This window comes from Prionailurus bengalensis, chromosome E2, assembly GCF_016509475.1.
Source record: "Prionailurus bengalensis isolate Pbe53 chromosome E2, Fcat_Pben_1.1_paternal_pri, whole genome shotgun sequence".
Taxonomy (NCBI): domain Eukaryota; kingdom Metazoa; phylum Chordata; class Mammalia; order Carnivora; family Felidae; genus Prionailurus; species Prionailurus bengalensis.
In genome coordinates this window covers 34,670,228-34,739,892 of record NC_057352.1, presented here as the reverse complement: position 1 = coordinate 34,739,892, position 69,665 = coordinate 34,670,228, and the positions used below count along the sequence as shown (strand labels likewise).

General features: G+C 49.5%; 2 protein-coding genes and 2 non-coding genes across 5 annotated transcripts; 2 read left to right on the top strand and 2 right to left on the bottom strand.

The window, feature by feature from the left end:
* Nucleotides 1-23,458: 23,458 nt before the first annotated feature.
* Nucleotides 23,459-23,541, top strand: TRNAL-CAG. Its single transcript has one exon. It is a non-coding gene; the product is annotated as a tRNA-Leu (tRNA).
* Nucleotides 23,542-23,870: 329 nt separating this feature from the next.
* TRNAL-CAG lies at nt 23,871-23,953 on the bottom strand. Its single transcript has one exon. It is a non-coding gene; the product is annotated as a tRNA-Leu (tRNA).
* A 12,952-nt stretch (nt 23,954-36,905) lies between these two features.
* LOC122494245 (plasmolipin) lies at nt 36,906-57,301 on the top strand. Its single transcript, XM_043599272.1, has 4 exons — nt 36,906-37,148; nt 52,731-52,904; nt 55,033-55,155; nt 56,293-57,301. The coding sequence occupies exons 1-4, from the start codon at nt 37,014-37,016 to the stop codon at nt 56,407-56,409; spliced, it is 549 nt and encodes a 182-aa protein (XP_043455207.1). The 5' UTR covers nt 36,906-37,013; the 3' UTR covers nt 56,410-57,301.
* A 2,001-nt stretch (nt 57,302-59,302) lies between these two features.
* On the bottom strand, nt 59,303-67,732 carry LOC122494246 (ADP ribosylation factor like GTPase 2 binding protein). 2 transcript variants are annotated; one of them, XM_043599273.1, is made up of 6 exons: nt 67,381-67,732; nt 66,622-66,683; nt 63,854-63,960; nt 61,388-61,473; nt 61,079-61,175; nt 59,303-60,632 (listed from the first exon to the last, which is right to left on the bottom strand). In XM_043599273.1, the coding sequence occupies exons 1-6, from the start codon at nt 67,416-67,418 to the stop codon at nt 60,531-60,533; spliced, it is 492 nt and encodes a 163-aa protein (XP_043455208.1). In that variant the 5' UTR covers nt 67,419-67,732; the 3' UTR covers nt 59,303-60,530. The 2 variants fall into 2 exon arrangements, with proteins under 2 accessions (XP_043455208.1, XP_043455209.1); XM_043599274.1 differs by having other exon boundaries at nt 59,303-60,556; nt 67,381-67,731.
* Nucleotides 67,733-69,665: the final 1,933 nt, after the last annotated feature.

The window sequence follows — 69,665 nt, the reverse complement described above, 5'->3', positions numbered from 1 at the left end:
TCTGGGAAGCCACGACTTCATCGTACTATTTTTGTGGGATTGCCGTGAATTTGAAATCACTTCAAAACAAAAGGTAACAGATAAATTAGAAGACTATTAGCACCTAGAAGCCCCCTCATGACCTCTTCCAACCCCTAGTCTCTCAAGGGAAGAGACTCCGTTCATTTTTCTGATTCCTATATGGTATTTCATTATAAGAATTTATATACGGCTGGGACTTCTGCAATGACCGAGGAACTCTGAAAACACTCCCTACCAAACAACAATGATAAAACTGTGCAAAATGGTTGGGGCACCCGGGTGACTCAGTTGGTTAAATGCCCGACTTCAACTCAGGTCATGAGCTTGCAGTTTGTGGGTTTAAGCCCCGCGTCCGGGCTCTGTGCTGATAGCTCAGAGCCTGGAGCCTGCTTCGGATTCCGTGTCTCCCTCTCTCTCTGCCCCTCCCCCATTTGTCCTCTTTCTCTCTCAAAAATAAACATTAAAAAAAATGTTTTGTTTTGTTTTTTTAAAGAACCATTTGCAAACTGGAAGCTGATCCAAACCATCTGCAGTAGGCAGATTAATGACCTCCCAGAGATGCCACATCCTAATCCCTGGACCCGGTGAGGATGCTGTTCCACGCAAGGGGGAATTAAGGTCACAGATGAGAATAAGGGTGTTAATCAGACAGCCAGACAATAAAGAGATTATCCTGCGTTAACTGGATGGACCCAGGGTAATCACAAGGGTTCCTTAACTGTGCAAGAGGGAGACAGTGTGAGACAGATTTGACTGGTCATGGCTAGCTTTGAAGATGGAAGGGGGACTCTAGCCAAGGAATTCGGGAAGCCTCTAGGAGCTGGAAAAGGCAAGCAAACATCCTCCTCTAGAGCCTCCAGAAGGAATCCGGCCCTCCAGCACCTTGATTTTAGCCCAGTGAGACCCATTTTGGATTTCTGACCCATAGCACCGGAAGACAATCAATTTGTATTATTTGCAGCCCTAAGTTGGTGATTATTTCTTATATCAGCAATAGAAAACTAATGCAACACTCAAGAAATTGAGAGAGGTGCTTGGGTGGCTCCGTCGGTTAAGCGTCTAATTCCTGATCTCGGCTCAGGTCGGGATCTCACGGTTCCTGGGATTGAGCCCTGTGTCGGGCTCTGTGCTGACAGCACAGAGCCTGCTGGGGAGTCTCTCTCTCTCTCCCTTTCTCTCTGCCCTCCCCCTCTCAAAATAAATAAACTAAAAAAAAAAAATTGAGAAATGTTTACTCAAGAAAATCTCTTGAACCATGAGTCTATAGTGTTCAGTCTGAGTCTGCAGCCCTGTCTCTCCTCCCCTCAGCCCGATGGTGTAGAAGGTCTATCAAAGCGGTGGGAAAGGGGTGCCATTATTTGGAGCAAATGCAGAAAATTCCATGCCCTGAGACATTGTCAAAAACAATAGTGATCTCAGTCAAACCATGGGGGAGGCAGATATCACAGCTAGTCTGAGGTCTCGTTACCGGTTGGGTAAAGCTGTAGACCCGCAGACTAGCCACAAATGTAATAGGAAAGCCTGGGCAATGGCGCAGCCAAAGTGGCCGACCTTATTTTAAAAGGTACAAAAGAGGGGCGCCCGGGTGGCTTGGTCGGTTAAGCATCCGACTCTTGATCTCGGCTCAGGTCATGATCTCACAGCTTGAGGGATCGAGCCGCACTGTTGGCATGGAGCCTGCTTGGGATTCTGTCTCTCTGCCCCTCCCCTGATCCCGGGGGCTCTCTAGAGAAGAAAGAAAGAAAGAAGAAAGAAAGAAAGGAGGGAGGGAGGAAGGAGGAAAGAAAAAGAAAGAAAGAAAGAAAGAAAGAAAGAAAGAAAGAAAGAAAGAAAAAGAAAGAAGGGAGGGAGGAAGGAGGAAAGAAAGAAAGAAAGAAAGAAGAAAGAAAGAAGAAAGAAAGAAAGGAAGGAAGAAAGAAAGAAAGAAGGAAATAAAAAGAAAGAAGGGAGGGAGGAAGGAGGAAAGAAAAAGAAAGAAAGAAAGAAAGAAGAAAGAAAGAAAGAAAGAAAGAAAGAAACTTTAGGGAAAAAAGGTACAAAAGAATAAACAGTGAAGGGTGCCTGGGTGGCTCTGTCAGTTGAGCGTCCAACTTCGCTCAGGTCATGATCTCGCAGTTCATGAATTTGAGCCTTGCATCAGGCTCTTTTCTGTCTCTGCCTCTCCCCCGCTGGTTCTCTCTCTCTCTCTCTCTCAAAACAAACTTAAAAAACAATAAACAGTGAACAATTCTCCTCCATCCCTGACCCGTTTCCTTCCCCAGAAGCAACTGCTGTGACTAATTCCTCATGCAGCCCCGAGGGAATTTTCTGCGTATGTAAGCAGATATATAGAGGTAATTTCTCCTGCCCTTCCTAATGCTGCAGTCTTCTCTGCACACTGCTCTGTTCCTTTTAGCCCCCCATTTTACAATAGATTTCAGTGGCCTGGAAGAGTGCGTGGTTTTGGGTTTTGGGTTTTGGGTTTTTTTTCAAAGAATTTACTTTTAAGTAATCTCTACACCCAACGTGGGGCTTGAACTCACAACCCCGAGATCAAGCATCACGTGCTCCACCGATTAAGCCAGCCAGACTCCCCAAGAGTACATGGTTTACAAGTACTATAGGAATACCTGTAGATCAGGTCATTTGACACCAGGGGAAACTGAGGCCCAGAGAGGTCTAGAACCCAGTCTTATCTCACATTCTGAAGCTCATTCCTCAAGTTAGAGGGTGAAATCGGCAGGAAAAAACTGTCCCTGCTCAGACATATTATTTAAAACAAATCATTCATCAAATGAGATAAAACAGACCAAGATTTATTTGTTTGTTTTAGGAGACCGTGGCGTCTCAGAAGGGGGAGAGGAAGTCAGAGCTTCTCAAGTACAAAATGGAAAGAGAAACCCCCTGCTTTCCCTAGGGGGTCATCTGAGAGCCAGTGCCTACACCCCTCATGGATTGCTAATCTTCCGGCCCAAACTGGGGCCAAATCTGCTGAGCCTGTTTCAGCTATGTCGCAATAGCTGTGTGGCGTTGAGCAAGTCGCCTTCCCTCTCTGGGCCTCCAGGCCAATCTTCTCCAAGGAGCTCCTCTCTATGCCTCAACAGCCAGAGTGTGTTTCTCCCTCTTCTGGGCTCCCACACACATGCTTTACAACCACCCTCCCTCTGCCCCCACTTTCCCCCTTGCTCTCAAACCATCTTTAATTAATTTGAGTACTCACAGTGTTCTGGGTCTATGCCAAGCATTCTTCATGTGACAAAGTCTCAGAACAATACTGAGGAGAAGGGAGAATCTGGACACATTTTACAGATAAAGAAACTGAGGTTTCAAGAGATCGAAAAACTTCCCTTGTGTCACACAGCTAGTTAGTGTTGGGGACAGAAATCATACCTGGCCAGCTCTGCCGACTTCGGGTCCCTAAGGTGACCTATCGCTCCCTTGGGCCTTGATATTAAAGTGTAAGCTTAGGCTACTTCACATCAACCCCCGAAGAGGCTGAGCCCAGAGAGGGAAAGCAGATTGTCCAAAAACACACAGCCACTGGGGCAGAGCCGAAAGTGAACCATTTCCTTAGGCCTTTTGGGTATTTGTCCTGTGCTGGATGTTGGGGACACGGAGGTAAATAGAACGCCTGCTGGTTGCCTCCAAGTTGCTCACAGATCTCATCTATGCCACCGTCGAAGCCAGGTACCAAGCAATAAGTACAGTTCAGGCACCGTGTGCCTTACATGTGTATTCTTCACAGCGACTCATGAGGAAAGGCACTCCTGTCCCACTTGACAGATGGGGAGACTGAGGCTCGGAGGGGTGAAGGAAGGGCAGCCCTGGAGCTGGAGCTCTGGCCTGATCCCAACCTACTGTCCTAACCACCCCGCCGCCCTGCTGCCCTGGCTTGGGAACGCGCAGCACTGTGAATGAATGGGGGCGGGGGCCGCATATAACACTTCATAACAATTACGATTTTCAGTGGGGTGTTGTCACTGGCCGACCCTCCTCCCCGGGCCTGGGCAAGAAGAGTAGAGTTTGGACGGAGGGCTCGGGATCATTCCCGGCCCTTCGCCATCCCAGGGAGAGCAGCCAAACTCCTTCCTCAGACAGGAAGGTGACTCAGATGTTCCTTCAGGACATTCCCAGTCCAGCTTGAAATCCCAGCACATCAGGCCGGCCCAACCAGCAGCAACCAGTCTTTCCCCAGAGAGTGGTCTGTGGAGGGTAAGTCCCTAGGTGATTTCCCTGGCAGGGAGAGATGGGGCTTTCAGCAGCTGAGGAACAATTAGGGAAAACTTTCACTCCTGGGAATGGCCGAGTTGGGGAAACTGAGGTGAGGGAAGAGCAGTGATTTATCCAGAGTCCCACAGAAAGTCAGAGGCTGAGGCAACCCTCATCTGGAGCACCGAACAGCTCTGGGATAAGTCTGCTGTGTGCTTGAGGCTGGCGACACCATGCTGGACGAGGCCCAGGGCCTGCTTGGAAACGTTCATGGCTCGATGTAGAGTGACGTCCTCCGTGGGCAAAGACAGCATGGCGTGTCCATGCCAAGGTGGAAAGAAGGGCCAGCCTGGTGGCCCAGAGAAGGATGCCATGGAACTCTGCCTGGTGCGGGGAGGGGAGCATAGAGGGGAAGCGCTCGTATCCACCTGGAAGGATGCATTTTGTAAGGTGGAGAAGGGAGGAAGGGCATTCCAGTAGGAGGGAACAGCATGACATAAAGCTCAGAGGTAGGATCTCGCCCAAGGGCTGCGGGAGGCAGCGGAGCGGAACGTGTGCAACAAGAGCCCGCGTTTTGGAATCAAGCTACTTAGGCTTGAATCCTGGCTCTATCGCTTACAGCTGTGGACCTCGGCAAGCAACCTAACCCTTTGGCGCCTGTTTCCTTCTCTGCAAAATGGGGAAAACAAGAGTACCCAGCTCAGAGGACTTTTGTGAAGATGAAATAAATGCATCCACAGGAGAAGGGAGTGGGGCAGAGTTAACAATGGCTACTATTCACATGGAAATTGGGCTCGGGGAGAGTTTCAGTGCCGGCCAGTGCTCCGTGGTCTGAGCTCAGCTCTATCTTGCTCTTTTGGGGCTCCACGAAACCTTTCCCCACGTCACCCGATGTTCAAGACCCCCTGAAGCATGGGGTGGGGAGAGGGAGCTCCTGGGGAAAGGACCAGTGGAGTTTCGGGAAAATGCCAGCTGCAGGATCGGGCTCCCACCCTGGAGGTTAGGACCAGAGAGAGGAGATTCTCTAAGGAAGATGGGAATATAGGAACGGACGGAACAGAGGGGTCTACCTCACGCAGTGGCCCTCTGGCCTAAGAGCTCTGGAAGACTCTTGCAGAACAGGTCAGCTGGAGAGGGAGGTCACAGACAGATTCATGGCCATCTGTAACACAGAAAGAATTTCCTGGGCCTCCCAGGCAGGGACATGGAATACTCACAGGCAACCGGGGTGGGGAACCGTGGGCAAGGGCAGGGAGGCCCTGGGGCTCCCTTGAGCAGCGAAGTCCCCTCGCTTGGTCTGGGGAAGGCAGGAGGTCTCCAGTCACCAGCCTACCTGGCCCAGCCTGGGGGTATGGAACCAGAGGAGGGAGCCGCCTTCCTAAGCCGACTGGAGGGTCAGTAGAAGAGCCCCATCGGAGCCAGTGTCATTGAGGAACAGGACATGCTCACGACTTCTGGGATGGGGACATGTCATAGGGACACACAGGAAACAGGACTTAAGGAGATGGGATGGTCTCTAAGGACCCTATTGCGGGGTCCCCCGCCCTCAGGAATGGGACCTCCTGCTTCCTGTGCCGGGCACTCTGCCATCTTGGTATCTTGGTGCCGTGGCTTCTCCTCGGGTCTGAATCTTTTTCTGTGGCTGCTGCTGCAGTCTGCCTAGGCCAGCCGTGGCTCCCACCTCCTCACATCCCTCACTGTGCACGGCCCCTACTCACTGCTTTCCCTCCGGTGGTCTCGGCTTCTGTGCCACTCTCTTCGTGTCCGAAGCACAGTGGGTTTGGGGCTGACACTCTTCAAGAGGGGTGCTTTCCCAAGAATTGTCCTTTCAACTGACTGATGATATAATATCTAATTGATTTATTTATTCTAAAATACATAAATACTGAATGTATTGGTTAGCGTGGTTGCTGCATCCAAGGTCACTAATCAAACGTTAATTCTATTTCTTTTTTTAATTTATTTTTATTTTTTTAATGTCTGCTTATTTTTGAGAGAGAGAGACAGAGCAAGTTGGGGAGAGGCAGAGAGAGAGAGAGGGAGACACAGAATCCGTATCAGGCTCCAGGCTCTGAGTTGTCAGCACAGAGCCCAACACGGGGCTCAGACTCACAGACTGTGAGATCATGACCTGAGCCGAAGTCGGACGCTTAACTGACTGAGCCACCCAAGCACTCCAAAAGTTAATTTCTATAAACAAGTAACATACAAATATATACTTGAATTTAAAAATGGAAACTAAAAATTGTAACTGATATTTTCAAATGTTATACAATACCAGAGATAATTGAAAACCTAGAGATAAATCTAATAAAAATTATACAAGAGCTCAACACTGAAAACTGCAGAATGTTTTGGAAAATAAAATTAAAGAAAAGCTAAACGAATAGAGGAATAAACCATGATCATGGATGGGAAGATTTAATATTGTAAAGAAGTCCACTTCTGACTTCTTCAAATTGGTCTGTAGATTTAATGCAATTCCAGTAAAAACAATCACAAGATGGTTTGTTATTACATACAGATTCTAAAATATAAATGGAGAGGCAGAAGACCTAAAATGGCCACAGCAATTTGAGGAAGAAAAACAAAGTTGGAGGACATACCCATTAGATTCAAGAAAAAAGAGGAGGGGGAGGACGGGCAGGAAGAGGAGGAGGGGGAAGAGGTGGAGGGGGGGAGGAGGAGAAGGGAAGGGGAGGAGGAAGGGGAGGGGAAAGGGAAGGGGAAGGAGGAACAGGAGGAGGAAGAGGAGAAGGAGAGGGAGAAGGGCACCTGGATGGCTCAGTTGGTTAAGTGTCAGACTCTTGATTTCAGCTCAGGTCACCATCTCATGGTTGGTAAGTTTGAGCCCTACATCGGGCTCCCTGTTGTCAGCTCAGAGCTCACTTTGGATCGTCTGTCTCCCTCATGTCTCTTCCCTTCCCTGTTCCCTCTCTCTGTCTCAAACTAAATAAACAAGCAAACAAACATTTAAAAAATAGAATAAAAAACAGGAAATATCTTCATGATGATGAAGTAGAAGACCTCTTAATTGGCAATGTTAAAAAGTACTAACTAGGGGCACCTGGGTGGCTCGGTCAGTTGAGCGTCCGACTTCAGCTCAAGTTATGGTCTCGCAGTTTGTGAGCTCGAGCCCCAGTTGGGCTCTGTGCTAACAAACAGCTCAGAGCCTGGAGCCTGTTTTGGATCCTGTATCTCTCTCTTTCTCTCTCCCCCTCCCCCAGCCCCACGCATGCTCTGCCTCTATCTCTCAAAAATAAATAAATGTTAAAAAGAGGTTTTTTTTTTAATTTTTTTTTTAACGTTTATTTATTTTTGGGACAGAGAGAGACAGAGCATGAACGGGGGAGGGTCAGAGAGAGGGAGACACAGAATCCGAAACAGGCTCCAGGCTCTGAGCTGTCAGCCCAGAGCCCGACGCGGGGCTCGAACTCACGGACCGCGAGATCGTGACCTGAGCCGAAGTCGGTCGCCCAACCGACTGAGCCACCCAGGCGCCCCAAGAGGTTTTTTTTTAAAGTACTAACCATAAAGGGGGGAAAAAACCCTGATAAATTAGATTACGTTAAAACAAAGATGTGTGGGGCACCTGGGTGGCTCAGTTGGTTAAGCGGCTGACTTCAGCGCAGGTCACGATCTCGCGGTCCGTGGGTTCGAGCCCCGTGTGGGGCTCTGGGCTGATGGCTCAGAGCCTGCAGCCTGCTTCTGATTCTGTGTCTCCCTCTCTCTCTGCCCCTCCCCCGTTCATGCTCTGTCTCTCTCTGTCTCAAAAATAAATAAAAACGTTAAAAAAAAATTAAAAAAAAACAAAACAAAGATGTGTGTTTATCAGAAAATACTGTTAAAAAAAAGTGAAAAGTCAAAAGGTGGGATAAAAAAAAACCTCCTATCTAGAATATACAAAGAAGTCCTACAAAAATCAATAAGAAAATGACAGACCAGTTAAGGGGGGAAAGGGGCAGAAATGCTTGAACCAGCATTTCCCAAAGAGGATTTCCAAATGGCCAAAAAACAAAGCAAATTTGAAATGGTGTCCAATTTTATTAGTCATCAGGGACATGCAAATTAAAACCATAATGAGGCACCATTACGTACCCATCAAAAAAGCTGGAAATAAAATGACAGACAATCCAGGGGCGCCTGGGTGGCGCAGTCGGTTAAGCGTCCAACTTCAGCCAGGTCACGATCTCGCGGTCTGGGAGTTCGAGCCCCGCGTCAGGCTCTGGGCTGATGGCTCAGAGGCTGGAGCCTGTTTCAGATTCTGTGTCTCCCTCTCTCTCTGCCCCTCCCCCATTCATGCTCTGTCTCTCTCTGTCCCAAAAATAAATAAACATTTTAAAAAAAATTTAAAAAAAAAATGACAGACAATCCAAGTGTCAGCAAGGATGCAGAGCACTGCTGATAGAGATGTAATTGGGGAAGACCCAGGAAAATTCCTTGGCAGTATTTACCAAAGGCGAATGTATGCATAATTCCACCGTTAGATATACACCTAAGAGAAATGTGTCCAGATGCCCACCAAGTGACATATACAAGAATGTCCACATTAGCAGAATCTATAATCGCTCCAAACTGGAAACTACCCAAATGTCTATCAGCAGTAGAATAGATAAATAAGTTGTATGTTCTTTGGGTTGTGGTTGTTTTGTTTTGGACCAGATCTTTTTATTTTGTTTTTAAGTGTACAATTCAATGATTCTTATTTATTTTTAATGTTTAAAAAAAAATTTTTTTTTAATGTTTATTTATTTTTGAGACAGAGGGAGACAGAACATGAGTTGGGGAGGGGCATAGAGAGAGGGAGACACAGAATCTGAAACAGGCTCCGGGATCTGAGCTGTCAGCACAGAGCCCGACGCGGGGCTTGAACTCACAGACCGTGAGATCATGACCCGAGCCGAAGTCGGACGCTTAACTGACTGAGCCACCCAGGCGCCCCAATGTTTTATTTATTTTTGAGAGACGGAGCACAAGCAGGGGAGGGACGGGGGCGGGGGGCGGGCAGAGGACCTGAAGCGGGCTCTGCACTGACAAGCAGCAAGCCCAACTTGGGGCTCAAACTCACGAACCCAACCGGGAGATCATGACCTGAGCGGAGGTCGGAGGCTCAACCGATTGAGCCACCCAGGCACCCTCAATTCAATGACTTTTGCTAAATGTACAGAGTTGTGCAACCAGGACCACAAATCTTTAGCACATCCCATTAAACCTTGAAAGGGCCCTCACGCTTGTCTGTAGTCATTTCCCTTTCTATTTCCCCAACCCCCGTCAACGACTAAACTAATTATTTTCTCTACGGATTTGCCTTTTCTGGACAACGCACAGCCATGGAATCATCCTGTCTGGCTACCTTCACTTAGCATAGTGTGTTGGAGGTTCATCCATGTTTTAGCATGTATCAGTACATCAGGCCTATTTGTGGCTGAATTACAGTGTTCCATCACACGTGTATGCTATATTTTGTTTCTTCGTTCATCCATCGTTCGTCCATCGGTGGACACTTGGGTTGTTTCCACTTTGGGGCTATTATGAATAATGCTGCTTTGAACATTGATATTTATTTTTATATAGATTTTTTTTTTAAGTTTATTTATTTATTTGGAGAGAGACAGAGAAAGTGCGAGTGGGAGAGGGGCAGGGAACGAGGGAGAATCCCAAGCAGGCTCCAAGCGGATCAGCACAAGCCAACGCAGGGCTCGAACCCATGGAACCGTGAGGTGATACCCTGAGCCCAAATCGAGAGTCGGACGCTTAACTGAATGGGCCCCCCGGGGGCCCCTGAACATTTATATTTAAGTGTTTGTATAGACCTGCGTTTTTATTTCTCTTTGGTAAAGTTAGAAACATCACACAGAACATTTTTGTTTAACTTCTTAAGGAACTGCCAAACTTCTCCAAACTGAATGTTATCATTTTGCATTTCTACCATCAGTTTATGAGGGTTCTAGTTTCTTGCTAACACTTGTTACTATCTTTTTTTATTATGGTAATTCTTGAGGTACAAATTGGTATCTCATTGTGGTTTATATTGAACTAATGACTAAAGGTGTTGAACACCTTATCATATGCTTACTGGATGCTCATATGGCTTCTTAGGGGAATATCTATTCAGTTATTTTCCCTGATGTTTTTTTATTTTTATTTTTTAATTTTATTTTTTAAAATTTACATCCCACTTAGTTAGCATATAGTGCAACAATGATTTCAGGAGTAGATTCCTTAGTGCCCCTTCCCCATTGAGCCCATCCCCCCTCCCACAACCCCTCCAGTAACCCTCGGTTTGTTCTCCATATTTATGAATCTCTTCTGTTTTGTCCCCCTCCCTGTTTTTATATTATTTTTGTTTCCCTTCCCTTATGTTCATCTGTTTTGTCTCTTCAAGTCCTCGTATGAGTGAAGTCATATGATTTTTGTCTTTCTCTGACTGACTAATTTCACTCAGCATAATACCCTCCAGTTCCATCCACGTAGTTGTAAATGACAAGATTTCATTCTTTTTGATTGCTGAGTGATACTCCATTGTATATATATATATATATATATATATATATATATATATACCACATCTTCTTTATCCATTCATCCATCAGTTGGACATTTGGGCTCTTTCCATACTTCGGCTGTTGTTGATAGTGCTGCTAGAAACATGGGGGTGCATGTGTCCCTTCAAAACAGCCCACCTGTATCCCGTGGATAAATGCCTAGTAGTACAGTTGCTGAGTCGTAGGGTAGTTCTCTTTTTAGTTTTTTGAGGAACCTCGATACTGTTTTCCAGAGTGGCTGCACCAGCTTGCATTCCCATATTTTCCCTAATTTTTTGAAAGATTTTCATTTTAAGTAATCTCTACACCCAAGGTGGCACTCAAACCCACAACCTCAAGATCAAGACTCACATGGTCTACTGACTGAGCCAGACAGGAGCCCCTGTTTTGCCTGTTTTTAAATTGGGTTACTTGTCTTCCTGTTTCAGGGTCGTAAGTGTTCTACAAAGTATTCTATACACCTTTAAGCACATACAGAATTTGTGAATGTTTTCTTCTAGTGATTAGATGTTCTTAATGGTGACTCATGAAGTATTACATTTTGATGAAATCCAGTTAATTAATGTTTTAATTTTATGAATTGTGCCTTTGCTGTCACATCTAAGAAACCTTTGCCTAACCCAAGGTCACAGAGATTTTCTCCTAAATGCTTTACAGTTTTAACTCTACATTTTGGTCTCTGATCCATTTGGGGTTAAATTTTGTGACTGGTTTGCTACAGGGGGCCCAATATCATTCTTTTGCATGTGTGTATCCAATTGTCCCAACTCCACTTGCTGAACAGACTAATCTTTTTCCATTGAATTACCTTGGCTCCTTTGTTGAAAATCAATTGACCATAAATTTTAAGTGTTTATTTCTGGGCTCTCACTTCTATTCCATTGATCTACATGTCTCTCCTTACTCAGTCCCACACTCTTCTTTATTACTGTTGATTTACAGAAAGTTTAGAAATCAGGAAGTTATGCCCCCTGACTTTAGTATTCTTTTTCAAGATTGCTTTCACTAATCTAGGCCATTTGTCTTTTAATATACATTTTAGAAACAGCTATTCAATTTCTGCCAAAAAAAAAAAAAGGAGGAAAAGAAAGAAAAAGAATTTGAATTTAGTAAGAATTGAGTTGGATCTATAGGTCAAACAGAAAAGAAATTGCCTATTGAATATGTCTTCCAATCCATAGACATAGAATGTCTATTTATTTAGATTTTTTAAATTTCTCTTGGCAAAGACTTATAATATTCACTGTACAAATCTTCTTACGCTGTGTTGTTAAATTTATTCCAAAGTGTTTTATTCTTTTTGATACTGTTGTGAATGGAATTGTTTTCCTAATTTTATTATTGGATTATTCATGAGTAGTATATAGAAATATAGTTGATTTTTACATATTGATCTTCCAGTCTACAATCTTACAGCATTACTTTTGTTTCTAGTAGGGTTTCTAGTGGGGTTTGCTTGTTTGTTTGCTTGTTTGGGTTTTTTGTTTGCTTGTTTTTTGATAGTTCCCTGAAATTTTTCTGTGTATATAATCATGTCATCTACAAATGGGGATAATTTACTTCTTCCTTTCCAATCTGGATACCTTTTATTTCTCTCCGTTACTTAATTTTCTGGCTAGCACCTCTAACCCATTGTCAAATAAAGGAGGACAGAGCAGAAATCCTTGTCTTGTTCTTGATCAGCGGGGGGAAATATCCAGTCTTTCATCATTAAGTGTGATGTTAGCTGTGGGCTTCTCATAGATGCCCTTTATCAAGCTAAGGAAGTTCCTGTGTATTCTTGTGTTGAGTTGGGGTGTGTGTGTGTGTGTGTGTGTGTGTGCGCGCGCGCGCGCGCGCGCTTTTTTTTTTTTAATCACAAAGGGGCATTGTATTTTTTCAAATTCTCGCATTTTGTAAATGTAGTGCCTGTTAAATTTTTTAAAAATATGTATAATGAAGGGAGCTTGGGTGGCTCAGCCAGTTAAGCATCTGACTTCAGCTCAGGTCATGATCTCACGGTTCGTGGATTCGAGTACCACATGGGGCTCTGTGCCGGCAGTTCGGATGGAGTCTGCTTCAGATCCTCTGTTTCCCCTTCTCTCTGCCCCTCCTCCCACCTCTCTCTCAAAAATAAAAACATTAGGGGCGCCTGGGTGGCGCAGTCGGTTAAGCGTCCGACTTCAGCCAGGTCACGATCTCGCGGTCTGTGAGTTCGAGCCCCGCGTCGGGCTCTGGGCCTATGGCTCAGAGCCTGGAGCCTGCTTCCGATTCTGTGTCTCCCTCTCTCTCTGCCCCTCCCCCGTTCATGTTCTGTCTCTCTCTGTCCCAAAAATAAATAAACGTTGGGGAAAAAAATTTATAAAAAAAAATAAAATAAAAAATAAAAACATTAAAAATATTTTAATGTGTAAAATGTAAAAAATGTGTAAACTATTGAAATTCATCATTCTGGCATTTTTACAATGATAAAGGGGCACCTGGGTGGCTTAGTCAGTTAAGTATCCGACTTCGGCTCAGGTCATGATCTCCCAGTCCATGAGCTCGAGCCCTGCGTCGCGTTCTGTGCTGACAGCTCAGAGCCTGGAGCCTGCTTCGGATTCTGTGTCTCCCTCGATCTCTACCCCTCCCCCACTCACACTCTGTCTCTCAAAAATGAATAAATGTTAAAAAAAAGTTTTAATAATATAACAGTGACTGCAGTTTGAATTTCCTTGTAACACACTGAGGTTCAAAGAAGAAAACCCCCAAAGGGTGGGATGTCTGGCCCGAGACTTCCTGATGTCTGCAGGAAGAAGAGGAAGAGACAGAAAGAAAAACACATATGGTTGGAAAATTCAATCCTTATCAGGAAAGGTACGAAAAGGATAGTGAAAGCTTTCTTCCTGCCCAGAGGTAATCTCTGATAATAGCTTTCTGTGATTCATTGCTTTGGGGGGGAGGGGGAACACGCGGGAGATGAAAACAAAAACAATTATGAAAGGAAGAAATAGAAAACTGGCTTGTGAACCCAAGTTCCCGTTTCATTTAACCCCTTATGTCTTGTAGGACCTGTTTCGGCAAGTCCTGGTCTCCATTCTCCTTGGCCAGGAATGCAAGCCAGGAGGACTCCTGGAAGCAACATTCCTGTCTTCCAAAAGTTAGACCGTGACATCCCCAGCTGGCTCCTGGCGAAAGAGAGGCCACCTAGGGCCTGCCCAGCCTCAGGTCCTGTCCCCTGGCAAATAACTTCTCTCCCTGGCTGTGGCCACCATGGTCATCTCTCAGCAGAACCACAAGCATCTCCCTGGCCAGGCTGAAAAAGGTAGTGAGGGTCTCCAGAGCACAAATGCCTTTTCCCCACATCTTTTTTATGACAAAACGAAGTCACGCTCATGGTTAGAAAGTCCGGGGGCACAGAGAGTGGGCACCCCTTTCTCATCACCTCTCCCCAGAGCAAGCCTGAGCTACCAGGTTTCTTGGCATCCCCCAGAGTCGTCTGTCAGTCACCCCTGGGGGGCAATAAGGGTAATGATCCCATCCTATAGATGAGGAAACTGAGGCTTGAAGGGGAGAAGAAACCGTTGAGGCCGCACAGCTGAAAAGTGGCAAAGTTGGGATTTGAAGTTGACTCTCCTGCCCTCAAGTCTCCAAATTGCCATGAGTCTATCAGACGTGTAAGCCCTGAATGGCTCCATCCCAGGTTTATAGTGCTTCTTTGCACCATGCCTTGTCCCACACATACAGGCAAATCCTCACCCTGGCACACCCAGCGACTCAGCCTGCCGCACAAAAATGCCTCCCACACACATACTGTCCCAGCAGGGTGCCCTCACCCCCACAGACACACATCCGTCTCTAAACACACTTAATCACACATGTGCACATTGCATAAACACTGACACACATGTTCTCACTCCCAGAGACACACACTTCTACGCACCCATAGTCACAGACGCTGGCACAAGCCCATCGTCACCAGACTCCTAGAGCCGGTCCAGAGCCCACCCTAGAGAGGCCACATTCCCCTCCTGGCCAAGCTGCCTTCAAAGGTTCTACCTTCTATCCCATCAAATTCCAGTTGCTGTCTTCTAGACCAGCTCTCGTGCCAGCGGATGCCTCCCATCCGCAGCCAGAGCTGGGCACCCTACCCCTTCCCCTTCTGGCCAAGATTCTACGGCTCTTGTCCTCACCCCTCAGCCCTGGTAGCTCATGGAGTTTCTAGCTCGTGGAGTTTCTACCTCCTGGGGTTTATGGGCACAGATAGCTTGAAGGGGACCTTGGCTGAAAGACACAAATCCCAGGCTGGAGGTAGAAGCCCAAGCCTGGTGATCCTTGTCTTCTCCAGCTGCCCGGTGTCACAGAATGTTTCTGAATCCCTTGCCTCAGTTTCCCTCAGTAGTTCTCAAAGGGTAGAAACCTGCACAGTCTAACGCAACAGGGACATGAAATAGACTTAACGCAACAGGGACATGAAATAGATAGACTTCATGGAAACACACACTCCTGCCCCCACACCTATTTGGGACCCCCAGGGCTGGCGCAGAGTGGGTACTCAACCGGGGCACCAACTAGGTGAAGAAAGGAATGTTCCAGATATTAGGAGAGAATCGCTTCCTCCATAATATAATCTCGGGGATTAGAACCCAAGGACTGAGGTCTTCAGTGGGGGTGCTGTAAATATCTGGGGAAAAGACTCTGAATGTAGGATTTATCCATTCATTTGCTCAGTTAATAAATATTTCTGGAGGACTTACAAGGTACTGGGTGCTGGGGATCAGTGGGGGATGAAGAGCCCAGACAGGCCCTGCCCATACGCAGTGTGGGGGTCTGGTGGGGACGCATGCAGCCTGAGGTTCACACACACACACACACACACACACTCGTACATAACTATACACCCTGCTGTGGTTCTGGTGCAGACAGGGGAGCTGACCCAGGCTGGAGCTCAGCTTCCCAGGGGGAGGGGACGTCCAGTGGGGAGCTGAGGACCAGGTGAAGGCACTGAGCTCCTCAACAGCGCTGAATCCTTTTCAGAACGCCTGACCTGGAAAAATATTGCATCAGGCCCCGCCTCTTTTTTATTGGGAGCTTCATAAACCAAGACACTTGCTGTACGTACCTGCTGAAACCTTTGGAGAACACAAGAGGGGTCAGTAATACGTCTTTTCGTTTTTGTTGTTCTTGTTTTAGAATGAGAAGTAATTGTCACGACTTTTTTCTTTTGCACGGCAAAAGCAGTGAATTGGGGGGACATGGCTCCTCCAAGGAGCCTCTGGCTAGAGGACGGGGCACCCCGATTTTGCACTACGCCATAATGACTCCTGGGACCCTGAGAGTCCATCCGGCCCTTGCCCAGGCCCCTGCTGGCTGGCACATCATCTGTTGAGGTCCCCAGGACGAGAGTATTTTTTCTAGAATCTGGATGCCAGCAAAGAAAATCACTGCAGGAACCAGGAAAAAAACACAGTGTTTCTATTTCCCAGATAAAACAGAAATTGTGAGGCACAGTAATAGCTCAGGAAAACCTGCCAACTATTTGAGGATGAACGAATTTCTGGAAGAAATGTTAAAACTCTGGCTCCACGCTGATGGGAAAGGCTTGCAGCTGCTGGTTTCTGTCTCCCCTCCACCCCTGCCCAGAAGTGGGGGCCCCTCTTCCCCTCCCTGGATGGGCATGGGCATCGGATATAGCCTGCAATTCTGGGTCCCAGCATTTCGGGGCCAACCGACTCTGCACAGCTGGGGACACGGCAGCACCAGCCCTGGGTCCTCATGACGCACAGAAAAAATGTATGGTGGCTGGAGGGAAAGTGGAATGTTCGTCCCTTTGTACTGCCCTCTCCCCAAGACCCCCTGCTTCCCTGGAGGAACCCGTGGCCCGTCTTAACCCTCGGTTCTCCTCAGACCCATCTCATCTGCGTCCAACTCTCAGGCCTTCACTCATGCTGTGCCCCCTGCCTGGGACGTCCTCCCCTTCCCCTCCACCCCTGCAGGTCAGACCTGTCCTTCTTTGCCTATATTCTCTTTGACACCTTTGGAGCTTTTCCAACACTGCATCGTTTCCTTGGGTAGGCTCTGATCTCCTGCTTCCTGAGGTTTTGCTGGTGAGTCACAAGGCCAGCCCCGTGTGATAGAAATACAACACGAGATGCATAGACAATTAAATTTTCCCAGTAGCAACACTGCAAAAGTAAACGCAAACTGTTGAAATAAAGTTTAATAGTGTTTTTTACTTAGTAAAACACAGCCAAAACATTCTCTTCTACAAGCCATCAATACTATAAATTAATAATAAAATCATTTCCACTTCTTTTCCTCCTTTCTTCGAAATCCAGTTTGTAGATTACATTTATGACCCATCTGAATCCAGTGTGGCCGCATTCCCAACGCTCAGTAACGAGCTTGTGACCACCATATTGGCCAGAAGAGAGATATAGGCTGTATTCATCTTTGGGTTACACGTGGCAAAAGTTGACACTGAAGTGGCTTAAGTGAAAAGAGGCATTAGCTCCTGCAACTGAAAAGGCCAGGCACGGACGGCTTCAGGCACAGCTAGATCCAGGTTGGTAGCAGAAGACTGGTAGTGGAGAGGAAGAGGGGCGGGCAGGGGGAGGAGGAAGTAGCCAGAGTGGGGGTTGGATTGAATTCCAAGGGGCTCCCAGAGAGTACTGGAGCATCAGGTAGAATAAGAAAGCCAGAATCTAGTCCTGCGGAGATATTCGAAAGATTCAATGACTAGGATGGCACCTGCCAATGAGGACAGATAACAGCCTTTGTGCTGCAGCGGGCCGGGGTTGGTCAACTGTGGGAATCAGGAGTGAGGAGGGGCCGAGGAGGTGGTGAGGACACAGGGCAGCCCTGTTAACCGTCCAGTACCGCAGTAGCTTACTCCATCATGCGGATGTGGGCATGGGGAGTATACAGGAGACTAGCCAGTGGTCTAGACCTCACACACTGCGTGTCCCCTCACCACTAAACTAAGCACTCGGCCAGTCTTGAGAGAAAGCCCTGGGCTGGGGTTGAGGGCGGGGAGGTAAGCAGAATACGAAATCTTTTATCTGAAAGAGGCAGAGCAGATGGGGCCTGTGAGGGGGCCTGGAGGTCGCTGAGTACCAGATGGGCCAAAGGAGCTGATGTGCCCATGCAGAGGGCCGGACATACTGGTCAGAGATGAAGGCTGCAGGAGCAGGCAAGGGTCGTGGATGGCCTCACCTGGGGAGGCATCCCGGGCTCCACCTGAGAGGGACAGAAAACTGGTTTGAGGAACCCGGGGAATTTACTCCTCCATCCATCCATCCGTCCATCCATCCATCCATCCATCCATTTGTCCATTCATCCACTCATGCAGTGCTTCTTTATCAAGCTCCTGCTGGGAATAACTGGTGAACAAGATGGCCAAGGTTACTGCCTTTGCAGAGCACAGACCCTGGTAGGAGAGAAGCACGATCATCAGATAAGCCAGCAAGTGAGCCCAGTGGCTTTGCATCTGTAAGGCGGAGGCCAGATGGAAAGCGAGTGGGAGATAAGGCGTGGGGCCACTTCAGCCAGGATACAGCAGAGCTGACATGGGAAAGACAGAAGGAACCAGCCCTGCATTCGCTGGAGGGAAATGACTCCACACAGAGGAAATACCAGGGCAAAGGCCCCAGGAGGGCACAGGCTTTGTGTGTTAGAGAAAGAGAAAGATGGGGTAGGGGGTGGAGGTGGCAGGTGGGGTTGGAGAGGAGAGCAAGGCTGGCTCATATGGGGCAGTCAGGGGTTGCTGTGCTTGTGGGGAGGGCACTGCGGACCGTCTTTCCGCAAAGTCAAGTTTGGCAGCTGAAAACTTGCCCCACAATATTCACCAGGGGCAAGAAAGGGTACAGGACTTTCTTTTTCTGGGCTAACACACAAAGCGTGTATTCTATTCCAAGCACTCTCCCCGCTCAGCATGCGCGAACCCTTTCAGCCTTCCAACAGCCCTTTGAGGCAGATACTATTCCTAAATCCATTTTACGCACAGGGAAATTGAGGAACTGAGAGGAACAGAGAAGCTAAGTGACTCCCCTGTGGTCACAGAGCTGGCAAAAGGCAGAAGCAGGATCTGGATTCAGATGGTTCTAGAGTCCAAACGCATACACACACTCGGCCATGCTGCCTTGAGTTAAAATTGGCTCTGTACCCCTTGCTTATGGTCAGCTACAGGGCCTCCCTCCTCCATGGGGTTCTCTTTCTAGGGTGACCAAAGGCTTTGGGGGCATGGTATGTAGTCCGGAGAACTTGGAAGTGAGCTTGTGGCCTTCGGTCCATTCTGGCCACCACCGTCCACGCACTCCGTTCAAAATCGGGGAACTGGGCCATCCGCCTCTCTCCATGTCACGGGTGGACCTGGGTGGACCGAGCTTTTCCCATCCCATTCCATCAAAGATCCACGCCTGCTTCATTCACTGCACCGCTGGGTTTCCCACTCCGTAAGCCAAGATGCCCAACCCAGGGCCTTGGCAGGGCTTCAGTGCTGGCGCCTGGCAATTTCTGTCTCCCCACCTTGGCCAAGGAAACCAGAGCCTGGACACAAACACTTGGCCATGCTGCTGAGACTGGCTTGCTGGGAAAATCCTACCCTTTCTTTCAAGTCCCTTCCAATAATAAAAACAGGAGTAAAAATAACATCACAAAGTCCAGCTGGCCAAACTTCATGGTTTTTGTTTTGTTTTGTTGTCTTTTTTTTTTTTTTTTGGTTTTGTTTCCTGAAGGAGACAATGTAGAGAAAGCACCTATCACAGTCCCAGGCCCAGGATGGTTCTCAAGAAAGGGGTATTGAGCCAGAAGAATCAGGCTCTACTTACCAGCTGTGAGACTCTGAGTAAGTTACTTGGCCTCTCTGAGCCTCATTTTCCTTATCTGTAAAATGGGAGCAAGGACAGCCTGTGCCGTGGTGTTGTTATGAGCACCAAGTGAAATAATGGACGTAAAAAAGGCATTCACTAAAACTCAGCTTCCTGCCACCCTTTCTCCACGCAGAGGTGGTGATGGGTGCCACGGTCACAGGGATGTTAGGTTCCCCGTTTCGGGCCCCTCGGCTGGCTGAGCACCAGCTTGTCACTTGGCGGTCTGACTTCATCCGCACTTTGGGGCTGGGCACAGGGGGAGCCATGCTGGGGCGTCCCCACCACCGGTAGACTTTCCAGGCTGAGGTCAGGGGACTTTCCTCTTCCAAGCTGGACAAATGCCCAGAGGGGGCCTGGGGGAGGCCTGTCCCTCTAGGGTCCACTGTTGATGCCAAGACTGGTGATAAGAGGAAAATGAGAAAAACAGGAACTCTCCTTTCCCATTTTTGGTCTTGGGGGCCTGAGGCTGGAATGGGATCCTGAGAAGCTTCCTCCAGGCCAGCAGTCTGGTACCCGAAAGGTGTCGAGGGAGGAGGGCGGACCATCCAGCCCAACCCAGGAGACCGTGCTGAGTGGAGCTCCAGTACTGACCCCCATCGAGCCAGCACTTTCCTCCAGCCAGGCCAGGAGGGCAGCAGGCAGAGCGGGGCTGGCTTGGGCTGTAGCTCTGGCCTGCCTGGTTTCTTATCTCTAAAATGATGTATAAGGCATGAGGGGAAGGTTCCAGAGCACCTTAGCAAGTCACTCAGAAGGTCTGAGCCTTAACTCCTTGCAAAATGGAGCAGGAGTGGGGAGTCAGCAGCACTTGCCTTAAAGAGAAGTTGTGAGTGGCTGGTAACCTGGCCCCTCTATGGCCTTAGTGACTTTCTGTCCTATCCCAGCATCCCCTCTCTCCACATCTGCACCCAGTGCACACACCAGCCAGCCAGTGGGGCTTGTCCTTTCTTATTACCAAAACACATCTTGAGTCTTGAATTCAGCCACCTTTTGCAATCGCCACTTCCCCGGTCTAGCCATCCCCATCTCTCACCGCCTTGGGCTCTGATTTTTCTCTTGGCCTCTCACACCCACCCGCCACATAGCTGCCAAAGGGATCGTTTTCAAAGGCTAACTGGATCCAGTCACCTACTCCCCTGCTTAAAGTACTCCAGTGACAACGATGCTATCACACACAGAAGAAAATCCAAATTCCCCTCCCCGGCGTCCAGCCCTGTGTGATATGGACTTCAGCCTCCTCCCACCCTTATCCCTGCCCCACTGGCTTGCTGCCTCTCCAACAGACCACACTTCTCCCTGCCTCAGGGCCTTTGCACTGGCGATGCGTGCCACCTAGAAGGCCACCAGCTTTGATTTTGCTTGTCTCTCCCTTTTGAACTGTGTCACCTCCTCAGAGAGGTCCTCCCTGATCACCCTTCCTATGAGAGCCCCTGGGCATTCTTGATCATTGTTAAAGGGGACTTCTTAAAGGTAATACCATGATTCTCATAGAAATGTAAAATGGGGGACACCTGAGTGGCTCAGTCAGTTAAGCAGCCAATTCTTGGTTTGGGCTCGGGTCATGATCTCATGGTTTGTGAGTTTGAGCCCCATATCAGGCTCAAAGCTGCCAGTGTGGAGCCTTCTTGGGGTGTTCTCTCTCCCTCTCTCTCTGCCCCTCCCCCACTCGCTCTCTTTCTTTCAAAAACAAATAAATAAACGTTATATTAAAAAAAGAAATATAAAATGAACACAAGTCAGATGTCATGGAATGCATTAATTTATGAGAAAACCGGAAGGTGTTAGAACTGGTTCTAAGGAGAATTCAAAGACACGTGTATATTGGCAATCAGGAATGATGAAATGAATTTATAAAGAGATGCATAGGGGCACCTGGGTGGCCCAATTGGCTAAGCATCCAGCTCTTGATCTCAACTTGGGGCATGATTTCTCGTTTCGTGAGATTGAACCCCATGTTGAGCTCTGTGCTGACAGCGGGGAGCCCGCTTGGGATTCTCTCTCCTCCCCCCTCTCTCTCTCTCTGTCCCCCGCCTCACTCATTCTTGCATTCTGTCTCTCTCTCTGTTTCAGAATAAGTAAATAAATCAATAAATGGATCAATGGCCAATATCCAGCGGGCAATATTTAATTACATTCCACCCCAACAAAATCCACTTGCGTTTCTATGGATGAGATTCAAGTAACGAAAGGTAATGAAAGGTGCAGGCGCCTAGAGAATCAGATGGCCAGGATTGGTGCTCCAGAGAGTTATTTGGTTATCTTACAGGTTTCCTGACTTTCTGGCACTTACCGGCACCTGACCTTCTTTGCCGTTTGCAATTCAACTTGAGGGCAGAAACTGTGTTTTGTAACACCATCTGCAAGCACATGGCGAGTGCTCGGCAAATGTTTGGTGCTGCCCTTTCCAGTGTCCAGGGTAATTTGTATTTCAGGAGAAGATACAAAAGAGGTCATTGCTGAGCCTAAAGAAATAAATTCTGACAGCCAAGGAGGAGGGGGCATTTGTGGGAAGGAAAGGGCGCCGGCAGGTTCATCACTCGTTAAATAACCAAGACCTCTGCGCACCCAGAAGCCTCAGCACCTCTTGGTAGCCCAAGCCCTGAGCGTCCCCACAGGGACCTGACCCGGAGTTGGTAGGGAAAGTTCTCTGGCTGAGGCTGTTCTGTGATACCACGTCAGGTAAGTCAGAGGGCACTGAGGGGCGAATGTGACTCCACCACGCACATTAGGGTCTGTCTCCTGGACTCTAGGGTCGACCCCCAGAAGTCGCCCTCAGGCGCTCTCTTTCAGACCCACGTTACACAGCAAGTCAGTGGCCCAGCCACGCCAGAACCTCTGTCTCCTGTGCCCTCATTCTGCCCGTCTTTCTTTAGGAGATGCATCTTCTCCAGGGCCTCTGGGGAGCCTGGAAATGAGCGTATGAGAGCGTATGAGATCCTGCGAGAGTGGAGGTGCCTTTTTGCCTCCCGGAAATCCCGCGGAGAAAGGCGCCTTCGAGGCGCATAAATCTTCTGATCCCGGGACAGAGGCGGGTGCGTGCCTAAATCTGGGGTTATGGCAGGAGGGGGCGGAAGGTGCTGCGGGGGCGGGCGGGGAGGGGTCCGGATCTGCTTCCCGCAGAGGCGGCGTGAGGATGCGGGTGAGAGGCGGCTGCTGCGGAGGAAAAGTGAATCACAAAATGACAGAATGCAGGAAGGAGGAGGCGAGGTAAGGATGAACCCACGGACATTCCCTGCGCGCCCACTGTGTGCCAAACACGGTTTGGGCTCTAAGGACACGGTCAGGGAACAGAGCGTATCCGGTTGTGCCGCTGCAGGACGCGGTCTAACCCCGAGCCTGAATAAATGGCTTTAACACGCATATAAATGTGAAGTTGCGGTTCCAACAAACGTTTGGAAGGAGAACGCGAGGTGCTTGCGATTAGACCTTGAAATACCCGGGTTTCACCTGGTAGGGGCGCCAGCAGAGATCTACATAAGCCAGTTCGGGAATGTGGGCTTGACTGCCTCGTGCAGGAAATGCGCAGGAAGTGTATGCAGAAATGCAAAGGTGCTCGAAGATATGCAAGTATCAAAGCCGACACGAATCGTAAATGAATGCACGCATGCATAATGAATACGTGTCCGAGACACGAATGCCTGGGGGCCAAAGTGACAGTCCTCGATTCTCCAGCACGCTGCGCGCGCCCTCTGCTGCCACCAACGCGCCTCGCTCCGCCCTTTCTCGTCCCATTTCGTCCCTCCCCTTTGAGCCAGAGCGCTTTTCTTTCCAGGTCTTCCCGGCACCCGGCGTAAAACAAAGCCCGAGCCGGTTGTTCGCTACGCATGCGCACAGTAGAACTATTCCGAAGAGGTTTGCTTGCAAAGCAGCGTCTGAGCAGTCAGGATGGCCGAGCGGTCTAAGGCGCTGCGTTCAGGTCGCAGTCTCCCCTGGAGGCGTGGGTTCGAATCCCACTCCTGACAAGTGCTGTTTTGTTTTTCACCAACAGCTGCAAGTCAGTTTTGTTTTCCACGAACAGCCGCAAATCAACTAGGGAATACGTTACACCTTTGGGTATTCTTTTCATCTCTTTACAAAACAAGTATTTCCTTCCTAACAGGCATTTTCTTCTTAGTGACATTCATTTGGCTTTGGATTGTAAAAAGAAAGCCCCGACGCGTGCGGCAGAGATGCACCTTTTTCTGACGTTGTCTAACGTTGCAGAAAGAAAACAGCAGACGCGTGCGGCAGAGATGCACCTTTTTCTGACGTTGTCTAACGTTGCAGAAAGAAAACAGCAAAAGGGTAGGACTGTCAGAAGTGGGATTCGAACCCACGCCTCCAGGGGAGACTGCGACCTGAACGCAGCGCCTTAGACCGCTCGGCCATCCTGACTTCCTGCCAGCGTGCTACAAAGATTCACAATAGTTGCCATTTCCGTGCCACGTGGTTCGAGAACCCGCAAGCTGTCTTAGGGTAGCTGGCAGCCCCAGGTCCTGCCGCACTGCTCCAGGCGTCCACAGGTAAAAAACAAAAAACAAAAAACAAAAAAAACCAAAAAAAACCCCAAACCCACCCCTGTTGCCGAGACTCGCTGTTATCCTTCAATTTCTTCCGTCTTTTTTCTACGTATGGAAACTGTGTAGCCTGGGAAATCAGTTTCCCTTGCCATCCCTAGAAAATATCCATGAAAATAAACACAATGGAAACAAAACTATATTGTTAAATTCTAGCCATTCGCCAATGCTCGGAACCTGAAAATGTGACGTGTATTTAACGACTGATACTATCGGTCGCCAGGGTCAGGACTGTTGTTGGGCCCCTGAGGGTAGTGGGGAGGCGATTTAGACGATTCTTTTTGGAAGGGAGGTGCTCTGCGAAGAACTTTGCCTTGAGCTCCTCGGGATTGGAAGCCGTGGAATCCCATTCCACGCGTGTTTAACTGGAGCCACAGCCAGAGAAATTTGACTTTTATACCTCTTTAATAAACTGAACAAGGGAAAAGCCGGAGGCTGTTAAACTTGGAGAGGAGACAATTTATCTGTCTACAAAAGCCTGATGTGTACGAGGGATTGGGATTGTGTCCGTCTCTCCTTGCTCCAAGAGGGGACAAGCAGGGGGTAGGTAGAGAGGAAGCTTTTCATAGAAGAAAGAGCTTGCTGGAAAGGAAACAGGCTGTCTGTGTAGATAGTGATAACCCCGTCAGCAGAGGCAATCAAGACAAGGCTGGACATCCACTTGGTGGGAAAGCTCTGTATAGGGCTCCACTCTGCTGGTGCAGAGCCTGCTTGGCATTCTCTCTCTCTCCCTCTCTCTCTAGCCCTTCCATGTGCTCCCTTTCTCTCTGTCTCAAAATAAATAAACTTTAAAATAAGAAATAAATAAAAAATTTATCCTTTAACAAAATGTACTCCACATCCAGTGGGAAAATAGGGTTATTTATCTACAGATGGGTGCTACTGTGGCATCTACAGACTGCTGTAGAAGTGCCGATTTCCCATTGGGCAGAAGAAGAAAAAAAGGACATTTGGGAGATAATGGAGATGGTGAAGCCCCCTGTCCTGGAGAAGAGGTCTTGGGAATGGTCCTGGAACTGCATGCAGGCTTGGTTGACAAGGATGAAGGGATAGGGACAATTCCCAGCAGCAGCGCCCAGGGCCAGAGTCAGGAGAGGGACAGTATTGACACCACCCCCACCCCTCCCATGGCTGGAGCTGGATCTTCCACCATCCAAAGGGAGGCTGAAGGAGATTAGCAGAGCTTTTCCTCCCCTCGGTTGCTTCTCCTATGTCACCTCCTCCAGGAAGCCTTCCCTGATGCTCCTTTCTCTTACTGAGGATTTTTGGCTTCCTTTGTGTTCCCGCAAGCTCTTAGGCAAACCCCTCCCAACAATGGAATTGGAATGGCCTGTCTAGGTATGTGTGCCTTCTCCTGTTTCTAAAACTGAGCTCTTCAAAAGGGCAGGGATTGCAAGAGTCTTTGCCACTGAAACCCTGGGGCCTAGGACACAAAAACGTGGAGAGGGAGATAAATGAGTGCAGATTGAATAATGAATGAGACAACAGGATAGGGGTGTGCCCAGGCAGGAAGTCCTGGAAATGCCACCCCAGATCTCCTCGGGCAGCTGGCGCCTGGACAGAATGGGGTCACTCTGCCAGAGCCCTGGCCTGCCCCCATCACTCAGGAATAGAAGCCATGCATCCTTGAACAAATAGTTAATCCAACACCCTCTCTCTGGAGCTCTGGACCTCCCATCCCAAACAACCCCTGTTCCAATCCCAGTAGGCAGAAGGGCCCGGGCAGGGAAAATAACTAAACCTCCAGTCTGACCTTTGCCTCCGTCTGAGCCAATCAGTAACTGGCCCAGAGGTTGGCAGGGCCATGCCAGCACCCCACCCACTGCATCCGTGCCTTGACTGTGTCCTTCAACAGAGACACGCACACAAAGGGCGTCAGCCCAAACCACTCAGCGTCCTGATGTCTGCTCTTTGCTCTTGTATCATCCTCCTGGAATGCCTCCTTCTCAAATTGCTCTTTTCAAGGCTCTGTTCAAATGGCACCTCCACCCTGAAGGCCCCACATCTTCTCTCTGTACCAGGAAGTTCAAGCCTGGTGGCATTTCATGGAAATGGGTCTTTGCTTCGAATTCGTAGAGCCCAGCAACGCTGTTGGCTCTGATTTTCCGGCTCACCCCACTTCCAGCCTGCCCCTTGGCTGTACCCAAAGAGGTTAGGAGATTGGAGAGTGACAGGAGGAACCATCTGGCCCCTGGTCACATCGGCTTACTGTGCAACTTGAGGTAACTCCTGTCCCTCCCTGAAATGGACAGATGTCCCAGTGGCGATGGGAGGAGTTTGGATCACTGCACTTCCCAAACTTTAGGCATTTATTACCCGCTTTTTCCTTATCTGTATGCCATTTGTGCATGTTAACAAACCCTTTTTTTTTTTTAATGTTTATTTATTTTTGAGAGAGAGAGGGAGACAGAGGATCCCAAACAGGCTCTGCACCATCAGGACAGAGCCCAACGCGGGGCTCGAACTCACGAACCATGAGACCGTTACCTGAGATGAAGTTGGACACTTAACTGACTGAAACAGCCAAGCACCCCAACAAAAACATTTTAATTGTAGTAAGATACATATAGGGGCGCCTGGGTAGCTCAGTCAGATAAGCATCAGACTTGATTTCAGCTCAGGTCCTGATCTCACAGTTCATGAGATCAAGCCCCACGTTGGGCTCTGTGCTGACCGTGTGGAGCCTGCTTGGGATTCTCTCTCTCCCTCTCTCTCTGCCCCTCCCCTGCTCATGCTTCCCCCCTCTCAAAATAAATACATAAATGTTAAAAATAGTAATAATATTTTTAAAGACACAAATAAACATAAGATTTACCATTCTTACTATTTGAAGTATATGGTTCTGTGGCATTCACATTCTATTGCAACTCTCACCCCGTTCCATTTCCAGAACTTTTTTGTCTGCCCCAAGTGAGACTCTGTCCCCATTAAACATTAACTCCCAATCCTCACTTTCTGCACCTCTTTGCCACCGCTGTCCCACTTTCTGTTCCTGTGACTGTGACTCCGCATAGAAGTGGAACCAAACAGTAGATGTCCCTGTGACTGGCTTGTGTCACTTAGGATAATGTCTTCGAAGTTCATGCTATAACATGGGTCAGAATGTTACTCGTTTTTCAGGCTGAATAACATTCCGCTGTATGGACACACGACATTTGTTTGTGCATCCATCCATCGGCGGACACTGGGGAGGCTTCTTCCTTTGGTGGTTGTGACTCATGCTGCTGTGAGCATGGGTGTACGAATATCTCATCCAGACCCTGCTTTCAGTTCTTTTGGACGTATACCCACAAGTGGAATTGCTGAATCATATGGTCATTCTGGGTTTTGTTTTTTTGACACTAATTTAATTTTGAGAGCGAGAGAGAGAGAGAGAGAGAGGGTGCACGTGGAAGAGGGGCAGAGAGAGAGGGGACGGAGAGAATCCCGAGCAGTTTCCTTGCTGTCAGCAAAGAGCCAGACGCAGGGCTCAAACTCACGAACCGTGAGCGCATGACCTGAGCGGAAATCAAGAGGGCACTTAACTGACTGAGCCACCCGGGCGCCTCCCAGTGGTTCTGTTTTTAATTTTTTGAGAAACGTCCTACTGTTTCCCACAACAGCTTCATCATTTTTGCATTCCTACCACCAGGGCACGGTGGTTCTAATTCCCCACGTCCTGGCCAACCCTTGTTTTCTCTCTTGATTGCTTGTTTGTTTTTAATAGCAGTCATCCTAATGAATGTGAGGTGATATCTCATTGTGGTTTTGATTTGCATTTCCTTAATGATTAGTGGTGTTGAGCATCTTTCTTTTTTATTTTTTAAATGCTTATTTATTTTTGAGAGCGAGAGAGAGAGAGAGAGAGAGAGAGAGAGACAGAGCATGAGTGGGGGAGGGGCAGAGAGAGACGGAGTCACAGAATCCAAAGCAGGCTCTAGGCTCTGAGCTGTCAGCACAGAGCTCGACTTGGGGCTTGAACCCAGGAACCGTGAGATCATGACCTGAGCAGAAGTTAGAGGCTTAACCGACTGAGCCACCCAGGCGCCCCGGGGCATCTTTTCATATGCTTGTTGGCCATGCGTATAGCTTCTTTGGAGAAATGTCTATTCAAGTCCTTTGTCCAGTTTTTGTTTTTTGTTTTTTTTAGTTCATTGTTGAGATTGAGTTGTAGGGGGTTCTTTGTATACTGAGTTAATTAACCCCTTGAGTCAGATATATGGTTGGCAAATATTTTCTCCCAATCTATACGTTGGTCACCTTTTCACATATTGTGTCCTTTGATGCACAGAAAATTTAATTTTGATATAGTCCGGTGTATTTGTTTTTACTTTTGTTGCCTGTGCTTTTTGCCATGGTTCCCTAGAAATCATTGCCAAATCCAATGTCATGAAGATTTCCCCCCCTATGTTTTCTTCTATAGTTTTAGAGTTAATTTTTGGGTCTTTGATTCACTGGAGTTAATTTTCATAGATGGTGTAAGGTAAGGGTCTAACTTCATTGTTTTGTGTGTGTATACTTTTCCCAGCAACATTTGTTGAAAGACTGCCCTTTTCCCAGTGAATGGTCTCGACACCCTTGGCAAAACCATTTGACCATCTATGCAAGGGTTAGGGTTAGGGTTGTGCACTTTTTAAAAACTAAATATTTTCTTGGAATGGCCTCATTTTAAAACTAATAAATGTGTTACGGGAAGAAACTTATAATACGGCTAGAATAGAAAACCCACCTCATTACCCAGAAATGGAAGGTTACAGTAAAAATAAGCACAATGGGAACCAAACCACTGTCATTAAATTCTAGCCAGAATATTTATTCACTGAAAAGAATGAACAGAATGGGGTGTTGAAGACCTATCAGCACCAAAGGAGGTTTTCTCCTCGGCGTAATCAGATTGATAGCAAAGTTAAAAACAAAGTGCATGTAATGAAGCATCATAGATGTTTGATGACTGCCCTGGACCATTGCCCCTCAGGATCCCTGCTGGTGATGAGAAGCCTTAGACATTGATTCTAGTTCTGCTGATGTCTCTAATTCAACCGGTGACCCCGAGCAAGTTTCTGCCCTTTTTCCAGCTGGTGTACTCATCTGTAAAACCAATGATGACCAGCCCCTTTGGAAAACAGTTTCGCAAATGTCTTGTAAAGTTAATAATACACATAACATATGCTCCAACAATTCTAGTCCTAGGTATTTACCCAAGAGGAATGAAAACATTTGTTCACACAAAGAAACCCCGGGGGCCTGTGGCTGGCTCAGTCAGTGGAACGTGTGGCTCTTGATCTTGGAGTTGTGAGTTCAAGCCCCATGTTGGGTGTAGAGATTACTTAAAAATAAAATCTTAAAACCAAACAAACAAACAAACAAACACAGCTTGCACGCATGCACATATTCACAGCAGTTTTATTCATAGCTGCCCAAGCTGGAAAAAACCCCAAATGTCCAACAACTAGTGAATGGATAAAGATGTTGTGGTATATCAATACAAGTGAATACATTCAGCATTAAAAAGAAACAATCTACTTAACCTATGCTCAACAGCACAGATGAATTTCAAAAGCTTTATGTTAACCGGACAGAGCTTTTCACCAAGGACTGCTGTATCAGCTTCCTCTGGCTGCTGTGACAAATTATCACAAACTTAATGGCTTAAAAAACACACACACACACACGCAGAAATTAAGGGGCGCCTGCATGGCTCAGTCTAAGCATCCAACTCTCGGTTTTGTCTCAGTTCATGATCTCATAGTTTGAGTTTGAGCCCCTTGTCGGGCTCCGCACATGGTCAGTGCAGAGCCTGCTTCAGATTTCTCTCTCCCTCTCTCTCTGCTCCTCCCCAACTTGCTATCTCTCTCTCTCTCTCTCTCTCAGAACAAACAAACAAACATTAAAAGACATTTAAAAACCCACAAATTAAACACACACACACACACACACACACAAAGGTATTTTATTACAGTTCTAGAGTCCAAAATGAATCCTAAGAGGCTAGATCAAAGCGTCAGCAGGACTGGTTTCTTCTGGAGGCTGCAGGGATCCATTCTTTGCCTCTTGCATTCCTAAAAGCCACCTGCCTGCCTTTCTTGGCAGCTCCTGGCTGCACCACAGTGGTCTCTCTTTCTTTGCTCGCATTGCTTTCTCTTCTATTGTTATCAAATGTCCCTCTCTGCCACCGCTGTTGTCTTCTTCTTCTTCTTTTAAGTTTATTTATTTTTGAGGGTGGGGGAAAGGGGAGAGAGAGAGAGGGAGACAGAGGATCTGAAGCAGGCTCTGTGCTGACAGTAGAGAACCCAATGCAGGGCTCGAACTCACGAACTGTGAGATCATGACGTGAGCCAAAATTGGACCCTTAACTGACTGAGCCACCCAGGTGCCCACTCACCACCCCCACCCCGCCTTTTTAAGTAATCTATGCCCAACATGGGGCCTCGAACTCATGACCTGGAGATCAAGAGTCACCTGCTCCACAGACTGAGCTAGGCAGGTGACGCTACCTCCTCCTTATCAGTATACAGTGGTTACATTTATCACCCACCCAGATAATCTAGGATAATCTCATCTCAAAATCCTTAATCACACCTGCAGAGTCCCTTTTTGCTATACAGGGTAACATTCACAGGCTCTGGGGATCAAAACTGAACACCTTGGCAGGGGAGGCATTATTCAACCTGCCACAACTGTATAATGTAAGACTTCATTTATATGACATTCTAGAAGGCTCAAAAAAACAGTGACAGAAACACATCAGTGGTTGTTTGGGGCCAGGGTGGAGGTCATAAAGGCAGTTTCTGGGGTGATCTATACTCTAATCTTTGTGGTGATTCCATGACTATACACATTTGCCAAAATGCTACAGAGTGGGAGAATCGAAGTGGGAGAAAACAATAGCAACACATAAAAGTGACAAACAATGAGCATTCAGAATATAAAAAGAGCTCAGAGCATTTGAAAGCACAAACAGGGCTGCGGTGTCAGAGGGGAGCATAGTAATCCGCGGTCACTTCGGACACAACGGCAGAGCTCAGGGGGTTCCCTAAACCTCCCTCAGGTTCAATAATTCATTCGTTAGAAGGCAATGAAAGCAATGAAAACTGCTAGGCTCAGTTACGGTTTGTTGCCGCTAAAGGATACAGATTAAAATCAGCCAAGGGGAGGGCACACAGGGCTGATGGAATTGCTCTGGAATTAAAGAGCAGTAATGGTTCATTACAGTGAATATACTGAAACCCATGACTTGTATAATTTTTTAAAGGGTGCTTTTTAAGTTCTAAACATGGCCTTTCCATTGTTCTCTCCCCCAGGGAATCATGGATTCCATGCGCTGTTTTCTCAGCACTGATGTGTAACTATTACCAATCAGGTACACTCACCACCTCGGTGTCCCAAATCTTTGTGGGCCCTTCATTATGGAGCCACAGTTGACTGACTTCCCGCATAGCTGATCTCAGTTTCCAGCTCTTCCAGGTAGAGCTAAATGAGCTGATAGCCAGTTCCCTGACCCTAAACCACACTGTTAGAATATCTGGTGTGGCCAGACCCCACCCTAAACAAAGAAGGACATTTCTATCAGGCATGACATTCCAGAGGTTTAGAGATTACCTCCCAGAAGCCAAGAGCAAAGACCAGACTTTTCTTTGGGCAAATTTATTTTATTTATTTATTTTTTATTTTTATTTTTTTTTTTGAGGGGGGATGGGCAAAGGGGAAGGGAGAGAGAATCCAAAGCACACTCCATGCTCAGTGCAGAGCCCGATGCGGGACTCGATCTCAGAACCCTGAGATCCTGACCTGAGCAGAAATCAAGAGTGGAAAACTTAATCATCTGAGCCACCCAGGTACCCCCGGGAAATTTTAAATTCCTTACCACACAAGGGCGTATGGTTCAAACCTTAAATTCAAGGAAAAAGAAATATGAATGGCCAGTAGGCTTAAGTAGGAACCCAGCCCCACTAGCCAAGTATTAGAAAATGCCAATGGAAACAAGAGACTTTTTTTTTTTTTTAATGCTCATCACACATATTGGGGGTTGGGCAAATAGTTAAGCTCACTCTTAACAGGGGCGTCAACAAATATGGTCTTTTGTAGAATCTACAAAAATTTGGCGGTATCTATCAAAAAATGTAAATACCCTCAATCTAGTGGTTTTGCTTTGAAGACTGGATCCATAGAAAATCTCACCTGTGAGGAAAGATGTGTAAATAAGGAGGCTTATATAATATTTCTTGTAATGAGGAGCTATTGGAAATCACCTATCAGTTGGGGGGAAGGGACAGGGAATTAGTAGCCACTTTATCAATATTACATGACATGTAAAAAGGTCAGTCTTCGTGTGAAATTGAAATTTCCAAGATGTTAAGTGCAAGTCAAGTTTCAATATATATAGTAGAAACTTATTTTTTGGTTAAAAAAAATTTTTTAGGGGCGCCTGGGTGGCTCGGTCGGTTGAGCATCCAACTTCGGCTCAGGTCATGGTCTCGCCGTTCGGGAATTCAAGCCCCACATCGGGCTCTGTGCTGACAAACAGCTCAGAGCCTGGAGCCTCCTTCGGATTCTGTGTGTGTGTCTCTCTCTCTCCCCTCCCCTGCTCATGCTCTGCCTCTCTCTGTCTCTGAAGGATGAATAAATGTTTAAAAAAATTTTTTTTTTAATTTTTTTAAATGACACTCAAAGCAAGTCTTTACATTTCTACACGTTATGTTAATGTGGAAAATGTTGGGGTTCGGAGCCAACCGCCAAGAAAGAATTCTTGAGACGTCTTCCATGGAAAAAGGTGGTTTTATTACAGCACAGGGATAGGACTCAGGGGCAGAAAGAGGTGCTGCCCTGGGATCCTGAAGAGCTATTGATTATATGCAGGGGTGGTGATTGCGGGGGTATTGATTATATTGGGGGGCGGGGGTGGTGAAGGTAAAGACCTGGGGAAGTTTCCAAAAGGCGTTCTCATTTGCTACAGGATCCTGGAGGCCTAGCTATAGTCCAGCCAAGGTTGGCAGGAGTTCCTGGAGGAATGTTATAGTGGGCTGCGGGTTATAAGGAAATTTAATTTCAATTTTTTTAATGTTTATTTATTTTTGAGAGAGAAAGAAAGAGAGAGAGCGTGAGCAAGGGAGGGGCAGAGAGAGGGAGACACAGAATCCGAAGCAGGTTTCAGGCTCCAAGGGCTTGAACTCACACACTGTGAGGGCATGACCTGAGCTGAAGTCAGACACTCACCGACTGAGTCACCCAGACACCCCAGAAGGAAATTTAATTTTATCTACATTTCCGTTTTGCCTTTTCCCCCCACATCGATGTGGTAGCGAGAGAAGAAGACAAAAGATATGCCAGATACTCAAAGTCTTCTCAGTGATTAACTGGAGGTGAAGGTGCAGCTTTGGAGACATGTGTGTGCCGTGCAACAAGATCAATGAATGAATTAGTTGTGTGATCAAAAATAAAGAAATCGAACCAACCCTACTGCACGAAGCATAGAGTCGGATGGAGAAGTGTTCAATTAATAGTTGCTGATTATAATCAGCAACTTCCCAGAGTTGGCTTCTGGAAGCTGCTGGATGAGCCCCAGGGGAACCTTTCTGTGAATTTTTAAAAATTGCAAATTGAAAGATATAACTACCCTCCAAAGGGTGTTATTTTTTAAAATAATAAAACCCACTCTATTACCGAGGGTTTAATAACCAGGTGGTCTGGTCTCTGGCTGCCTCTTAAACATCATCTCTCCCCAATCCCTTCAGCTCATAATCTTTTGTCCCGCCTCAAAGACCCCAAAGTCTTTCCTGCCCCAGGGCCTTTGCACATAATGGTGGTTTTCTCTGCCTGGAATGTTCTTTTTCTGCCTGATTCCTATTCATCCTTCAGGTCTCTGCTTAAATGTTTATACTTTCCCTGACACTCTCCAACCCTCAGTTATTCTCTCCCATGGGGTCCTGCTCTTTTCCTGTAGTAATGTTATCACAGTTGGTAACTATCAATTTCTCTGTGGGTTTGTATATCTAGGTTGTCTGTCTCCCCCATCAGACTTCCTGAGGGCAGGGTTTCTGGTTGGATGGCTCACAGCTCTGTCCTCAGTGCCCAGCCCATGCAAGGTACACCTTAAACATCTGCCCAGTGCCTGAATCTCCACTGCCTCTCCAGCATGCCCTCATCCCACCCCAAGGGAGGGAGGCCCAGCACATAGTAGGTGCTTGGCCAGAGTAGAGAGTCTTTATAAAACTGAGGACTCAGACAAGGCACGCGCTGCTGGTGATCTGTGTGGAGATGGCCTGCTCAGACCCCAGGGACGGAGACTGCCCTTGGAAAGGACAGGCATTCTGGGCCTCATCCCTGGCTCTCATTCCCCCACCCCTTCCCAGACCTTCTAAGGCGCCAGTGGAGACTGGGTGGGTGGCAGTTTCCTTCCCACTTTTTCTGACGGAGGGGTGGGAGGGCGGCGAGTGAAGTTGGTTTGGAAGCAAATGTCAAAGTAAAAAACAATGCAGTGATTGAGTCTTGCTTGTTGCCATTTGAAAGGAATGAAAGTGGGATTAACCAAAAAAGCAAAATCTAAACCCAAACCAAAACCCAAACACTCTACTGTTCTAGAAGCTGCCTCAGAAACAATCATCTTACTGTTTCCCGTGTCATAGTAAAATTAAGGGTTTACCCAAGAGCTGTGTTCTGCACTTGGGCTCCTACAGTGTGCAGAGAGGCTGGTCTCTGAGTCTGCAGCTACCAAGAAGCTCTCCTCATCTCCTGAGTGTGTGTGGGGTGGGCAGGAGGGGCTCAGGTGCATTGTGGCAGAAGGGGTTGGACACCCAGTGGTTCCGTCATCATCCACCAGTGATATTTTCCATCAGATATTAGCCATCAGATCTTGTCACCTTCCTGTCTGAAACCCACCAGTCCTCAGAATAAAATGTTAACCTCTCCCCTCCATTATTGCATAGGCTGAATAAATGGCCACCCAAGATAGCAGATCCTATCCCTGGAATCTGTAAATTTACTGTCTAAAGAAAAAGAGTCTTTGCAGATTAGATTCTTGATATGGGAGGTAATCTGGATTACCTGGGTGGGCAGAGATTGGGGAGATGAGGTCACAGGTCAAGGTCAAGGCCACCACCCAGAGCTAGAAGAACAAGGAAGATAGTCTTCTAGAGCCTTCAGAGGAACAGCTGTCCTACTGATACCTTGATTTTGACTCACTGAAACTGATTTCGGATTTCTGGCCTCTAGAACTGTAAGGGAGTACATTTCTGTTTTGTTTTGTTTTTGTTTTTGTTTTGTTTTTGTGTTTGTTTTTTAAGCCACCATGTTCAGGTGGCAGCCACGGGAAGCTATTCTGATCATCTAAATAGCCCTATGGGACCTGGTCTCTTCCCACCTGTCAAATCTCCCCCTTGCTCACTTTGCACACAGCCCCACCAAGGATCTTTCTGTTCTTCAAACTAACTAGCTTCCTCCAGCCCCAGGGCCTTTGCACTAACGAAGTTGTTCTCCCAGATCTTCCCTAAGGCAGACTGTACTGATGATTCAGTTCTCTGCATAAATGTCACTTCTCTGAGAGGTCTTCTGTGCCTAGTTTATCTAAAAATTGTCTCCTGGCCATCTCTGTCACATCCTCCTATTTTATTTTACTCACAGCATTTGTCACTGAAGTCATTTTTTCTTCCCAGTTCATTACTTGTCATCCCCAGTAGAAAGTGGGATCTGAGGGGCGCCTGGGTGGCTCAGTCGGTTGAGCGTCCGACTTCGGCTCAGGTCACGATCTCACGGTCCGTGAGTTCGAGCCCCGCGTCAGGTTCTGTGCTGACCGCTCAGAACCTGGAGCCTGTTTCAGATTCTGTGTCTCCCTCTCTCTCTGACCCTTCCCCGTTCATGCTCTGTCTCTCTCTGTCTCAAAAATAAATAAACATTAAAAAAAAAATTAAAAAAAAAAAAAAAAAAGAAAGTGGGATCTGAGAAGCCTCACCTGGCTTGTACCTGCTGTATCCCCAGGGCCTGGGTTAGGGCCTGACATATAGTAGGGGTTCTGCAAACACTGGTTGGTAAATAAATAATCTGTACAAGCGTCCAAGGCCTGAAGGGTGTGTGTACGTATGCGCATGCGCGCGCGTGTGTTTCGGGGTGCAGGTGGAACAATGAAACCCTAACTCCAACATCGTCTCCCACCTTGTGAGTGGCTTCCCCCCATCACGGTATGTCAGGGGCTTCATTTATTTTACACAACAGTCCCTCTATTACAGACGAGGAAACCGAGGCTCAACGATCTTCTAAGTTACTGCTTAGCGCGTTCGGAAGTGAAAACCCCATCAGTGGAGTCAGGTGCAGCCACAGTTTACTCAGCCCCTCACCTCCTGGGTGCTAGGTCTCCCGGACTCCTTAGGCGGCGCTGCACAGAGGGGCGGACCTCGCCTTAAGGAGAGAGCTCAGAGAGAAGGGCACCCAGCGCCCTAGAGGCATCCAGGAGAGGGCCTGTAGCACTGCGCTCTGCCAGCCGAGTTTACCCTGGGCTTGGAAGTGACGGGCTAGGAGGGCGCGGAGCAGCGGTCAGGCTGCGGCGAGGGTGAGGGCGAGTCCCGGCAGGCGGCTTTCCTCGCTAGAGAACGGAGCCGCCGTCCAGGCTGGTTGTGGCAGAGACCCATCTCATCGGCCGCGGTCTCGGTGTCCCCGTCTGGAAAGTGGGACGCGGCCTCGATCAGCTCGGGGTGGGTGGGGGCGGCCAGCGGGGAGCGAAGCGTTAAAGGGGCGGGTCCCGCGGCGGGGGCGGGGCCGCAGCTCGGCAGCACCTGAGGGCTCGCGGCTCCCCGCCCCTGCACTGCGCGGAGCGCCGGAGCCGGAGCCCCCGGGGAGAGCGGCGCGACTGCGGGCACTCGCCGCGGGAGGGGCGGCGGCCGGAGGGACGTCAGGAGGCTAGCGGAGCCGCCATGGCCGAGTTCCCGTCGAAAGTGAGCACGCGGACCAGCAGCCCCGCGCAGGGCGCCGGCACCTCGGTCTCCGCGCTGCGCCCGGACCTGGGCTTCGTGCGCTCCAGCCTCGGTGCGCTCATGCTGCTGCAGCTGGTGAGCGCGCGCGGGCCCGCGGGGTCGGGGGCGGCCGGGACGGGAGGAGTCGGGGCTCCGGGGGCTGCCTGGTTTGCTCCTAGTACACCGTCACCTTCGGCTCCCGTGGGCCGCGACGCGCGGTGCCTATCCCGGGGCGCCTCCGGGACGCACGACCCCGAGACCACCCTGGAGGCCTCTCGCCTCGAGACCTCCCCGTTGCAGACCCTGCAAGCACCCGCGTTCGGGGGCCCGCTCTCGCACGCCCGTCGAGCCCTGAGGTGGTCACTGGAGGCCAACCAAAGGAGCGCTCACAGACGCACAATCGCTGCGCACAACTGTCTCTTTCTTAGTCTCTGCCTTTGCCAGGACGTGGCCCCAGCCCTCCAGGGCACCCGGCTGGAGTGAGGCAAAGTCCCCTCCGAGTGGCTCCGCGTAGTCACTCCCCAGAACACTCCTTGTCTAATCGAGAGGGCACATCTGTTCCGGCGCGTACATTTAGACACGGCCCTGGGGGCTCCCGCGCGAGAGCCGGGCTTTTCTGGCTTCCACTGGGTGCCCCACCAGGTTCCAGCCGGTTTGGCCGGTCCCGTGGGGCCGAGATACCCCGCCCGATGCAGGCGGGAGGGATTTGTGGGAAGCTAGAGGCAAGGCTCGGATGCCTCCCCGACCCTGTGCACACCCCGGGAGGGGCAGACCGGTGGGGACGCCCCACTCCTCCACACATCAGTTCAGGCCCATAGTACCCTCAGGTGGCAGTCAGGAAGCCGGGTGGCTGCCCCTGTGGGAAGCTTCCCCACCAACGGAGGGTCCGTTTTCAGAGGACTAGGGTGGAACTGGAGGTGGGTCAGGATCCATTTTCTTTTAGGGCATCTCCTGCCGTCCCCTCCTGCTGGGTCCTAGCTTAACTGCCAGGCTGGAAGTCTAGGTGGTCGGAGATTTCCGCCCCTCCCCCCCCCCCCCCCCCCCCCCCCCCCCCCCCGGTGTCTGCCCGCCTACATCTGCACCTGGGTCAGTGCTAGCTCTGTTTTAGAACTTCACAAATCTCTCCCTGGGGCCCCCTCCTCCATCCCAGTCTCAGACTCTTGGAGGGGTTTGTTTGAAATGTAGATTCTGGATCCCCACCCCGGAAGAAATGTGGAATTGGAATTTGAATCTCAGGAAGTGCAGCCCAGAAATCTACATTTGCAATCTTCTCTCAGTTGTTTGGGAGATTCTGGAAGGTGGGTAGGACGTCAGGTTGGGGGCTGATTGAAGTCTCCTGGTAGAAAGCACCTCTCAGGAGACGTGCTCCTCCTGGGTGGGAGCCTCCGTCCGGCCCTGGGGGCAGAGGAGAGGGGGGATGAATTCGGAGAGGGAGCTTTTGAGTGGGACTTCACTGAACTCTGTGGCAGAGCGAAGGAAAGGGGGTTCAGAGTGTGGGGTGCTGTGTGAGCAGGGCTTGGGGATGGGTGAGTGGAGAGGAAGTTGGGGGGAGTAGGAGTCTGGTTGGTGAAGCTGGAGTTGAAGCCCTTTTTCTGAGGAGGTCGGAAGCTGAGGGCCTCGACTACCACCGCGGGAGATGGGAACCCGGTTCAGCTGGCAGCCTCAGCGGGGTTTGCAACAACGGGGAGATCTCTACTGGGCTCTGCAGAGGATGGTGGGCTGGAACCCTAGGCCGTGATCCTGGTAGTCTGGCATCATTTGCATTTGAACACTGAGAGCTGGGGTTGAGCAAATAAGAGGGCCCTGCTGTCCCTGCCAGATCCCCGGTCGATTCCTCTGCAGGAGGCTGTTTCTGATTTGGGGGTCCCTGTGGGCCCAGCACCCCCGCGCTGAGCATCTGGGCCCTTTGCACAGATATCAACACTGAGGTCTACGTAGAGTGTAGGACTTGCCACGAGGCCTGTGGGGAAGCTTGGCACTTAGGTCTCCGGACTCCTAGGGACTGGGTGTGAGTGGGGTGGCCTTCCTTTGCCCTCCCTGAAGTGCCTTTGCCCCTGGAGGTGGGGGGAATGAGGGTCTCTCATCAGAATTCTGAAGACCTGCACCCTTTAGTGCCTTAACCAATCTACTTGTGGGAGAAGCTGTTTCCTGAGCTGTTTCTTTGGCCACAAAAGACAGTTTCAATGGATGGCTTCCTGGTTCCACCCAACAGGCACCGCCATCTGCTGGGAAGCCATGAAAGCTCCCACCAGTCAGGTGCGAACCATGCTCCAGGTTCTTTGGCAAGGGCATTCTGTCCTCTTATTCTCCCCATTTTACAGGTGAGTAAGCTGAGGCTCAGAGGTTAGTTATTTGTCCAAGATCTCACAGAGTGAGAGAGCTGGGATCTAAGCCCTGGGTGGTCAGACTTTTCTGGCTCATGTTCTTAACTACCACGGTCAGCTGTGCTCCCACAGGTCACAGGTGTGGTGCTTTTGAGGGAGTGATGGAGGTCATCCCTGACACCTGCCTGCTCTCCAGGAGCTCTTAGTCTGTGAGGGAGGTGCCCAGAGGATGAACGTTTTGTGCACGGATCAGGGAAGGCTGCATGGAGGAGACAGTAAATGGGAGATGAAAGCTAATTCTCCTTTATTTCCCAAAGGATTTGGTGACGTTTTCTAGAAATGGTGGGAGGAGGGAGGAGGGGTGGGCAGAAAGGCCCCAGCTCCTTGGGAAGGAGATGTGCTTTTTGGTATTAAATGTGTCCTGAAGAACCTCAGTGTTCACTGATTTATCACCCCCACATCTGGGTCCAGAAAGAATTTAAATGGAATGTGATATTAAGCCATGTACAGCAGAAAAGTTAAAGTAATATATTGCTTTTTTTTTAAAGTTTGTTTGTTTATTTAGAGAGAGGGAGAGAATGAGAGAATCCCAAGCAGACTCTACACTGTCAGTGAGAAGCCCGATACAGGGCTTGAATTCACGAACCATGAGGTCATGACCTGAGCCAAAATCAGGAGTAGCTCGCCCGACCAACTGAGCCACCCAGGCACCTCTAAAGTAATATATTTCTTAAAGTTGGTGTGTGTGTGTGTGTGTGTGTTGGAGGGGGAATGGTTGATTTAAAGAGAGCTAAAAAGAGATCACTGTACTAGGAATCTATAGCAAGTTTAGGGTTGTTGATTCTTTAAAATTTTTTTTTTAAGTTTATTTTGAGAGAGAACGGGCGAGTGGGGGAGGAGCAGAGAGAGGAGAGAGTGGGAAGCCGCTGACTCCTACACAGGGCTCAAACTCTGGAACCACAAGGTCATGCCCTGAAGGCTGTTGATTCTTTGTTGAGTTTCCTAGCGGCCTAGGCAAAGGGGGAAACATGATGCATTTATGAAGGTAGCATCTAAAAAGCAAGCAGAGGAGTTTGATCTAGAGATAATTCTTGGTCATAAAGACTTCCAGAAAAAACTGGAGGCTTTGATGCTGCAAATCTTTGTGTGGCTAGGATGTGGCAGGAAAGTTGTGCAAGGTGTGGTCAACTGATACTTATGGCCCTGGGGGAAAAGATGATCCTACCTGGGTTTACTGGTGAGGAACTTGTATAAGGTCACACCTGGTAGAGTGTCACAGTCAGAATTTGCACTCAGATCTGGGAATCCAAAGCTTTGGCTCTAGCCTCCTGTTTTGTGTTTGGTTTTTTCGTTTTGTTTTTGTTTTTGGTTTTTTTTGGTGGGGGGGTGGAGGTTTCTAGGGTGCTTTGGAGCAGAAGGAAAGGAACTTCAGGAAGGGAGACTCGTCAGGGGCCAGGGCCACTAGGGAAGGCTTCCTGACAGAAGTGGGCCCTGAAGGGTTTAGTTACAAGGAAGGGAGTAGTAAGAAGGAGGTTCCGAACAGATGAACCTCAGAACAGGTTGTGTAAAAGTCCAGCAGTCAGAAGGCATCCCTGAGGCCTCAGGCGCAGAAGCCCAGATAAATAGACTGTGGCAATAGGGCTGTCAGTATTTGGTACCTTCTGTCCTTCCCTTTTTGCAGGTGAATGAACAGCTCTCAGAAGCTTCACCTGTCACTAGGTCACTGTGATCCACGGGTCTTGCAGAGTACTGGGGGGAGCGAGCCTTCGTGTCCTTGTCGGTAAAAGAGTGCTGGTGAGATAGCGAGGAATATGGAAGATGATGCTGTAAAGGGCTTGGTGCAGCGTGTTTTGGAATGAAGGGCAGTTAGGATTCACAGAGCCATAGAATCCTAGGGTTCTTATGCTTGCTTCCAGAGGTCCCTCGAGCTTGCATGCTTCCAGGGACGGGGAGCTCAGTTCCTCTCAAGGCTGCCTGCTCCATCCTTGTGTATTTGGGAGTGTTAGAAAGTTCTTCCTTAAGGTGATCTTGGCTCTGTCCCCAGCCCCCCCGCAGGCACTTTGTTCCTCTCCAGGTGGGGGGCAGGGCAAGTTCCCTGCAAGTTACCTCTCTCCTCCAGGAGGAGGGGAGGAGGCTGCCCGGGTGAGGTGGTTGGGGTCTCAGAAGTGCGTGCAGAGGTCAGCCACATTGGAATTGCAGTGCCGGGGCCTCCCAGGGCTTTCCTCTTTCCTGAGCACTGAGACTTGGGGGTTTAGCCTCCTTGGTTAAAGGAGCGTTCCAGGCCCTGCGAGCTCATCTTCTGCCTCCTGTGTCCAGAGGAAACCCTCGCTTTGTATTGTTAGCTCCTCCCACACGCCATTGGGTCCTGCCTGGAGGGAGTCGAGTATTCGCAATAAATATGTGAGCACACTCTCCTTAAAATGTCAAAACTTAGAACACAGAAGGCCAAAGTTATTCTTGGATCACCTGCCCCTCTCCTCAAGGGGACCACTGTTGGGTGTTTCTGGTTCTTTTTCCTGTACATTGTAAAAAAACATGGATGCTTTTATTCTGTATCCTTTGTTCAGCACTTTGCTTTTTTTACACGCCAGGCACCTGAGATCCTTTCTGTCATACCAAGCTGTGTCCCTCCCTGTTAACTGTTTCGGGGTCTGCCCTAGTGTCACTGTTTCTCTGTTGAGGGGCCCATTTAAGGGGTGGCCCAGTCGGTTAAGCGTCGGACTGTTGATTTCAGCTCATTCGTGATGCCAGGGGCTTGGGATCAAGCCCCACGTCCGGCTCTGCATTGAGCGTGGAACCTGCTTAAAATTCTCTCTCACCTTCTGCCCCTCTCCCCTGCTCACACTTTCTCTAAAAAGTAGTATTTCTTTCAAAACTGTTGTATTGAGGAAATTATACAGGCACATGGCAAAACATTCAAACAATGCAAAGGGTGATTAATGAAAGCCTCGTCTCTCTCATCCCGGACGCGTCCCCTGAGGCAGCCACCTGTGCGAAGGCGTCGTCCCCGCTGAGTCGAAGCCTTCTACACATAACCATGTCCTCGCTTAAAAACCACAGATGGGAACACTGTGTGTGTGTGCCCACCCCGCCTGGCAACCCCCTTGGGGATGTTCTATGTCAGCACACACTGCACTGTGTTTCTTTTTCGGATCCTTTATGCTCTTCATTTCTTTAATAGGTAATATATTTACTGCAGTTCAGAGTAAAATAGCCTGGGCCAGAGCGCGGTGACAAATCTCTGTCCCTTCCTGGTTTCGAGTTGCCCTGTCCACCCCCCACTCTCGTTTCCCAGCTGCCTTTGTTTCTCAGACTTTTTCTTTAAGGAGAGAAACGCACATGTGGCACACCTGTCCCCGCATTACCCAAGGGATACGGTCTCTCCACATCCTTCCGCACTTCGCCTTTTCCACTCAAAAATGTGTCTTGGCAGTGTTTTTGTCTCCGCGTGTGGAGCACGGTCACATTGGTCTTCGGGCTTTGCAGCGTTCCATTGTGTGACCTGAGCGGCCCGTTCCTTTGTGGACAGACACGTGGCGTTTCCACTCTTGCTGCTGCCCACGCTGTCGCAAGGAACGATCTCACGCGAGCCCCTGAGCGCGTCTGTACAGTACATTTCCAGAAGTAGGACTGCTGGCTCAGGGTATGTGTGTGTGATTTTGAGAGAGAGTGCCACACGCCCTCCGTAGGGGTCGCCAGCCTGGTGAATTAGCACCTGCTCCCGTCTGATAGGTCAGAGTAGCACGGGCAGTAAGGAGCGTTTGCATTTCTCTTATGAGTGAGGTTGACCTTTAAAAAACGTGGTTTGCTTTAAAAATATTTTTTTTAATGTTTATTTGTGAGAGAGAGACAGAGACAGTGTGAGCGGGGGAGGGGCGGAGAGAGAGAGGGAGACACAGAATCGGAAGCAGGCTCCGGGCTCCGAGCCTGACGCGGGGCTCGAACTCACGAACTGTGAGATCATGACCTGAGCTGACGTTGGACGCTCAACTGACCGAGCCACCCGGGCGCCCCTAAAAGCATGTTTAAGAGTTGTTTATATATCGTTGTCTGTTGGTATTCTTCCTCTGTTCTATAAAGTTGTAAGTCTGTCTTTCAATTGCTAGGAGCTTCAGATGACTTGCAAACATCTTTTTCCTAGTTTTGTTTTTGATTTTGGTCATGGTGTGTTTTTTTTTGTTTTTTTAATGCCACACAGACTTCTATATATATATTTTTATAAATGTTTGTTTATTTTGTGGGGCGCCTGGGTGGCTCAGTCGGTTGAGCGGCCGACTTCAGCTCAGGTCATGACCTCGCGGTCCGTGAGTTTGAGCCCCGCGTCGGGCTCTGTGCTGACAGCTCGGAGCCTGGAGCCTGCTTTGGATTCTGTGTCTCCCTCTCTCTCTGACCCTCCCCTGTTCATGCTCTGTCTCTCTCTGTCTCAAATAAGCATTTAAAAAAAATAATAAATGTTTGTTTTTGAGAGAGAGAGTGAGCCAGCAGGGGAGGGGCAGAGAGAGAATCCCAAGCAGGCTCTGCATTGTCAACACAGAGCCCACTATGGGGCTTGATCTCACGAACTGAGCCGAAGTCAAGAGTCAGTCGCTCAACCGACTGAGCCACCCAGGCGCCACCCCTCCGGTTTGTTTATTTTTAATTGAAATGCATTGGACGCTATTACAGTAAATTGTTATACATTTGTACAATGGCATACCATGCAGCTAGTAAAAAGATAATGTCTTACCCCTTGGAGAAAACAATAAGGCAGCTCTGTATGTGATGGCCAACAGCCTCCAGGCTGTACGGTTAAGTGAAAAAAGCAAGGTGCAAAACTTTGTAGAATACTACCATTTGGGGCGCCTGGGTAGCTCAGTCCGTTAAGCATTCAACTTCGGCTCAGGTCATGATCTCACAGTCCGTGAGTTCGAGCCCCGCGTCGGGCTCTGTGCTGACAACTCAGAGCCTGGAGCCTGCTCTGGATTCTGCGTCTCCCCATCTCTCTCTATTCCTCCCCCACTTGTGCTCTGTCTCTGTCTCTCTCAAAGGTAAAAACATTTTAAGAAAATACTGTCGTTTGTATGGGAGAAATAGGGAGACTGTAGCCAGGCACCTGTCCAAAGAGTGTGTGCGTGCTCGTGCACATGATCTCTGGAGAGATGCATAAGAAACCACTCTCTCTTGCCCCTGGGGAAGAAATGGAGTCTCAGGGGAGGAGGGAGACAGGTCAAAAACACCCTTTTACTGCCTCCCGTGTCCCACACATTAGGATTTAAAAAATCAGATTATGTATTTAAAAAATAAATGAAATAACGTATTGAAAAGACTTTCAATGAAGATACAGAGTACAAAAGTAGTACAGGCAGTTTGTGGGTATGGCAAAAACTACAAAGGTGGCACCTGAAGGCCCCTCAGGCCCAGATTGGGGAAGACACTTGCCCATGAACACACAGCAGCAAGCAGTAGCCCTGAATTCCGGGTTACTGGCTGGGTGACCTGGGGTGGTCTCCTTAACCAGCTATAAATGGAAGGAGCCTGCAAAGCCGTCCACTCTGGTGGATGGTTGCTGTTTCTGTGTGGCAGGGTCAGGTGTTGGTCAGCCCTTGAGAGCTGGTGAGTTGTTTGTGTGGCGGGATTCAGTGAGGACCGGGCCCTGATCTCCTGTTCGTAGAGAGTCTAGGGGAGCCACCGGGGTGCCGCCCTGGTCCCCATGGCCACCAGGAACCTGTATGGTGGGCAGGGAGGGGTGGAACTATTTTTCTTGGTAGCCCAGTGAGCTCAGCCCTCGATGCTAACAAGCCCTTTGCTGTTGGTCTGGGTTGGCCTGTCCTGTTTGCCCAAGGGGGAGAGGCCAGGGTGGCACCCCAGGGTCTCATAGGGAGATTAGGGCACGAAGGCAAGGGCCGAAGGTCATGTAGGGCTCAGCATTCAAGCTGCTAGGCGACAGACCTGGGCCTGTTCTAGGTCATTCTAGCTTTCATTTGGGGGTGAGGGAGTCACACATCAGATGATCTGCCACCCTATATGAGGCTGGCCAGATGGGGTCACCTGTCCCTCCTTGAAGTTAAGATGGGGCAGGGCTTGTGGGTTGTCACCCACAACAGGTCTAGAGTCAGGACCAGAGCCAGTGTCTGAGGAAGGAGGGTCAGGGAGTATGGATGACCTTCAGTTCAGGCTCTCTGTACCACCCTGTTCCCCATCAGGTGGGGCCAGGCTGCATGGGTTTAATGAAGTTCCATATACTCCCGACAGCCGGCTCTCTCTGGAGGGTCACTGGCGGGACTGGGACCTGTTTGTGGTGCCAGGCCCCCCAGGGTGCTAAGTACATAAGCTTCTGTCATCCCTTCTGCCCCAGGGTTCAAGGTCTGCCCTGCCCCTTCTCTGCCCTGGTCTCCCCCTCCCGCCCCACCCCATAATATGGAGACCCGTCCTCCTCTGGGCGTCTCCAGCTGCTGGGCCGCAGAACTGTCCAGGCCCCACTCCTTACTGTGTAAGACCTTGGGCCAGGTCCAGATCTTCTAAGGGCTTGGTTTCTTCATCTGTGAAATGGGCTGTCTGGCCCCAGAGTGGAGAATGGGAACTGGCCCGGGGATAAGCAGGAGGCAGTCCATTGGGAAGATTTTCTAAAACTCTGAGGGAGACCACAAAGTAACAGGGTAGCAGAGGGCTCCTTGACACGCAGAGTGCAAGCCGAGTGGGCTCCTTGACAGGCACTGGAGGTAGGAGGCTCTAGGGGCAGCTGGGCCGCTGGGCTGCTGGGGTGGGTGTGCAGAAATCTCTTCCACCTCTGGGATTTAAAATTTTCAGTTCCGAGACTCAAGACTGAAGAATAACAAGTAATGTGACAAAGCCACACTTGGAAAGCCTTGCCTCTGGGTGCGCCAGGCCCTGGGCCAGTATTCCCGTCCCCATGCTCCCTGCCACAGCCCGGGGTGGGAGCCACGTGCTGCGTGCGCAGATTCTGGTGGCAGGCTCTGTGTTTCTTTCCCAGGGTCTGTAAGGGAGCCTGGCGCACAGCCGGCCTTCAGGAGACTTTGTTCAATGACCGAATGACTCTCCCGTGCCCGCTTTCCAGTGAAAGGCTGAGAGGAGGTAAACACGGTGCCAGGCCTGGTGGAGCCGGGAGGTGGCCCCAGGGCCCCCTGAGTGCTCAGGTATACAGTGTATACAGCAAGCGCTCAGAGTATACAGAGCGGGAATTCCGCGGAGCCTAACCCCCAAGCCCGCCTCCTCTGCACCAGGAGGGGGTGGTGCGTGGGGTTGTTGTGGCCAGTTCAGGCACCCGGAGCCTCTGTCCCCTGCGCCTTTGTCTCCTGTGACACAATGGGTGGCTTTTTGTCCCCATAAAGTCCCTTTCACTGTAGGGAGAAGGGCCAGGGCGGGGGTGGAGACTGGGCCTGGCCAGGCCAAGTTCTGAGTGTCCTCAGCTGCCCAGATGTGTCCCTGTGAGGGGGAACCCCGGAAGGGCTCATGTCGCCCCTGGACCTCAGTTTCCTGGATGGTGCAGTGGGGAGAAGGGAGTCCTGGGGGCTCTTGGGCGGGCCCCATCGTCATATCGTCTCCAAAACCTTTGGGTTCATTGTCAACGTTTAAGCTGAAAATTTCACATAGAGATTCAGATGTTTAGTGTCTCTTGGAAAATTGGAAGTCCTGGAACCCTGGGCTGCATTCCCCCAGGTGCCAGCAGGCTGCTCTCAGCTCCGCAGTCCCTACCTGACCCACCTTGGCCATTTCTGTGACCTGCCTGCCTTGGCTGAGTTTGAGTCCCCAGTGTCAGACTCCAGGCTCTGAGGTGCTGTCCCTCCTCGTGGCTCCCTCACTCTGGGGGATGGGACAGTCTGACAGCCCCCGAAGTCACTCCGGACTCCTACAGCTGTTAACTTTTTCCTTTACCTGCAATGACACGCCTGCGAGGTGATCAGGATAGATGTGCCTGCCCAGCTGTCTCACATGTCAAATGAGGAAATAGACCAGAAAGGTTAGGTGACTCTCCCAAGGCTACACAGCAAATCCACAAGGGTCTGACCTAGCCCAGGAAGTGGAGAGGGTTAGGAGAGTCGGGGTGACTGTCCCTGGGTGGGAGAGGACTTAGCTTAGTGCTGGGCTGCTGGAGTCCCTCCCGTACCGGGGGGGGGGGGGGGGGCTTTGGGTCCCCCTGGGGGGGAGGGGGTGTGCATTGGGAGTGCCAAGCCCAGACTGAAGGGAGCCTTGGGGAACATAAGCAGACCTTCCCTGTTCCTGTTGTACTAAGGGGAAGACTGAGGTCTAAGGGCTGAAGGGTTCTGCCCAGGGCCCTTCAACCTGTGAGGAACAGAGAGTATACTTCCAGGAGGTGTTCTAGAGCTGAGCTGGGCCACCTGACGTTCTGGGGCCTCCTCTCCAGATAAGCCCAGCTGCCTTATCTGAAAGACGGGTGGGGCACAAGCTTATCACTTAATACACGGTGCCTGGTGCTTAAGGTTAGATACATTCTTTATCTGAGGGAGGCCTCCCACCCCCCCCCAAAGGAACTGCACACATTGTTACTACCTCAGGAACCCAGGCAGAGAATGGATTGGAAAACCCATATTCCAACCTCTCAGACTGATAATTACAGTAGAACCTGTATTGAGTGGTAAGCCCATGTTGGGTATTGATCTGAGTACCTTACAGATATTTATTTGATCTCAGAACTACCCTATGAGGTAGGCACCTTTTGAAGGTGAGGACACTGCGGCACAGAGAGGTTCAGCAACTTGCCCTAGGTCACGCAGCTAGGAAGTTGGCAGGGCCAGAGCTCGAACCCAGTGAATTAATAGGCCAGCCTTCCGTCAAAACTGATGCCAGTGTCACACAGATCAGATCATGACATTCATCTGCAGTCAAAAGTTGCTCAGAAAGACATACTGGTTTCCTAGGGCTGTCATAAGAAAATACCAATAAACTGGGTGGCTTCAAACAAATTTATTGTCTCGCAGTTCTGGAGGCTAGATGTCCAAAATCAATGTGTGGGCATAGTGGGTTCCTTCTGGAGGCTCTGAAGGAGAACGTGTTCCCTGCCTGTCTCCTAGTTTCTGGTGGTTGCCAGCAGTCGTGTTCCTTGGCTTGGGGACATATCACTCTGGTCTCTGTCTCCATCTTCACATGGCTTTCTACTTCTGTGTATCTCTGTCCGTTTTCCTTCTTTTTATAAGGACACCAGTCACTGGATCAGGGCCCATCCTAATCAAGGAATGCCTTTCTGTCTGGCATTTGTGATGAATCTCTCCTCTTTGCAGGTGATTTTAACAAAAATATCGCTGTTCTTCAATTGTTTAGAAATTCTTTTGTAGGTGCAAAGGTCCTGGGGAATGTGTGAATGTGTCCTTTTTGACAGTCCTCATTTAAAGAGAAAAATCTCGGATCTGAAGTCTTTAGATTTTTTCTCAGGGGGATAAAAAAAAAAGGCCTGCACCTTCAAGATTTCCAGACAGTTCTCTTTATCTATAGTGCTTGCCCGAAGGAGATGTTGCAAGGGATGCATTAAAGGAGCGAGGGGATAAGGTTTGGTTCTGTGTGTGTCTGTTTCTCACAGAGAAACACGGGGGCAGATGATGAATGTGTAGGCAAGAGACAGGGACCCGGAGGTAAAGGCCACTTCGATATTGGTTGAATGAATGATCTCAGCGAGATGCACGTGCTCAGGGCACCAGAGCTGCAAGGTGACTGTCGCGGACAGAGGGGCCTGGGTAAGGCCCTGGAGACAGGCGGCTTCCTGCTCTCTGCCCTCAGCTACCTACCGCTGTCTCCCTCCTTCTGAAAAGTGGTGTTTACTCTCCTAGAGTGGACCATAGGACAAGCCCTCCGACCCCTTCTTCCCGCTAAAGTGTGGGTCCACAGCAGGAGGGCTGCTCAGTCTGGCATAGGGGTCGGCAGATGTGGGGCTGCCCTGTCCTGAGTGGGGTCTCCCTGAGGCCCTGGCCTGGGGTGCCCCGTTGGGATTCTTGGGGGAGAGCGGACGGGAAAAACCAGTCTGTCTGGTTCAGATGGAGAAGTGGACTTTTCCTTGTCTGAGGCAGAAACCGAGGCGGCGGCTCCCAGGGCACGGGGCCAGCGGGGCGCAGCCAGGAGGGACACCAGAAATTCCTGCTGCTTATCTAGCAGCTCATCTCTCCGAGGCTGCGCTTGCTGGTCTGGAAACCAGGGCTGGAGGGCAGGGCAGAGCCAGGAGACAGCTCAAGTGTCCTCATTTTTCACACAACACTAAGTAACCATCAGCAGCCTGGGTTCCAGAGAAGGACAGATCTGGGTTCAACTTCTGCCCTGCCCTTTACCCACGGGTGATCATGGGTGACCACAGGCTCATTTCCCTCTGAGCTTCTGTTTGGAAAATGGGGAAAATAAATAGTACCAACTGGTGAGGGGGTTACAGGGAAACGGTGAAATAAAAGGGGAGGTGCTTTCCAGAGGCCTGTGCGGCACCGAGCTGGAGAGCATTAAGTGGTTATTGTGACCAAATCTAGGAGTAATAATACTGATAATTCATAGGTGTACATTAGGGTAGACCGAATTGGTCCGTCTTCCTTCCTCCCTCCCCCCACCTCCCTCCCTCCCCCCACCTCCCTCCCTCCCTCCCTTCCTCCCTTCCTCCCTTCCTTCCTTCCTTCCTTCCTTCCTTCCTTCCTTCCTTCCTTCCTAGTATTTCCTTACTTTTGAGAGGGAGAGAGAGAGGGAGACAGGATCCAAAGCAGGCTCTGCGGTGACAGAGAGCCCAGTGCATCGCTTGAACTCACAGACCGTGAGATCGTGACCTGAGCCGAGGTTGGACGCTTAACCGACTGAGCCACCGAGCGCCCCCGAATTGCTCTTTTCTTGATTTTCATTGCACTGCGTTTTCAACTTCCTTTTAGGTAGTTGGAACCTGCAGCACAATGTCATGGAGGCCTGTAAGGACCCTACTTTAAGATCATTCTTTGTCCCTGATGTGCCGAGTTCTCACCTGGGAGGGTCCTGCTGCTTTAGGAGGGTTGGTTCTCCTTCGGAGCAGCTCTGGGGTGGGGGGGGGAGTCTCTGCCCCCCTGACGTGTCTGTTTTGAGCAGGGTATGCTGAGGATGGGTGGTGGAAGGTGGGGCGATGGGCTGAGACAACCTGGCTCAGAGGCCTCACTGGGAACGGCTCTGTGCCCAGTTTGTGTGCCTGTGGGCAAAGCCCTGCCACCTGTCCCACCTTCCTCACCTGCAAAGCGGGCCTGCCCATCTCCGATGGGGCAGCTGAGGCTGGCGTGGTGCAGTATGGGTGATGTCCCTGCGGACCCACCCCACTGGGTGACGGGGAACGGGCGCAGGGCTCTGGAGAGGAGTGGATGCCTTTCCCGCCTCCCGCCCTGGGCAGAGATCTCTCCCTGGGTGGAGGCGGGGCAAGGCCCGCAGCACATCCACTGACTCACACCTGCTTCCTCTTTTAGTACACAGCACCTGTGCAGGGCAGGTGTCTGACTCCTATTTCATGGATAAGGAAACTGAGGCCTGTTAGCTCCGAGCACATAGGTATTGAGCAGGTATATGTGCCAGGCACTGTTGAGTACCGGAGATGCAGCAGTGACCAAACCTGGATTCCTCACGGGGCCTGCATTCTGGTGGACGGACCGGAGTTGCCCCGGGAGCTGCACAGAGGGGGAAAGGTGCTCGCCCGGTGTCCCACAGCACGGGCAGGATTGACCCCCGCTGTTGCCTCCCAGGCCTGGGGCTCCACCTCCCACTTTCCAGCGGTGCTGTGGGAGGGACGCCAATCAACCACACCCTTCCCCAGCCTCTTGTGCCGGAGCGGCAGGAGGACGCGAAGGGAAGGTCGCAGGAAGGGAAGGTCGCAGGTCTCTCTAGGGGTTGCTGGACTCCAGGCCCACTCACCTAAGGCCGTTCCTGCCCTGCCCCCCAAGTGTAGGGGGATGGGTACTGAAACCTCCCTTTTGGTCCTTGGCAGGGGTGCTTCGGTGGGGGTGCCTAGCAGGTGCCCAGCACTGGCCGGCAGAGGAGCTTTTGGCCTGGGGGGCAGGAGGGGGGCACTTTTTGTCTCTGAGACCAGCGGCTAGAGGTGGATCTTGCTTCTGAGGCGCTTCTCTGGGATCCAGCCGACGATCTGCTCATTCTCAGGCTGTGGCAAGGTCACTGCGAGGCCTGCTGCCACGTGCCTGGATGCCACCCGAGGAAGAAGAGGGCAGCTCTCTCTGTGCATCTTCATTAGCAAAGGAGCCTTTCTCCAAAGCCCCATGGTAGACCCTCCCTGCCTCAGCAGCCAGACCTGAGTCACGCCTAGCTCCAGGGATTCCAAAGAATGCCCTTGGGGACAAGGGAGGACGCCTCAGCCTAGGGGTCTTGGGCAGCAAGGAAGAGGGTAGGAGAGGTATGGAGGAGGCTGGGATGGCTACATGTGAGGTGTTGCTTGTGGGCTCTCCTGAGCCTCCTGGGCCGTGCCTCAGAGCAAGCCTGTTGCTCAGTCCCACGCTGCCAAGTTCCCCAAGCCGGTATCAGCCTGTCTGCGCAGAATTCCCCGGGGCCCGGAGGGCAGTGTATCCAGCGGGGAATAGTAAAAGCAAACGTCTGTTGTACCCATTTATATACGTGAACTTACAGGTCCTTGATGTAGCCCTGTGAGGTAGGTATGGTCACTATACTCATTTTACAGATCGGGTGACCAAAGCACAGAGAGGTCGTGAACTTGCCCAAGGTCACACAGCTAGGAAGGGAGCAGGGTTTAAAATCAGGTAGTGGGCTGCAAGGTCCATGTCGTTAGCTGCTTTACACACTGCAGGGATATTGGAGCCCACCCTGCCATGTGGGAATGGTGTGAGACTCAGTTTCTCCCTGAGAAACGGGATGGTAGCACCTGTATAGAGAGGCAGTTAGGAGAGTCAGAGAAGGTGGGAAGGGCTTGGTAGGGTGTCACATGGAAGTCACCCTGAGGCCCTGGGTGGGAGCACAGCACAGGCTGTGGGTTTTCCCACCTCTGGAAGTTGGACTGTGTCCATCCCTCAAGGATGGCGACTTCACCTTTCAGCAGCTTTTACTGAGCCCAGGTACTGGCTGCCAGGGTGCAGCTATGGGTGAGACAGTCATTGGCCTGCCCCCAGGGAACTTAAAGGCTGGGAAGGAAACAGTATCCCAGTCCTGGGTGGTAGGTGCCTAGGGGGGCCATGCGAGCACAAAAGAACGTTCTAGAACCCAGACTGGAGGAGCAGGGAAGGTGTCCCACGGTATGTAACATTTCACCTGAGGATTTGGTACATGGTGGTATACAGTAGGAGCCAGATAAATATTTTTCTCAACTAAATGAGAAATGTGTCCTGCAGAGGGAGCCCTATGGCCTCCAGCCAGAGCGGTGGGGGTTCTGGGGGACTCTGGCCCTGTCTCATCCCTCCAGGTGCTGGGGCTGCTGGTGTGGGCCCTGATTGCCGATACCCCGTACCACCTGTACCCAGCCTACGGCTGGGTCATGTTCGTTGCTGTCTTCCTCTGGCTGGTGACAATTGTCTTCTTCATCCTCTACCTGTTTCAGCTGCACATGAAGTTGTACATGGTGCCCTGGCCGCTGGTGGTGAGTCTGGGTGGGAGCCGGGGGGGGCGGGGGCGGGGGTGCTTCCAGGCTGACCCCTCTCCCTCCGTGAGGAGTGGCTCGTGGGGGCTGGCCCTCAGCCAGCCTGCAGGGCCGAGTGGGGGAGGGAAGATTGATGGCCACAAACCAGGGAGGACACAGGTTTGGCTTTCTCCGTGGGAGGGAGTAGAAGTGAGGAGCTCTTGAATGGAGGGCCCAGAGGCCATTTGGGATCTTGAAAGTATTTTTCCTTTTTGGGGGGCAGTGGGGATTCCCGTGTTGCCAAGGGTCTGTCGGACTCTGGCAGCCCTGTGTCTGGAGGCTGGGCTGAGCTGTCCGGAATTACCCGGGACGAGGCCCTCACAGCCTGGGAGAGGGTGGTGTCCCAGGTTCGTCCGGGCCAGTCTCCTCGGGACACAGAGCTGAGAGCGTCCATAGGAAGGACCCCGGCCAGACACACAGAGAGCTGCTGGGCTTTTTTCTCTGACCCGGAAAACCCCTGCAGCTGGGGTCTGAGGCTTTCAGCTCTGCAGCGAGGCAAGAGAGGCACATGATTGTAAGACAAGCGAGGCTGGGACTAGGCGGCATTGTTTGGAATTCAATGACTTTTTAAACCGAGGAAACGTGAGTCATCCTCAAGACAGACCGGGTTTGTTAGATCTTGACATCACTGGCAGGAGCCAGGCAGTGTTCGTGGCGGGCGCTGGGCTTGGAGGGAAGATCCTGGGATGAGGAGGGGTGGCCGGACTTCCTGGCTGGGATCCAGCCCTTGCTCTGTGTCCCAGGAGCCTTGAAGAAAGAGATCTCCCGAGATGGCGAAGCCTCAGTGTCCCTGATTGGGGCTCTAGCCCCAGCTGTTGATGGAAGGAGGCTCCTTTCCTGGGCCCATTAGCAGATAGGGCAGGGAAGGCTTGACTGCATCCAGAGAAGATTGGATTGGGATCGCCAGAGGGTCATTGTCTGGGACGGGGGCCACCAGCACCCTACAGGGCCTGGGCAAGATGAGTGAGTGAAGTAGATCAGGAGGGGTTCCGGAGACCCCGCATCCACCTGTCCATAGGGAGCCACCTCTCCTAGTTCCTACTGTTAGCGGGAGGGCAGGCCCCCTGGTGCCAACTCTTGATATGTTAGGATCGAAAGTTTTATATGAAATCTTCAGGTTTTCATATGAAATCTAATTTTAGAATGTTGGTGATTTTTATTTATTGAAAATAACCTTTATTTTTTCTAAATGTTTATTATTTTGAGAGTGAGCGAGCAAATGAGCCAGCAAGCGAGGCGGTGGGGGGAGCAGAGAGAGAGAGAGAATACCAAGTAGGCTCTGATCTGTCAACAGAGCCCCATGTGTGAGATCATGACCTGAGCGAAATCAAGAGTCGGACACTTAACCGGCTGAGCCACCCAGGTGCTCTTAGAATGTTGGTAGTTTTAAAATCTCTAGGTTGAACCAGACATGCCTGAGGGCCCCCAGTTTGCAGTGTCTGCTAAGACTGTTTACTGGCTCCAGGGGCCAAGCACTGGGGAAATGGGACTCAGCCTGAATGTCAGCTGAGGGTCCTCCCTGTCAGTCTGGTCCAGAACCCTGCGGGGTCCTGACCCTGGCATTTGACATGGGGGGCCTTGAGCCGAAGATGTGGCCAAAAGGCAGACATAGATTCCTCCCACCGGGGTAGAGAGGGATGTGAGGTGCTCCCAGGCCCAGCCTCAGGACCAAGGCCTGCAGTGCCAAGAGGGAGGGCCGAGCTTGCGCTGAGCCAACATGGAAGAGCGTGGCCCTGGAGTTCTTTAGCTGGTGCTCTTTAGCAGGCCTTGGTTCAATCTCCTGCCATTGGCAATGGGTTTTGCCTCTTGGGACCGCCGCTGCTCCTGACCAGATCACTTCGGGCCTCCCCATCGTGTCCCCTCCCCGCTGAGCCTTAGGTGTGTTTACGTTCCCAGCTCAGATGGCCACCGGCCTGACCCCATGTGGACTTCCCTTCTAGTGGCAAAGACCCAGGTCTCCCTCCCCTTCCTTGAGCCCCAGCCCCGGTCCTGGCTACTAAAGGCAGGTGCCGTTGGGAACCAAGAGGTTCCACGCTTCCTGGAAGAGTCTGCTGTCTTAAGCCTGTTCTCCCCTCCCCCCGCCCCCCAGTTAATGATATTTAACGTGGGCGCCACCGTTCTCTACATCACGGCCTTCATCACCTGCTCTGCCGCCGTCGAGCTGACGTCCCTGAAGGGCACCCGGCCGTATAACCAGCGTGCGGCTGCCTCTGTGAGTATGGTTCCCCGGGGCGCCCGTGGCAGTTAGTTACAGGGGAGACGGGCCAGACCAAGTCTATGCCCCAGGACTCCCACCACTCTCTGGACTGAGGCCAGCACCCGCCACTGCTAGAGTTATCATCATCTCAGGGGTTCAGGGAAGCTGAGCTTTCAGTCTTCCATAATTAACAGTAAAACCTTGAGGAACCAGAATGCTTGGGAAGTACTTTGTGGTAGTAAATGAAGTTCTGGGTTAACCGTTGAACTTTGTTGTTAACCCGGGTGTTCCATACTGATTGACAGTCATATGCCCCCTGGGAGGACCTGTTAAAAACTGTCGGCCCTTCTTGAAAGGGGCATTTGCAAAACCTTTTGGCTTAAACCATTTGGGGGGATTTACAGGGTCTCTCAGAAAGGCCAAACTCGGGCTCCCCCGTGAGGTAGCCAGTGAAATACCAGTGACCCCCGCCACACCTGTCCTGCCTGACTCCAAGGGGCCCCACACAGACCTCTCCTCACAGGACCCTTTGACTCCCACAGTGAGGAGGACAGGGACTGGTAGTCCCTGTGGACAGACAAGGAAACGGAGGCTCAGAGAGGTGAGCACCCCTAGGGGAAGTCCAGGGGAGGACAGGAGCTAGACCAGGAAGAAGATGGTTTTGAAATCCGTGGTAGAGACACGGAGCTTCTGAAAATGGCCACCGGTGCTAGCGTGGGGCACCTATGAACCGATTCCAGAAGATTCCCTGGAATCACAATGTTGTCTTTTTAAAACGAAATCCCTGATGTGTGTGTGAACTAGCTCCTACCCCTCGGTCACTCTTAGCACATCATCCAGTCGCCCTCATCACAGTCTGACATACCTTGCCTGCGTGGTTCTTAATAGATTCCCCCGCGAGAATGTAATGTCGGCAGCCCCAGAACCTGGCACCCATCGGCACCCCCAACAGACACTTGCTATAGGAGAGTATGGCTAAGTTGGAGTTGGTACGGGTGCCAGAGCAACTTGTTCTGGTTAATGGAGGGGCGTTGCTCAAGGTTTTGCTGTCTGTGGGTCTGAGGCAGTCTGTCTGGCACTCGGATCCCTGTCACCCTACCCCCCAGTGCCACAGCGCACACCAACTCAGCTTTGGTGTCTTCTTCCTTTCAGTTCTTTGCATGTTTAGTGATGATTGCCTACGGAGTGAGCGCTTTCTTCAGCTTCCAGGCCTGGCGGGGCGTGGGCAGCAACGCAGCCACCAGTCAGATGGCTGGCGGCTACGCCTAGGCCAGCTGTGCCATGGCCCACCTTGGGGCCAAAGGCTGCAGCTGGGTCACAGCTGGGTCACAGTGCGGGGTGGCCTGCAAGCCCGAGGCCTGAGGCCTTTGTGGAGTCGGCCTGGAAGGGACTACGCCTGCTCTGCTCTGCTCCTCAGACCCGGGCTCACCCAGCGCTCCTACGGAATCGGGATCCTTCCTCTGGTTTCGCCCAAGTCGGCAAGTGCCTGGGCTGGAGAGAGGCCCGTGGCTGACACCACCTGCCTGTCCCCCGTATTTAGTGGAAGGTGACGGGGGACGCGGGGCTCTCCGCTTTGTCTTTAGAGACTCCAGTGTCCAAGGCTGGAGCCCAGTCTTCTCACCAACACTAAATACACTAACGAGGACTCCAGACCTGCAGCCGCTGGCCCACTGTAGAATAAGCCTAACAAGCCGCGCGTATTTACCTTAGTCTTTGCCCTGGGACTGCAGAGTGAGCTCTCTGAAACCGGCCTCATTCCTTCAGCCGCAATTCTGACCTGACCCTCCCTCCCTCAAGCCAACAGGTGGCTTCTAGGGAGTCATCTGTGGAAAGAGGGTTAGGATTTCTGACAGCATGGTCGTCCTTTTCCTGCATTTCAAACATACCAGTTATTTAAAGCAATCGGTCTTAAGCAACTTCTCGGCGATTAAAAACCTGGCCAGGTTTCCGTCCGGTACCCAAGCCCTTGTTTGTAATATCCCCTCTGGGAAAAGCTAACCGTGCCACCTGCTTCCCGGACGCTGTTGATTAGGCACATGGGACATGGAGGAGGGAGGGACTCAAGACCTTGCCTGGTAAGTTGTCCCGTGCTTGGTGACTTGGTTCTCTTTGGGTTTTTTTTTTTTGTTGTTTTTTACAAAAATAAAGCTGGAAGAACCTATTTGGAAAAGATGTTGGGTAATCATGGTTGTAGACGCTTATACAGCCCAGGAAGCCGCAGCTAAATGTTGTACTGGGAGGTTCAAAATCCGGTTCTGGACTTAGCACCCCCAGCTGCTACTCTGACCTGAGGCCACCTGAGTACCTTCCTGCTTGCTTTCTTTGCCAGGGACAGTTCCCCTTCATGCCAGCTGTCCTGACAGATTTAATAGATCCCCACCCCCCATTCTCAGAATGGTGTCCTTTTAACACTAAGCCAGTCAGTTATCCCAGCTTTAGGCACATCAAGGTCACCTTGCTGAAGGCGAGAGTGCCATCCTGTCCCCTGCCTCGAAAGTGTGCAGTTCAGAGATCAAGTCATCAGCGCGAATAACAGGCTGGATCCGGGGGGCCGGCGGCAGACCACAGAGAGGAAGTCCTCCTGACCGAGCTTATGTTTCTGCTGCCACAGAGTAACATGCTTTGGATAGTAAGTAGGCTGAGGGGAGGGCATTTCTGGGCACCCCTTGGTCCTTTTGCAAAAACCCGGGGATAATTAGGATGTAACTCCAGTAGTCTGTAGGCTCCCCTTATCCAAGTTCTCGCTTTCTGCGTTTTCAGTTACTCGCAGTCAGCTAGTAGCCTGGGAGCAGGCGGTCCTCCTCCTGAGGCTACCAGCAGGGTCAAGCTGCGCCAGTCACCTCACTTCATCTCAGCCTGGGGGCCAGACCTCACCTCCCATCATCACAAGAGTACAGGAAGTAGGATATTTTGAGAGAGCCCACCGTCACGTAACTCTTATTACAGTATGTTGTTGTAACTGTTCTAATTTTCTTGGTGCTAACCTCTTACCATGCCTTTCTAAATTGAACTCTGTCACAGGTGTGGACGTACAGGGAGAAACAGTGTGAAGAGGGTTCGGTATTATCTGGGATCTCAGGCATCCACGGGGAGGGGGTGTCTCGGGACAGATCCCCTGCAGGTGGGGGCTACTGTTGAGTCCAACGGTTGGGGGGGACCTGCTCCAGAACAGAGGGACGGGGTTAAATCAGACACCCATGTCCTGGTTAGCCTGGGATAGGCCCACGGCCTGCCTGTTGTCCTGGTATGGATGCTAACAGGATCGCTTTTCACTCTCAAGTGGCTCAGAATATGATAAACGGGAGTCATTCCATGATTAAGACATAAGGAGGGAGTTTAGTGTTAAGATCAACTCATTTTCTTTTGGCTTAAGAGGAAACAAAATCCTAGGCAAGGTCTTACCAGTTTCTAACCTGCTAACGCACAGCCCACTGCACTGCGGATATTAACATACTTCCTCAAACAACTACCTTTTGGTGAGGCCGATGCCTCCCCGATCCTCAGACCCTGCAGTTGAAGGGTCTGCGCTTCCCTGCGCTTCCCATGGGCGAGGAGGTCTGAGCAATATGACAGGGCAGCTGTCACGGAGACTGGGCAGGATGGCGGGCTTTCTCATCCCAGCCAGCCCTGAGCCCCATCAAAGGTGGCACACGATGGCGGAAGTCCCTGTGTGGACAGAGACAGGTTTCTGGTTTTATAAAATCAGAAAGCCTATCTGCTAATAATAGTAAGCAACAGGCTTGCTTTTTTTTTTTTTTTTTTTTTTTCTGAGTGGAAAAGAACCGTTTACCTCTGCTGTTGTTCATTTTTCGTTAAGTCCACATACATGGGTTTTCTCAACCAGGTCTTCATCAAGTACTTCGGACATGCCCAGCCTACAGTGAGTAGCCCTTTACAGAAAAAGGGCAAGAAGGGAAAGCAAGGCCAGGAGGGGCAGCAATGGAAAAAGCTGGCTCTGCGAGGGCCTCTGGCTTTGAAGGACCAAAGCAGCAGTGACCCCGAGGGCAGGGGTGATAGCCAAGAAAGGGGAGGGACTCGTGGAGAATGACGGCTCTTGCGATGCACCTCCGAGTATATTCGTGGTACAAAAGTATTTAATAAGTGCCACGCATCAGTACAGAAAGAGTCTACAGCTCACGCTTTAAGACCAGAACAGCCAACCGAAGTTTATAAGTATAGTCTTATTTTTACTTAAAAAAAAAGAAAAAAAAATATATATGGAAGGTACACATTGAGAATTGAAATACTATGTCTTGTCTTTCTAGAGATGTGACATCCATGTTTTCTGGTGATTTCTATGAAACACGGCTAAATCAAGGCATACATATGACTAGTGAAGCTGTTTGTGCTCTCCCACTCATGCTGAGCCAACCCAGCGGAACACCGCCTTGGTAGGGAGATCTGGACAGGAAGGAACTGCAGAGGCCCTACTCCAACAGAAAACCTAACAAACTGATTTACACAGAAGGGTAAAGTTTTAGCAAACCTGTACGAACACTTAACATGCTGTAAGAAAGGGAGACCTTTTAGCCTACTTCCAGCATAAGCACACACTCACTGGTGCCCAGTAAACTAGGTACACCAACGTAGAAAGCATCTTTGCTTTCATAGCACTAATAGCTAAAAAGCACACAGGATATAATACTTTGATCTTTAAGTGGGTAATCATGGAAGCTCCAAGATTATAGCCACTAGGTTAGCCTGAGTATTCATCTATAAAAATAGTTATCTATAAATGCTTAAAAGAATTCTAGAAACAGACTACATCAGGACCAGCAGAAGACAGAGTGATGCAGGGACTGCCGACTGTAAGACAAGGAAGTGATTTTCACAGGTAGCTTCAGGTAAGGGGCATCTCTCGGTTATTCCTACAGCCAGGACCAGCTGGGATGGGAGCTGCTGCAGAGGGCAGCTGTCTCAAGGAACAGCCTAGAGAAATGTTCCCACACGGGTAGAAACCCCTCTGAGGCTGCAGGACTGAAACTGATGCATACAGGAAGCTGTTAGCACACAAAAAGCCTGATGGCCAGGCGGGGCCAAAGAGGGGTGGAGCTGGTGGGTTCTTCCAAATGCTGCTGACCTACCAACGTTTATGCTGGGGATGGGGTCCCCGGGGGGATGCTGGCCTCAGGCTTGCTCCAGAGGAGCCTGACTCAGGCCTGAGAGAGGGGTCTACTTGGGGAGGAGTGCTAGGATTACTGAACACAAGGTGCTTCAGGGGCCTAGGAGGGTCAGATGGACTGTCTTCTGACCCATCAATACTTAACGTCAGCAAAGAGTTGTGGAACAGAGCCCGTCTTTCCAAGATGTATTCTGTCACATAGCCAAAGCCTCTTCCAGTCTATGGGGCTGGCGACGTCCAGGAAGATATCTCTGCCTGGTGGCAGGGCCTAGTGTCGCAGATCATTCTGGGAAGCTGGCACAGGGGATGATTTACACAATGAAGTCACCACTAAACCACTGCTTAAATCCAGTCCCCGGCCTTCTTTTTCCTGCATGAGAAAAAGAATCCCAAGCGGCAAGGAAGAGGGAAAAAACACGAGTCCTTTCCTAGCTCCAAACCCTGCCTATGGCACAGGGGGAGGGAGGGTGGAAGGGGGTTATTTTGCATTCTTGTTCAGCACTGGCCCGGTCACTCATAAAAAGTATACCTCTCTTCACTGAAAAATACCTCTTTTTCCTATTAAGAGTCTGCCTTATAAGAAAGGCAAGGCAGTTAGACCTGCTTTTTGGTTTTGTCCCTCTGATTATTTAGGGATTACTTTAAGAGGAACCTGGGTCCTGCCCAGAAGGCAGCTGCTCACTCTGGACACCTTGCTAGCTGCCAGGCTGATATTGGCCAGTCATGGGGAGAAACATGGCAGCTGGTCTACTAGGAACTATCTGGAACTATCTCAATGGTTCCATGTGGCTAATGACACAAGCAAGAGGGACTTACTGCTCTGTAGTCCAGAAACATTTCCTTAAAAGCCAGAAAATCTGTGAACGTGAGCAGCATGTCAAATATGTCACCAGCCACTTCATCTTTATGATGCCTGCAAAAGAAAAGGATGGCTGTTTCATGGAAGACTGAAACAGATCCTGTCCCTTCAAGATTCCATTTGCAGATTTTAAGGGCCTTCCCACCCAGGACCTAACCTCCAAGGGCTGTAAACCTTCATGATCAAGCAATGAAAAAAAAAGGTCTTTTTTCAGAGTAAAGGAGAAAGGGAAAACAGGCAAAAATGCAGAGTCAAGTTCAACTCACTGCAAAGTTGTCGTGAAAGCTGCCATGTTAAATCCAGGAATCCGTTCCAGGAGCTGTTCTTCAATATACTTTTCTACCAAAGAAATCTGTAAGAGTGGACAGGATCTTGGTTTTAGGAAAACAAGGCGGCTTTTCAGAAAGCCTGGCCTCCAACGTTCGCAAACATCTGAGGGCCTATTTTATGTGCCAAGCTCCATGTTGAGCACAGGGGATACTAAAGAGAACCAAAATACAGCTCCTGTCCTCAGTGAGCATGTGCCCTGGCACACCACGGGAGAGAGGCATCTGCAGGTAATTACCCTGTGACAAGATGAATGCGCTAATGTAGGTAGAGACCGTGAACAGCAGGGCTCCCACCCCCCACGGCAGGAAGTAAGGAACGAAGCGGGGCCTTTTTTCTTGGGTAGATGGAATCTGTGCAAAAAGAGCGTACAGGTGCCCCTGGTTGGTTAAGCGTCTGACTTCGGCTCAGGTCACGATCTCGCAGTTTGTGTCTTTGGACCCCGTGTCGGGCTCTGTTCTGACAGCTCAGAGCCTGGTTGGGGTTCTGGGTCCTCCCTCTCTCAAAAATAAACATTTAAAAAAACGTTTAAAAAGGAATATATAAAGAAGCATACTGTTGGAGGTAATCACAGGTTCCTCATTGTAAGCTGAGGCTTGACTTGGGGAAACCATCAGGTATGCCATGCTTCTAAGGTTAAGAAAGTTCTCGAGGCTCAAACCTCTTCTCAAATGAGACTGTTCTAGGAGGCTACCGGAGGCCTCAGCACAATGGGAAGGCCCAAGGGTCCAGAGTTGAAACTCCTGGGGATCTAGCCTTGGTTTTCACTTCTATCTAACGGTCATGTGCACCCGATTAGATTACACAGTAGAAAAAAAAAACAAAACGCAGATGTCACTTGGAACAGTGTTTGAACTGCACGGTTCCACTTATTTGTATTGATAAGTACAGCACAATACCATAAATGTATGTTCTCTTCTTTATGATTTTAGTAACATTTTCCTTAGCTTCCTTTATTGTAAGGATACAGTAGTACAGAGTATCTATATAAAATACGTGTTTATCAACCATCTCCATTATCGGTAAGGCTTCCAGTCAACAATAGGCTATTAGTAGTTATGTTTTTCAGGAGTCAAAGGTTATACACAGGTTTTGTTTTTTTTAATTTTTTTTTGTTTGTAACGTTTATTCATTTTTGAGAGACTAAGAGAGACAGAGTGTGAGCGGGGTAGGGGCAGAGAGAAAGGGAGACAGAATCCAAAGCAGGCTCCAGGCTCTGAGCTGTCAGCACACAGACCGACACAGGGCTCAAACCTGTTAACTGTGAGATCATGACCTAAGCTGAAGTCAGATGCTTAACTGACTGAGCCACCCAGGCACCCTTATACATGATTTTCAATTGTGCAGGTGTGGGCACCCCTAGTCCCCATGTTGTTTAACTGTATTGTGTGCAAGTCAAAAGGTCAATATATTGTATATGAATACAATATACATATGGTATACTATATATATATACACATATATATACACATATATATACATACACACAGAGTATATGAATGCAAGGTTTAGCGAACCCATATATTGTAACTGAAAATTGGATTTTGATCAAGCCAAGCATTTTCTAAAACAGAAGCTGGAGGAGCCCCTGGGTGGCTCAGTCAGTTAAGAATCCATTCTTGATTTTGGCTCAGGTCATGATCTCACAGTCGACAGTGTGGAGCCTGCTTGGGACTCTCTCTGTCCCTTCCCTACTCACTCTCTCTCCTTCCCCTCAAAAGAAAGAAAGAAAAATAGGAGCTGGACAAAAATCATCAAACACCCTCAAGAACTGCAGAAGAAAGCAATGGGGGATTCTTTTTTTTTTTATTGAAAAAAAAATTTTTTTTTTAAACATTTATTTATTTTTGAGACAGAGAGAGAGAGCATGAACAGGGGAGGGTCAGAAAAAGAGGGAGACACAGAATCTGAAACAGGTTCCAGGCTCTGAGCAGTCAGCACAGAGCCTGACGCGGGGTTCAAACCCACGGACCGTGAGATCATGACCTGAGCCGAAGTTGGACACTTAACCGACTGAGCCACCCAGGTGCCCCAGCAATGGGAGATTCTAACTACAATTCCTGGCAGTTACTGGTGGCAGCTTCTAAAGTCCTCCAAATGTCAACATCTTAAAAAAAATTTTTTTAATGTTTCTTGTTTTTTTTTATAGAGAGAAAGAACACAAGCGAGTGAGGGGCAGAGAGAGGGGGAGACACAGAATCCGAAGCAGGTGCTAGGCTCTGAGCTGTCAGTAAAAAGCCCCACGTGGGGCTCGAACCCACAAGCCGTGAGATCATGACCCGAGCGAAGTTGGACACTTAACTGACAGAGCCACCTAGGTGCCCGAAATGTCAACATATTTGGATTCTGAATTCACATTTTAAAGAAATTCTAATCTCTGGGGAAAGAAACAGAAAACCACTTACATACTCATTAAAAATAGGTGTGTAGGTGAGTTTATTCTCTTCTGTGTCTTCAAACTCCTGGTAGTACTTGTCCATGAAATTCCTCTGTAATAACTGGAACTCGTCATCTGAACAACAGGAAAATTTTATTCTTTTCAACGGAGATTAAAAACCATTGATTTATAAATAGGCCAAATTCTGTGTCAGCAGAACTGCTTCCTAATGGTCAGTCTCTAGGAGAGGGAAAGCTAACAGTGTTTTAGGGAAGTGTTCAATAGGACGTCGATGTTCAAGTAGCCCAGTCTTTTTATTAATAAATATTAATATTTTAAAAATAGTAATTTAAAATATTTAAAAATATTTTCATAATTTAAAAATATTAATATTTTTAAAACCCAGTCTTTTTATTAATATTAATATTTTAAAAATAGTGGTAAAATCTACCTAACATTAAATTCATTATTTTTTTGTTGCAAGCCCTTCTAACATGTCACATAAAGTTTAAGAAACATATCAAACGCAGTATGCTAAAAAACCAAGAGTCACATAATATCACATTTTTCTAAGTCCTATATTTAGTATTCCACATCAATGAGTCTTCGAGGAAAGGCAGGGGAGGTGAAGCCTTCTATTAAGAGTCTAGCTACATCCTTACTGTCATACCTTTGTGGTTCCTGATAGTTTGAAACACATTAAGTATTTTATTTTACTATTTATCTTATTTACATCCCAAAGTTAGCATATAGTACCATAGATTCCAGTGATTCATCCCCTGTGTATAACACCCCGTTCTCATCCCAACAAGTGTCTTCCTTAATGCCCCTTACCCATTTAGCCCATCCCCCCACCCACAACCCCTCCAGCAACCCTCAGTTTGTTCTCTGAATTTAAGTCTCTTAGGTTTTGTCCCCCTCCCTGTTTTTATATTATTTTTGCTTGCCGTCTCTTATGTTCATCTGTTTTGTGTCTTAATTCCACATATGAGTGAAGTCACATATTTGTCTTTCTCTAACTTTGCTTTTAGCATAATACCCTCTAGGCCATCAATATAGTTGCAAATGGCAAGATTTCATTCTTTTTGATTGCCGAGTAATACTCCATTGTCTCTATATACCACATCTTTATCCATTCAATCTGTCTATGGACATTTGGGCTCTTTCCATACTTTGGCTATTGTCGGTAGTGCTGCTATAAACACTGGGGTGCACGTGTCCCTTTGAAACAGCACACCTGTATCCCCTGGATAAATACCTAGTAGTGCAATTGCTGGGTCGTAGGGTAGTTCTATTTTTAACCTTTTGAGGAACCTCCATACTGTTTTCCAGAGTGGCTGTACCAGTTTGCATTCCCATGAATTCACTTTTTTTTGAGGGCACGGAGGTGGGGGAGGGGGGTGCAGAGGGAGAGAGAGAACCCCAAGCAGGCTTCATGCCCAGTGGGGAGCCCCCAACTGTGAGACCGTGCCCTGAGCTGAAATCAAGAGTCAGACCACCCAGGCGCCCCTAAGTGTGGTTTGGTGGCATTATGTACACTCCCATTGTTGTACAACCATTACCACCATCCTTGAGTCCATTTTAAACACACCCATACGGGGTGGCCTGGGAACTCCATCACATTCCTTTCCCACAACGGAATGAAATGGATCTCTTACTTGAATATGATTTCAGCAGCTGTGGTGGGAACAGCGTAGTGATCAAGCACACGGGCTCTGATCCTAGCTCAGCCACGTCAATTGTGTGACCTTGGGCACATTTCTTAGTTTCTCTAAGCCCCGGTTTTGTCAACTAGAAAGTGAGAACGATCCTAGTAACTATCGCATAGGATTGCCAGGTGGAATTCAGATGAGGGTTGGTAGAAAGACTGGCTTATAGCCAACACCTGAACGTGAGAGAACAGGGAATTTTAACAAGTGCATACAATAATTACTTCTAAAAATAAAGGGAAAGCTTCACAAATGACCTAGACTTTAGGGTAAACACCCTGAGGTCAAAAAAGGCACACAGGGTAAGCAAAGGACAAAAGAATTCAAGGTATTCCTCAGTATTCCCCAGAAATCTTCACCTTCACACAGGACAAGGGCTTAATGGTGAAACACCTGTATTTAGGCATTAAGGGCATGAACTTTCTTGGGACCTGAAGATTACGAACGTGTGGGTCAGTGATTTTCAGACTAAACTAGACTAAGAAACATCACTAGCACCACCACAGTAAAGGTTTCTTTTTTGCCTAATTCTCAGAAAACTCAGACAAAAATTTTCTCAGAGTTTCCCCTTCCCATACATTTGTCTTAACCCTCGGGTGCCTGTTACCGCTCGTTACTTAGCAGGTCTGTGCACACCAAAAAATGAATGCACGAATAGGAACTCAGAACCCAGGAAAATACAGAACCAGCGGAAATATAGCATTTTATTTTCTTCACAGACACGCGCGCTGTGATTATGGCACTATGCTGTGGTTTATGGCACAAAAATGTTAAAACTCAAAACCAAAAAAAAAAAAAAAATGGAATTCCTCTTATTCTTTGAAATAAGTCGCTCCTGTTTTGCCAAGAGGTCTGTAACGTCTAGGGCCCCACTACCTGGATAGCTGCCTTACAAGACCTGAGTATGATTATTACTTGTTAAAACAAGGAGAACGTTTGCCTCTAAAACCACTTAATCTCACTTAACATGAGTCTGTACTACATTAAAAATTATATGCAGCTTGTTTTCTCTCAAAATTAACCCTCCAAGCTGCAAAGGTCTAAGAACTAAAGACAGCACAGGTGAGACTGTGGTAAGGAAGCTTACCCATGATAATGTCCTCTAAATATCCAACCACAGCATCAAATTCTGCATCGGAGGCGGAAGAGCTGAAAAATATACCTGGATTAGGTGCTGTTTCAAATAATTCGCTTTAAACAACTGTATTAGAGACACTTTCACACAGGTGCAAAAGAGGGCAGAAAAATGAACTTCCCATCACCCAACTTCAACAATTAAGAATGATTATTGTCTACTGTAGCAATTCCGAAGAAAACGTATTTTTGTGACATTAGGGTTCAAGGGCTCCATTTTCAGAAAACCTGTTATGACACAAGGAACTACAAAAGGGACATATAAAGGGAGCAAAGGCTCACATGGCACATCTTAAGGCTCCTCGTATTTATGTATTTCCTTCGGGTTTACTCACCGCATCTTCGCTATCACCCCCCACCTATCAGCTTGTGAGCGTGAAACTGGCGCGGGCGAGATACTGGCCAGGGGACAATTGGATTGGAAGTCCCTGGAGGTGGAGGTGGTGGAGGGTCCTCTGACCCGTGGTCGGACCTTGGCAGCTCAAACCAGGGTCAAAGCCGGGGGAATTGTGATGGAGGCGTTGATCATCGCGAGACACTCGCCCCGCACTCCCGTCCTCAGAGCTTGAACCCGGAGGTCACAGCAGCCGCACAATCAACAGGGGGAACTAGGGAGGAGCCTTGGCGGTCCCTCACCCCCACTCCACCCCTCGAGGACACCCGTTCCCCAGGGCGGAAGCCGAGGCCTCCCCGGCCCGACGGCGTCACTCACAAGGACAGGGCGAAGCTCTCTTCCTCTACGGCGTCCATCGCCGCCGCCGCCGCCGCCGCATCCACGCGCGGGGCGAGCAGGCCCGTCGGACTCTTATCCCGCCCGCGGTCCGGGCCCAGCCTGCGCTCCGCTCCTAAGAGCCCCAACCGGCATCTGGGAGGTCTCGCCGCCAACGCCGCGGCCGCTCACAGCCCAAAAGATTAGGCCCTGCGTGCGTGGCCCGTGCTTCAGGCTCACCGGCGGCAGCCTCGCGCCGGCTCGGCCCCACGCGGGGGCAGGCCTCTCCACGCGCGCCGCAGCCACAGTGAAGTACAGGCGTCAGTTACCCACAACCGCCGCGCCCCGCCTCCCGTCACCATGGCCACCACAACCCCATCCGCTGCCCCGTGGCTCCCAAGAGCCAATCACAGGCGCGCGCTGCTCGACGCCGGGGGCGGGGCAAAGATAGGGAGAGGAAGCCAGGAAAGGGATAGAGAGACGCGAGGGGAAGCTCCTTGAGCTTCAAGAGGCAAGCCTGGGGGTTACTGGGTGTTCTCTCGCTGTGTGGGGTTAAGTCTCACATCGCCCCCATTTTAAGGAGGAAGGAATCGAAGTTAAGAGCCTCAGTTTTCTCACTTGCAACTTGTCGGTAAATTACAGGATTTAAGAAGATTAAATAGTTTAAAGAGGGTTGTAAGAGCACTATGAACTGCAGACTTCTTGAGAACCAGTCCCTCAGCTTTTGAATCGGATAATGCAGACCTCTGGCCTGCCTGATTGCCAGATGCCTGTTGGGGCTCTCAAGATAGTTACTCCTTTTCATGGGAGGAAAGCCCCACTGCAAGAAGTAGACGTAACTTACATCATACAGTATTCTCTCTCTCTCTCCCTCTCTTTCCCTCTCTCTCTGTCACACACACACACACACACATCATAAACGTTATCTGGCACTTACTAGTTTCTTGGCTAGTTGGGCAAGATAAAAGTTGACACTCACTTTGGACAACGCAACCAGAAATCGGATAACTTTCAGAAAAACTCCCCTCCCAAACTGCCAGATTTTGCAAAAGGATTCCCTAGAGCTGATTTCTCTTTATTGGATCGCTAGGCATGGCTGTTCGGTTGCATTATACCTTTGGGCCAAATGTGTGTTACCTGTCTAGAGTGGTTTAAGGTCTGACTTCGGTTTGATCTGAGGGTCAGATGGCCAGCCTGAATGGACATTTTGAATGGACATAAAATAGATATCGGTGGGGTCTGCAACTAAAAATGGTTACCAAGACATAGTTGTATCCAGGGTGAGATCAGTTCTCAGAGATATATACTATCTGTATATCTATACTATATATATATATATATATATATATATATATATATATATATTCAGCACCAAGTAGAGGACAGGTATCTGTAAAGGTTTGCTGATTACCTGGACTGAGTTATATTTAAGTCAAGTACCCATTTTGCAGCTCAAAGCAAACTCAGCAAATTTCCTCATGACCTATTTTCTCTATAAACTACTTATTTCTTGTGGACTAAATGAACTTCCCACCCTTTTCCTACTTCTAAATCATATATGGAATCAGAGTAGAGGAGAAAACTTTGTGATTTCATCTGTTGCTGGTTATTATCTACTGCTGTTACAAACCATCCAAAAATTGAGTAGCCGAAAACAATTATTGTGCCCACTAATCTTCAGTTTGGGCAAGATTTGTTAGTGACAGCTAGTCTCTGTTCTACTTGTCATCAGTTGGGGTAGCTGGAATGGGGCTAGAGGAGCCTCTTCTGACATGCTCACTCACATGGCTGGCAAATAACTGTTGACTCCTGTCTGGGGGCTCAGCTGTGGATGTTGGCCAGATGGCTGGTGGTTGGAGGGGACGGGGTCCTCAGTTTCTTTCCATGTAGGTCTTCCCAGAGATGCGTGGGTTTTCTCACACCATGGTTGCTGGGGCTAAGGGCAAATATATCAAGAGACAGGAAGTGGAAGCTACCAGTCACTTAAGGACTGGGAACTGGCACAGTATCACTTCCAATGAGTTCTATTGGTCAAACAGACGCAGGCAGAATCCACCCAGGTTCTAGGGGAGGGGCATAAATTTCATTTGTAGATGAGAGGGCTATCAAAGAATTTGTGGCTATTTTTAATCCACTTCATCATGTCTGGCCTTAAGAACAAATGGGCATAAAGATAATAATAGGTACCCATATACTCAGGCATGTGCTAGTTACTGTGCTAAACATTTTTTTAAATATTTATTTTGAGAGAGAGAGCATGCACGTGAGCGAAGAGGGGGAGAGAGAGA

Excerpts from the sequence above, each read along its gene's own strand:
- LOC122494245 (XM_043599272.1), top strand. The coding sequence starts at position 37,014 with ATGGCCGAGTTCCCGTCGAAAGTGAGCACGCGGACCAGCAGCCCCGCG. Across the intron at positions 37,149-52,730 it reads CGCTCATGCTGCTGCAGCTG|GTGCTGGGGCTGCTGGTGTG; the intron begins GTGAGCGCGCGC and ends TCATCCCTCCAG. Across the intron at positions 55,156-56,292 it reads ACCAGCGTGCGGCTGCCTCT|TTCTTTGCATGTTTAGTGAT; the intron begins GTGAGTATGGTT and ends TCTTCCTTTCAG.
- LOC122494246 (XM_043599273.1), bottom strand. The coding sequence starts at position 67,418 with ATGGACGCCGTAGAGGAAGAGAGCTTCGCCCTGTCCTT. Across the intron at positions 66,684-67,380 it reads GAGAGCTTCGCCCTGTCCTT|CTCTTCCGCCTCCGATGCAG; the intron begins GTGAGTGACGCC and ends TATATTTTTCAG. Across the intron at positions 61,474-63,853 it reads CACCTATTTTTAATGAGTAT|ATTTCTTTGGTAGAAAAGTA; the intron begins GTAAGTGGTTTT and ends CCACTCTTACAG.